Genomic DNA, 71,094 nt, shown 5'->3' on the forward strand with positions numbered 1-71,094 from the left:
GCATTATGGGAATCATTCCCATAATATTATGGGAATAGTTCCCATACTATAATAGGAACCATTCCTATAATATTATGGGAATGGTTCCTATAATATTATAGAAAGTATTCCTATAAATTATAGGAACCATTCCCATAAATAATAGGAATGATTCCCATAATATTATAGAAAGTATTCCTATAAATTATAGGAACCATTCCTATAATTATAGGAATCATTTCTATAGTGTTATGGGTATCATTCCCATAATTATAGGAACTATTCCTATAATTATGGGAAACATTCCTATAATTATAGGAACCGCTCCCATAATTTATGGTCGTAATTCCTATGATGGTATAGGAAAAAATTTCACAAAATTATGGGAACCGCTGCCATAATTTTCTTTCCGTGTAGTTAATTAACGGAGCTTTACTGAATCACTGTAAAAATGCGATATATGAAATGACTTGTAGTTGAAACGATATGCAAGTTGTTCAGGCAGAGTGTTTGACCAAATACTTGAAGCAAAAGATATAAAATTTTGTTCAAGATCGAATAATAATTTAAATTGTTTTATGTAGAATTGTAATAGATTTGAAAAAGTATCTTGACATTCTCAGTCATAATATCCTACCATTTTAATTCAAGACAAAAATATCGTAAACAAAAAAAATCCATGACAAATTTTGATGTTTCATCAGGATTTTTTAAAATAATTATCAACAACAATTTGTTACGCGCAGCCTATATACATTAAACGCTATGGGAGAACAATTATTATTTTTAATTTCACTATACATCTCAGTAAGTAATTAAAATAGACGAAAAGTGATTTAAACATTAATTACGTATTTTGCTACGAGCTATTCGATTTTACAAATACTTTAGTGCTAACCATAATAGTTTTGCTGTAAATTAAGTTTAAACAATTACATTATTCATCAAATCACTATTTGGCAATGAATAGTCACTTATTGCCAGTCAAAAGTGTACCACTATTTGAATCAGTGATATACTTTTCACTATTTCAAATTTCAGAAAGTGGACCATCGTAAGACTGTATAAATATCTAAATCAGATTCCTCGCATCAAATTACGTAGGAAAATTTCACCGACTTTACTTTGCATACAGCCATATCTATGGTGCCGAAAGAACTAAATCGAATAATATCAAAATAAATGAATACCTTAAGAACTAACGAATATATAATGAGAAAATTCACGGATAATTCGAAAGTTTACGAGTTACTTGAAAACTATTACTAATGATTCGAAAATTAACTAATACTTAAAGCTGATAAATAATTCAGAACCGTGAATAAAATCGTACTTCTTAAAGACTTTTACTTACAGGTTTTGTTGTTCAGGTGCTGACTCTGGTGTATATATAAAAATTGTATTTAAGGCTTATAATATAGAGGACATTTATTTACTTGAAAAAACATATATTTACAACGATATCTAAAAAATAATTATATATAATTACTAGTCGGTTGCATTTACCTACATATACGTTCAAACAAAGTATTATTATGTATACGAAATAATAATAATGTTTGTTGAAAACTTTTCGTTTACTTGTGATAAAAAATATCACTAACACATCTTAAAATTTTTTTCTGACTGTGGAACGAATAATATAATTGATAATTATATCTGATACTCTTACTTGATGAGTATTAAATAAAAAAAAAAAAATAACGAAATTATATATTTTGTTTTTTCTCCCAAAGATGAATTTAAGAAATATTTAATTCAATAATTTATAAATTAATGAATATAAAAATTTATTTAAAATCGTTTGTACAAACCCTGATTAAGAAATCTAATTTAAAATTATTTAAAAAATTTAAATTATTTCATATTGTATCATATCTAGGGGTGTGCGAATCTTATTCGAATCGAATCGAGTCGAATAGTTAGATTCGATTCGATATTCGAGTCGAATATCGAATAGTTCGAAATATTCGAATAGTTCGAAAGATTTGAATAGTTTCGAAACTTTACCGAATCTTCGGTAAATAGGGAAGCCTGGGGCACGAATGCCTCCCTCATGCGGAGTAAACGGGACCACTCGAAAAAAATTTTTTTTTCGTTTTCCGTCAAGTTAATTGTTTTTTTAGTGGTTCATTTTACCCCCAATATCACATATTGGCCTAAAATATGATAAAAACATTATAGAGGTCATAACTTGACGGAAAATAAAAGAAAATTTTTTACCTAATTTTTGAGGGGGGCATTCGAGTCCCAGGCTCCCTATTTACCGAAGATTCGGTAAAGTTTCGAAACTATTCAAATCTTTCGAACTATTCGAATATTTCGAACTATTTGAACCTCTCGAACTATTCGAACCTTTCGAACTATTCGAACATTTCGAATCTTCGAGGCGAATCTCGAATCGAATTGTTCGATTTGATCCATACTTTCTTCGGAAAGTATGGATTTATATAAGAAACCAAGGGAATTTGAATTCCCATATGGAAAATACACATAGGAAATTGTGGGCACCCGGATTCCCATACAGGAACTTTATATGAATTTCTTTGTGGGACTTACAAGGGAACCCATTATACTTGAAAACACCCGATATCCAAACAATAAACTACTGACCTAATGCATTGAATTGCTCGAATTATATTTTTCGATAAGGTCTATACTTTGTAATAAAAAATTATCGAACATTTTGTCCGAGTTTTTGTAACACGAATAATATTTTTTATGTTTATGTTGAATAATAAATATTATTTCAAAGAAAAATAAAAAAATAAGCAGTATTTAATGCTACTAAAGACCGGACCGAAAACAATATAAAATGTATAATATAAATAAATGAATTACAGATATTTATGATGGGAATTATTTTTATTCAGATAATAATGATCATTACAGTATTAATAATTGTTACTATTATATCTGAAATAAAAAAATTAAAATGTGGACTCAGCCATAGACGTCACCACCTTACTTATAAGAGTTATAAGTAACTAGTTTATATACATATCCGGGGTTACGCCGCATGTTAAATGATTAAATAGTATATTGTACAACTAGTGCGGTAAGTTGTCGATTGCCCACGAGAGCGAAGTTGAGCGCACGAACGAAGTGAGTGCGCTCATTCGCTCGAGTGGGTAATCGACAACACCGCACGAATTGAACACAGTTTTTTTTATCATTAATGCAATATAAGTACTATCTTAGTGCTCGCTGTTTTATTCTCCAAGTAGCTTTTTGCTGATTCAACTGTTGCCGCGACATTTTTGTGGGTTAAACGATAATCTGCATGCGACAAGAAGTAAATTTGAGTGCGACAAGTTTACTTGTCGCACTCAAATTTACTTGTCGCACGCAGATAATCGTTTAACGCACACAAATGTCGCGGAAACAGTTGAATGGGCAAACAGCTATTTGGCGAACAAAAGAGCGTGCGCCAAGATAGCACTTATATTGCATTAATGATAAAAATCATTTTTTCTACATCCATAGGGAGAGCAACATTTTTCACCACCCATAGTACACTGGAATTACAATCATACATTAAAAATATTTGTTTTTGTATTTCAATTTATTGAATTATTGGCTAAGTTTATTTATATTTACGTCATTTCCATGTTGTACGCAAGCAAAAGAGCCAATCGCCAACAGTGTGACCAAAAATACAACAATAGTTAACTTGGACATGGTTATGGAATTCATTTTTTAAATAATAAGTTGGTCTGTGAAAAAAAATAAATTTATTCGATTACTCTGGTAGATCCAAATCACCGCAAAAAATATTGTCATATATCAATTAAAATTAAATCCTCATTACTTAAGGAATAGTTCAAAGGTTTCGCTATTAATTTAAAATAATTATAATCATAAGTTAAATAAAAACTTTAATCGAACTGAATATTATAATTCCAATCGAACAATACCGATATTAACGAATACCTTGAAAACTAACGAATATATAATGAGAAAATTTACGAATCGAAAGTTTTCGATTTACTTGAAAACTTAAAAATAATTTGAAAATGAACTAATATTTTAAAAACTGATGAATAATTTAAATATTTTAATAAAAAAATATTAAATCCTACTTTTTATGGATTTTTACTTACAGATTTTGTGGAGTTCAGAAACTGCCTTTGGTGAAGATATTAAAATTATATTCCGAGGCTTACAATGTATAGGTCATTTATATACTTAAAAACACATGACTAGTAGGGATATCTAAACAATTATATATGAGTTATAGTCGAACGCAATTGATTTATTGAGGGAAAATTATCTGAAATAATAATAACGTTTTTCGATAGTGCTTCGCTTACTTGCGATAAAAAATATTGCAAACAAATATGAATTGTATAAAAATATATGTTACTTATATGAAATATATATTTCGACATATTATTTTTTTGCGCCAAAATATATTTAAGCTATATACAAAAATATATATATTTTGATGTAATATGATTTATTGGTCACAGAGATTAACTAAAGTCAGTTCATTAAATAACAATAAATTCTTAAAATGAACTAACAAGTGTTCCTCATAATAGGGGAGACCGGGGCAAGACGGCCCACCTGGGGCAAGAAGGCCCACCTCAAAAATTAACCAAAAATTTTTTTTTCTTGTTTTCTTTTGATTATCACAAATTTAGATTATTTACTCATTTTTAGCCCGATAAGTGAAACTTAGGGCAAAATGAACCACTCAAAAATTCTAAAAGAAAATGTATTTCATAGTATTATAACCTAGTCATGATTAATTTAATAGAAATATCATTTTTTGGTTTATTATATGGATTTGGATCAAAATAGAGCATTTGAAAAAGTTAAAAAAACCAATAATCAATTTTTTATTCAATAGAAAAATAATTATTAATCAATTGTTATTTTTTATTAAATAACTTTTAATTTGTTCATATAATTGGTTATAGAACCCAACAAAACAATTATAATAGCATTATGAATAATATATTTATAGAATTAACAACATTAACTATTAAAATGTAACAATAATACTTTTTGAGGTATTAAATTTAATTTAAGTGTATTATAGATTAATCCTCACGATATTCACAAATGTACATATCGGAAAAATATTCGTCAACTCCTGCACAGGAATCATGAGCCACAGTTGTTAAAGAGAAAAATATAAACATTTGTTACGCGGGAAATTCTTTTACAATTAAAAAAAAAAAATTTTTTTTTTCATTTTTTTTCGGAGGGGGCTGTCTTGCCCCAAAAAAAAAAATTTATTTTCAGGAGCTTCACCAAAATTTTGGTGAATTGAGTTCAAGTTGGACAAGAGTAAATCGACTTGATAGTTAAAAGCCACAAATAATAATAACCGGCTTAGGTGGGCCGTCTTACCCCGGTCTCCCCTACCGAATCTTCGTTACCGAACGAAATTAGCAGTATGAACCATATTTTGAAATTTTATTTTTCCGATTGTACGGAGCAATGGAGTTAAAGATTCTCGGAATTTTTGATGTCTTGTCAACCGAATTTGAAACAAGAAATTGAGTTGACAAAAATATGATCATGCAGTACTGTAATTTTTATTGCAATTATTGGGTTTATGGAATTTTTCTAGGTTTCGAGGCTGCTGTTGAGGATCCTACTCAATTTGATTCCCGACATATTTTTTTTACCAAGTAATTAAGAAAAAGTTTAAAATTCGACTTAAGGACCTTTTTTGTAGAGAATTGAATTTCTTAAAAAATTATCATTTACATTTTTTTTGTAGGTTTTGTTATTGAGAGAAAAAACGAGAATCCTATGAAAAAATTCAGTTTAGCGGTCCGTACTACCCCACCTGTATGAGTTACGACTTCGCGACCCTGGGCGCTTTTGTAGAGCACCTAATTCTGAGAAAATTGCAACTTTGAGCGAAATGATATCATAAAATTCCGCGGAGTTATAGAAGTTTAAAAAAATAAAAACCCAAGTTTACGTGTATTTTAAATGGGAAATCTTCACACGCTGTGGTCGAGTACTTAGTATTAATATTAAGGGCTCAAACTCTCAGGGAATTTTTTTGGGGGTATTTCCAACAAAATTTCGGGATGGGAGCGAAAAAAAAAGCACCCTCATGCGCATGTTCTTAAACTCATTTTTCTTAATTATTTAAACAATTTTCATCATCATCTCAAGTACATTAAGTAGATTTATTCTCTTATGAATGGATTACTGGGATTGGTAAGAAAGGAAAAAAAATGCGAACAAGCTTCTTGGACAAGGGACAAGGTTTTATTTATTACTTGGGCAGATTTCCTCATTCAATTTTTTTATAAATCTCAGGTGTGATTTTTATTTACTTCATAATTCCAACTCCTCCTCGATTTACCGCAACCGCTGTCGTTTTGATAAAAATTCAGGAATCGTTTTAAAAAACTACCTCGAAATAATTGCAAAGGAATTTATAAATATTGTTATTATTATCATTATTTTTTAAGGAGTCATTTTCAAAGTTGCACAATTGAGCATTTTCTTCCAGCATTGTACTGAGTCGGGTGCAGAACAGTAACCAATTGGGTTTCAATCTTTCCGTGTATGCGCTTTCGCGCTTGAGGTGTGTTATATATAATATAAATAAATGAATGACAGATATTTATGATGGAAATTATTTTTATTCAGATAATGATAATGATCATTACAGTATTAATAATTATTATTATTATTTCTGAAATAAAAAAGTAGACTCAGCCACCCTGATTAAAAACTTCGATTGAAAGTCTATCGGATTTCAATCGGAACCAATCGGAATTCAGCGGTTTCAATCGGAGTTTGGAGCTATGACAGACAAGAAAGAGCTTCCATCCATTATACCGGGAAAAGAATCCGCGGTCATGCCGCATGACAAATATTGAAAATTTTTATTTTTTCTGCAAAAATAGGGAGAACAACATTGTTCACCATCCATAGTACACTGCAATTACATGACATTAAATATATTTATAATTGTTAAATTATTGGATAAGTTTATTGTTATATAATTACTTCTTTCCCATGTTCAATGCACGCAAACGAGCCAATCGCCAACAATGTAACCAAAAATACAACAACAGTTAACTTGGACATAGTTATAGAATTCATTTTTTTAACAATAAGTTGGTCTGTAAAAAAGAATATATTACATATACCATTTCGCGTGCCAAATGCCAAAAGGGCGTATTACAGCTGTTAGATATTATATAACTTTTATAGGGGAGGGTGGGGCAGAGCGGCCCCCCTAAGCCAATTATTATTTTTTGTGGCTTTCAACCATAAGATCACTTTGCTTTTGTCCTATTTCGAACAAATTTATGGACATTTTGCCAAAATTCTGAAAAAAAAAATTTTTTTTTTGTGGGGCAGAGCGGCCCCCCTCCAAAAAGTGATAAAAAAATTTTTTTTTTCGTTTTTTTTTTTTTTAATTGTTTTCATCATTAAGAATGTATTTCTTTCTCTTGACAACTATTTTTGGTTTTATATTACTCGAAAAAAATTTTTTAAAGTGTAATAAATCGTTCACTCTCGATTACCTTAATTACTAATTGTTATTTAATAAAAAAAAAAATTAATTCTATAGTTTTACTTTATTTCAAAAATTTATCAACTAAAAAAAAAATTTAATTTTTATAAATTTTTAGCGACCAAATTTGCCTCTTACATAGAGAAACGGCCAAAAAATATGAAAAAATAATTTTTTCGGAATTTTCGGCTGGTCCATTTTGCCCCAGGTGTTATGCGTAGGGCTAGAAATGTGGAATTATAATAATATTTTTTTAATTTGACGATAAAAATATGAAAAAATCACTTTTTCAAAATTTTGGGCTTGTCCATTTGGCCCCAAATGTCATGCGTAGGGGTAAAAATGCGCAAACATATCGGATTTATAGTAATTAGTCGAAAAAAAAAAATTTTTTTTTTTGATCAAAATTTCAGGGGGGCCACTCTGCCCCACCCTCCCCTACGTCCTTTTGGCATTTGGCACGCGAAATACCTTAAAAACTAACGAATAAATAAAACATTTAGGAATAATTCGAAAATAACTAATATTTTTAAAACTGATGAATAATTTAAATATTTTATTTAAAAAATATTAAACTCTACTTCTTATGGATTTTTACTTACATGTTTTGTTGAGTTCAGAAGTTGCCTTCGGTCAAAATATTAAAGTTATATTCCAAGGCTTAAAATACAGTGTATTTATTTACTTAAAAACTTATATTTACAAGTGGTATCTAAAAAGCAATTATAGATAATTACTAGGCGATAGCATTTAATTACATTGTAAAAAATGACCGGGGTAAGTCCAAGCGGTGTAGGTCTTAAAATTTGCGGTGTTAAATTTCAACACCGAAAGCGGTGTGAAAATGACGCCACCGCCGGTGTAAATATTCTTTACCGGTGTTAAATAAAATTCTCCGGTGTTAAAATATTTTACTTTGGGAATCTTTTTACTCACTCGATCACTATATACAGTTACACAGTGTGCGCACGTGTCTATGTGCGCATGTATGTGAATACGCGTGAGTGTCGCTGGTATTTTTAAGTGTGTGTGCGCTCGTGAGCTTGAGTGTGTGCGTGTGTGTGTGTGTGTGAAGACATTCTTTGCATTTCATAAGCTTTTCAAAGTTAATACTTTGAGCGAACGCTCAGTTTAACACCGCGGAATTACGCCTCCTACACCGGAGTAATTTAATTTTAACACCACGCAGAGTTAAAATTTGTCCATAATTTAAATACCGCTCTTTTTATAGTGTACATATTTAAAAAAAACGTTATTGTTATCTAAAATTACATTTTTCGATAACGTTTTGTTGTGATAAAAAATTATTTATCATTTTGTCCCAGTGTTTGTAAAAAAAAAAAATATACTTCTTAAAATAACTTATGTGCATTAGTTGAAATAAACATTTACTCGTAAGTGCAAAATATTTTTACTTCCGTTACTTTCAGCTAAAAAATTAAAAAATATCTATTTAGTTTCCAAAATTTAATAATTTAAAAATCCGCGAATTTTCTACTGAGCCCGCGAAAATTCAAAATTAATTTTCTTTATTAAATAAAATAAAAATTCAAATTTAAAAAAACCCGCGAATTTCTGACTTAAACCACAAAATTTAAAAATCGAATCAATTAATTTTTTGTATTAAATAAAAAATTATAAATTCAAATTTTAAAAAAATTCGCAAATTTTCGGTTTATTAAATCCGCCGACAAATGGCCGCCGGCGCTAGTGTTTTAAAAAAAAAATTGACTCGACGTCTGAATTATTTTTCAATAATTAATAAAAAATAAAGTTATTAATAAGTAAATAAATAAATAATTTAAATAATTAATCGTTAAATTAAAAATGTGAAGAATAAAAACGTAATAATATTAATAAAATATAAACAAATATAAAATTAATATAATCTGACATAAAAAATAGCTGATCGATTTGACAGAAATAAAATAATGATGGTTGCGCTCTTATCAAGGTGATTTATGAGTAAGTATTGATAATATAAACAATAAATAGTGATAAATAGTAATAATAATAATTATTATTACTGTATTTAACATCGGTAATAATGAAAATGTACTTAGACTTCATCATGCTGGATTTATGTTATCTCCAGGCTCAGTTATGGAGGATAGCTTGAGCGTTAAGTCACTGGAATCGGTAGCAACGAGCGACGAGTACGAATTTGTTAATGAAAAAGATTCTAAATCATCATCTAGTCCCATTGTCGAGCCTCCGATGCTCAAGATTCCAAATAATGGAAATTTAGAAGATCTACAGAACAATTTGCGTGAGGTAATTTCACTATTTTTTTAAATTTTACCTTTAAAATTTCATTTTCTGCATCACAACTGCGATTATTTCTGCTAAAATTTACTACAATTATAATAAAACCTAGAGTTTGAGAGGAAAATCATTAAGTCCAGGTCTAAATTGTCAGATTTTAAATTTTTAAATCTGGAAAATCACTTGGACTGTCAGTTGAGACCTTGAATTCTTGATAAATTCCAATCTTGAACCTTTGAAATCTTGTCTGTGATGATTAATGACCTGGACTAGGTCCAGATTGTTAGATTTTTTACTTTAAAATCCGAAAAATCACTTGGACCATCAGCTAAATCATATAAATCCTGATAACTTCTGGTTTAATGATGATAAATTCTATATTTCTGGGTTCAAATGACCTGGACCAGGTGATATTGATGATATTTAGACATCGGAAGCTAGAAAATCACTTGGACTATCAACTTATCCAATAAATTTTATATGAAATCCTCAAATCATCAAAAGTAAGCTGGTCCAGGTGATGAAAATTAATTTCCAATGACAGTTACCACCTGGATCATCAACTAATCCATCAAATTTCTGTTAAAAATCAGGAATCATCAAGAATAAGCTGGTCCAGTAAACGTACTGATGATATTTAAACTTCCAGGTGCTGACAGAAGAAAAAATGGAGAGTCCAGAATCTCAATTGATAACGACCCAGGTGACAAAAGTAGGGCAGAGTAAATTTTACGATGCGCTGCCTGAAAAAACAGACGAAATGAAACCAGAGGACTACGAGGAGTCGATAGATGAGAGGAATGAAGACTGTACGGTCTTCAGCGGCGTTACCTATCTCGGTGCCGCAGCAATAAACGCTCCCAAGTCAGAGGCCGAGATCCAGCGCAACATGGCAATTTTATCAGCAGAACTGACCCAGAGTCTAGAGATAAAAGTTTCAGTTTCAATCCCCAGCAGCTCGTCCGGCTCCGTGGTGCTGCGGGATGCAACAACTCATCAGTCGATGGCCTCCTACGAGGTCCAGCGAATTCTATTCTACGTCCGCGGTGACTGCACTGGACCCTGCGCCGCCTGCTTCGCCTTCACTTGGTCCCACGGGGACACTCTGGAGTCCGCGATATTCCAGTGCCACGTGTTCCGGTGCGACATTCCTGAGGCCGTTGGCCAGGTGTCCTCTTGCTTCGCAAAAGCTTTTCAACGGATCCCCAAGTCTCTGACGAGTTCATTGACACCCAGCGACTTCACAGGACTGGGGAGCGAGAAAACAAACTCCCGGGTCTTCATCTTCGAGGTGACCATGGAGCTGAAGGAAGAGGACGGCCGGGGCTACCACACGGTCCCCAAAGACCGGAGCTGCTTCAAGCTCCGCAGCAACGTCTTCAAGCAGGTTTGCTTGAGTATCCAGCAGGTGGCCAGCAAAGAGGGCGGGGTAATTCTCGAAGTCGAGCGTTGCTTCGGTGTCCTGGTGAGTCCAGGTCGTAATGTCCGTCACAGTGACATGCGACTGCTGGAGATGCAGAGCAACACTCAGTCACTTGGTGACCGCCAGTGCTACAACATCTCCGGGCGATGGGACCCAGTTGACCCTGCACTGGCTGCCCTCAACACGGAGACCCGGGAGGGAAAAATAAACATGACCGTCGCCGTGGATCTGGTGATCAGAAGGATCCGGGAGCCAGTTCGATTCGTTATCGAGACAGCTGTCAAAGTTTATCCCCAGAACGAGAGGTTCTGGTACCTGAGTCGCAAGAACCTGGTGCAGCAGTTCCAGCTCACGTCGAGGGAAGTACCCGGTGACCTGGAGATGCACTACGAGGTGCTGAGTATTGAAACCTCCGGGGAATTGGACCGGAATCGGCTGAACCTGGCACTGAATCTCGCCTCGCTGATCAGGTCATCCTCGCTGACGAGCATCGACACCCTGACCCCTAAAGAGGACGCGGACTCTGATGGAGACGAGCCGATGCTCAGTGGAACTGGTGAAGTATCAAAGGACTGCTCGGCAGATGAGCTGGCGAGCTGGAGCGAGGTCCTGGACTCCTGGCAGGGAAAGCATCGGCCGAAGCTTCTGGTAAAGTTGACCCGGGCGGGAATCCCCGAGGCACTGAGAGGAGAAGTCTGGCAGAGACTCAGCTGCTGCGATAATTCCCAGGAGATGATGGACAAGTACCGAGTCCTGATCACCAAAGAGAGCGCTTGCGAGAGTGTGATACTAAGAGACATAAATCGGACCTTCCCAGCTCATGATTTTTTTAAAGAGACCGGGGGACTGGGTCAGGACTCGCTCTACAGGATCAGCAAAGCCTACGCGGTCTTTGATGAGGAGGTCGGATACTGTCAGGGTCTGAGCTTCCTGGTGGCGAGTCTGTTGCTTCATATGCCCGAGGAGCAGGCGTTCTGTGTCCTGGTGAAGCTGATGTACGACTACGGACTGAGAGATTTGTACAAAGATCGGTTCGACAATCTCCACATGAGATTCTATCAACTGAACCGGCTGATGGAGGACCAGTTGCCGGAGCTCTACAAGCATTTTTGCGATAGGGGAGTTGAGACCCACATGTTCGCGGCCCAGTGGTTCCTGACACTTTTCACCGCGAGATTTCCGCTTTATTTGGTTTTTCATATTCTTGATGTCTTCTTGCTACAAGGACTGGATACACTTTTTCAAGTCGCCCTTGCTTTACTTATGGTATTTTTTTATTTTTTTACATTCGATATATCGAAGTTTAAGTCGATATATCAGAATAAAAAATCGATTTATCAAATTTTTCAATGTAATTGTAGAATTTTTGATATATAGATCGATATATCGAACTTTAATTTCGATATATCGAACTTTGAATTAGAGATATCGAACTTGGGATTCGATGTATCGAGTCTGACATTCAGTACATTGATTTGTAAATCAATATATTAAAATTTTTAGAAATTCATTTTAATATAAAAATTTATTTATCGAGTTTTTTTATCGATATCGACTTTTACATTCGATATATCGGAGTTTAAGTCGATATATCAAAATAAAAAATCGATTTATCGAATTTTTCAATATAATTTTAGAATTTTTGATATAGAGATCGATATATCGAACCTTGATTTCAATATATCGGACATTGAATTTGAGATATCGAACTTGGGATTCGATGTATCGAGTCTGACAGTTGATATATTGAATTGTGAATCAAAATATTAAAATTTTTAGAAATTAATTTTGATATAAAAAATCAAGTTATCGATTTTTTTTATCGATATCGACTTTTACATTTGATATATCGAAACTTTAAATCGATATATCAAAGTTCGAATGTATATATCGAATTAAAAAATTAATTGATTGAATTTATTACTCTTTTTAAAATTTATTTATCTATCGATCGATATATCGAATATTAAGTTCGAGACATCGAACTCGGGATTTGCGATATCGAATGTAAACTTTGACATATTCCCATTTTTAGAATACAATTTTAACATAAAAATTTATGTATCGAGTTTTTTTGACGATATCGACATTTCTATTCCATATATCGATAGTGTAATCGATATATCGACATTGTAACCGATATATCGATCAAAATGCAATTATAGGAGTTTGATGAGAGTAAATTTTGATTAAAAAATTGAAACGTTAAATTTTAAATCGAAATATCGATATTAGAATCGATATATCAAAACTTGGAATCGATATATCGAAATTTAAAAGTCGATATATCGAAGTTCGTATCATCAAATGTTATTTTTATGTAATAAAATCTATTTTTAATCGATATTTTGAAACCTATCGATATATCGAACTCGCAACTTCGATATATCGAAATTTAAAAAAATTAAAAAACGATTCCTAATCGATATATTTGTTTTTAGATGAGTAAAAAAGAACTTCTTCAACTCGATTTTGAAAGCATATTAAAATACTTCAGAGTTCATTTACCAAAACGCTGCCGAAATGAAGAAGTATCGCGATATGTTATGAAGTTGGCTTGCTCAGTAACGCTAAAAAAATTAAATAAATATGAAGCTGAGTTCATGACACTTAAAGGTAATTATATTTTCTACGTATAAATAAATATATATATTATTTATAATTGTAATTGTTGTTAATTATGTGTCCGTCCGGTGCATGATTGTGATCATTTTTGCCATTTTGTCTAGTCTAATTATTTTTGGTTTTTTTTTTTTTGTACTTGTAGTTGCACTATGCTTTTTTTTTATTAATTTATGTATATTTATATTTATGTTGTATTAATAAAGTAGTTAATTATTTATTTATTGCACTGTAATTGTTTAATTGTTTTTTTTTTATCCTTGCTTGGTGTATGTTGGGAACGCTGAATTTTTGAGGTTCACTTTAAAAATTCATAACTTTCAAACTAATCAATATTAAGGGACGCTCTTGGGCTCAAATTAAAGCTTAGGCCTTCCGCTATAACTTTCGTTTTTATTTGATCCACTTCCGGTCATTAGGTTTCGAGATATCGAATTTTTAACCGGGTATAAAAAATTTAGAAGTCTAATTTTGGGAAAAATTCACTTAATTGGAATTTAAAAATTCATAACTCTGAAACTAATTAATATTAAGAGACGTTATTGGGCTCAGCTTGAAGCTTAGATCATCTGCTACAACTTTCGTTTTTATTTGATCCACTTCCGGTCCATAGTTTTCGAGATATCGAATTTTTAATCCAGTATCAACAATTTAGGAGTCTAATTTTGGCAAAAATTTCTTCAATTGGAATTTAAAAATTAATAACTTTCAAACTAATCAATATTAAGAGACGTTCTTGGGCTCAAATCAAAGTTTAGATTATCCGCTACAACTTTCGTTTTTATTTGATCCACTTCCGGTTATTAGGTTTCGAGATATCGACCTAAATAAATAAAAAGACATTCTCGGAAAATTAAAATTTTATTTCAGATTAAACTTCAAAAATTCATCACTTTCGAACTAATCGAGATTCAAGGACGTACTTGGGCTCAAATGAAAGCTTAGACCTCCCGCTACAACTTTCGTTTTTGTTTGATCCACTTCCGGTCAATAGTTCCTAAGATATCGCTCTTTAAAATTTATAAACTCAAAAATTATAAAACTAAAAATTCAGAAACTGAAGTTTCAAAAATTAATTTCTCAAAAATTAAAAAAAATTTCGCATCGTAATTAGTCTCATAAAAAAGCTCAGATCTTTGGCTACAATTTACTTTTTTTAAACGTCAAATTTCTCCCACCCATTAGCGGGTAACGCGAGTCTAAGTGACTGAGCGTTAAAGATAAAAAAAACACGTGGCTCATTATCTCCATATGTGAGCTCCCGCTCGCGCCTCTTTTTCCCCTCACCACAACTCCCTCTTAGTAAACATTCCTGACGTGCCTACGACTCAGTCAGTGGTTTTAAAATGAGCCAAAGACTGTGGCGTAATCGCAGCCGCGTATCAAAAGTCTGTCACTTGATCCTTGGAAATAAAAAAATATGAACGCGTTATACTCAAGTGCTAATTTATTATTATTATTATTATTAATTATTTATCTATTAAAGAGGGTAAATATTTATAATAAATAATTATTTTTTGTGCAGAGGCTCAAGAAAACGCGGACGAGTACAGTAATGAGGTGGAGCAATTGCGCGGCGCCGTTGCGAGAACCGAAGAAGAAAAACAGCGGCTGGAAATTGAGTTGATTCAAATAAAAGAGATGCTGCAGCGCGAAGTTTCACGAGCTGACGCCGAAAGTCGGAGAAATGTTATTATTATTAATGAATATAAACAAGTAAGTCATAGAATCGTTTTTTATTTTTTTAGTTTTTTCGATGCAACTTTTGTAGAAATCGAGATTTAGAGACGGGATTGGACTCAAATTAAAGTTTAGACCTTCCGCTACAATTTTTGTTTTTGTTTGATCCACTTCCGGTCAATAGTTTTCGAGATATCGAATTTTGAAAACGGTCACAAATTTTGGGAAATGAAAATTGGGGAACAATTTTTTTTTCAAACTTTAAAAATTAATTACTTGGAAACTAATTAAGATTTAAGGTCGTAGTTGGGCTCAAATTAAAGTTTAGACTTCAGGGAACAAATTTCGTTTTTGGTTGATTTACTTCCGGTCAATAGTTTTCGAGATATCGAATTTTGAAGACGGTCACAAATTTTGGGGAATGAAAATTGGGAAACAATTTTTTATAATAACTTTAAAAATTAATTTCTTGGAAACTAATTAAGATTTAAGGTCGTTCTTGGGCTCAAATTAAAGCTTAGTCTTTAGGGAACAAATTTTGTTTTCGGTTAGTTCACTTCCGGTCAATAGTTTTCGAGATACGGAATTTTGAAGACGGTCTCAATTTTAGGGAATGAAAATTTGGGAAAGATTTTTTTCAAAAACTTCAAAAATTAATTACTCGGAAACTAATCAAGATTTAAGGTCGCTCTTGGGCTCAGATTAAAGCTTAGACTTTAGGGAACAAATTTCGTTTTTGGTTGATTCACTTTCGGTCAATAGTTTTCGAGATATCGAATTTTGAAGACGGTCACAAGTTTTGGGAAACGAAAATTGGGAAACAATTTTTTATGATAACTTTAAAAATTAATTACTTGAAAACTAATTAAGATTTAAGGTCGTACATGGGCTCAAATTAAAGCTTAGACTTTAGGGAACAAATTTCGTTTTTGGTTGATTCACTTCCGGTCAATAGTTTTCGAGATATCGAATTTTGAAGACGGTCTCAATTTTAGGGAATGAAAATTGGGGAATAATTTTTTTTCAAAAACTTTAAAAATTAATTACTTGGAAACTAATTATGATTTAAGGTCGTACATGGGCTCAAATTAAAGCTTAGACTTTAGGGAACAAATTTCGTTTTTGGTTGATTCACTTCCGGTCAATAGTTTTCGAGATATCGAATTTTGAAGACGGTCACAAATTTTGGGAAGTAAAAATTTGGGAAAGATTTTTTTCAAAAACTTTAAAAATTAATTACTTGGAAACTAATTAAGATTTCAGGTCGTTCTTGGGCTCAAATTAAAGTTTAGACTTGAGAGAATAAATTTTGTTTTTGATTGGTTCACTTCCGGTCAATAGTTTTCGAGATATCGATTTATATAGATAGAAAGAAATTTTGTGAAATTTAAAATTTTATTTCCGATGAAACTTTAAAAATTTATAACTTTTAGAAAAATTGAAATTGAGGCTCGTGATTGGGCTCAAATTAAAGCTTAGGCTTCTAGCAACAATTTTTATTAATGTATGATAAGGTTCCGATTGATAGGTTTCGAGTTATCGATAATTAACTTGTGCCACAAAAATAAAATTTTGAAAAATTTCTTTTTTAATTAATTAATTAATTTTTTTTATAGATATGTCAGCGTTTGGAAGACGATTATAATGCCGCCAAGACTGCATTAAGTGACTTGAGGGTGTGTACTAAAGTTAAAAAAAAAAAATTTCATTTTTTTCAAACGTTTACAAAAAAAAATATTTTTTAGAATAAAATATCAAGTTGCCCGAATTGTCGGACGACAGTAATGGAGTCATCGCACGTGTTTGCTGATATATCGCATCCACTAGAAAATCGTCCAGATCCGATGCTGCATCGCACGCAGGAACGAGTCCGGGAATTGGAATTAGAATTAGCTCAGACAAAATTAGCACATGTTGAGGCTGAATGTCGGAATCAGGTACTAAATTCCTACATAATATTAATTATCTTCCTTTTGATAAAAAATTTATTTATAAAAACTTTGAATAAAAATAGAAAATTTATAGAAATTGAAACTTTCTCAAATATCTCGAGATCCGCGAGTCGTAGGAGAAAATTTTACAAGTAAAAACTTGTAGAGAATTAAATTTCCTTTAAGATGAGTACCAACAACATTTACTTATTTACATTCATTACTATACTCATTACAGTAATTACATTTATTGTTGTTATTATTATTATTACGTAAACTATCAGTTGTAGGATAAAATTTTATAAGATAAAAACTGTAGGAAATCGAATTTCCTCTGGAAAGAGTACCCACAAGCCCTACTTAATTTCAAAATTAAAAATAATAATTATAATAATTACATTTTGTAATACCCAGTATATTTATCTTGTAAACTATTGGTCTGAGGAGGAAAAGTAATAAGTTGAAAATTGTAGGAAATCGAATTTCTTCTGGAAAGAGTACCCACAAGACCTATTTATTCCAAATTTTTATCATAGCAGTTATAATGATAAAGTTTATTAGTACCCATAATATTTATCTTGCAAACTATTGACTTTAGGATAAAATTCAATCAGTTGAAAATTGTAGGGAATCGAATTTCCTCTGGAAAGAACACCCACAAGACCTATTTACTCCAAATATTTACTAAAGGAGCCATAATGATAACAATTACTAGAACCCATTATATGTATCTAGTAAACTATTGGTCTGAGGAGAAAAAGTAAAGAGTCAAAAATTGTAGGAAATTAAATTTCCTCTGGAAAGAGTACCCACAAGCCCTATTTATTCTGAATTTTTACCATAGAAGTAATAACAATAATAATTACTAGAACCCATTATATTTATCTAGTAAACTATTGGTCTGAGGAGAAAAAGTAAAGAGTCAAAAATTGTAGGAAATTAAATATCCTCTGGAAAGAGTACCGACAAACCCTATTTATTCTGAAAATTTACAAAAATAATAATAATAATTACATTTTTTAATACTCAGTATATTTATCTCGTAAACTATTGATTTGAGGAGAAAAAGTAAAGAGTCAAAAATTGTAGGAAATTGAATTTTCTCTGGAAAGAGTACCCACAAGCCCTATTTATTATTATTATTAAAAATAAAAAAATAAAATTTGTTACAGGATTTAACGCATCAATTACACGCAGCATCTTCAGAGCTTCAAGCGGCTAGAAATTCATGGCCATGGCTCAGTAAAACTCTGTCAACAATAAAAGAAGCTGCAAATAAACGGGACACAATAAATTCAACTATTTCGCGACGCGATTCGGCGCCCGGTGGAGAAATGCGTCACGTTATTCACTCTCAGTCACGCGACAGCATCAAAGAGGCTGTTTAATTTCGTAAAATATATATCTATATATATAAGATGATTATTATTATTTTTCTTAAATTTTTTTAAAATTGGCTGTGCGTTGAAAAATTTTTTTCGTACTCTTTATTATTTTTTTTTACTTGAGATTTTTAATTAAACGTAATTATTATTAACTAATTATTTAAGTTGCCATAAAAAAACGACGTAATTAATTTTTTTTATTGCCATGGCGGAAAATTTTTTTTTTTTTAAAAAAGAAAACATTCCAGCGATAGATTTTTTTAAAAATAAAAAATGGCGGAATATTTACATGATAATTAAAATTAACAATAATAATAATAATGAACAAGTCCATTAGCATTGAGAATAAATTAGTCGATAATTGTTATTATTAATAATTACAATACTTAGTGTCTATTTGACAATGTAAAATAATTATAATAAATTGAATAAAAAATAATTTAACAGATTTATTGTAACGGCTAGAGTTTTATAGATTAAGAATCGTGATTAAGTTCAGACGATAGGAAATTAAATTTCCTCTGGAACGAGTACCCACAACCTTTACTTATTTTTAATATTTTCGAAAATGATAATTATAATATTTTTTAATGCCCAGTACATTTATCTTGTAAACTATCAATCTGAGGGAAAAATGTAAAGAGTCAAAAATTGTTGGGAATTAAATTTCCTCTGGAAAGAGTACCCACAAGCTCCATTTATTCTAAATTTTTACCAGAGAAGTCGTAATAGTAATAATTATCACTACTGATTATATTTATCTCGTAAACTATCACTCTGTGAAAAAAATGTTAAGAGTAAAAAAATGTCTAGAATTGAATTTCCTCTGGAACGAATACCCACAAGCCCTAATGATTCTCAAACTTTACAAAAATAATGATAGTAATACCATTAAATAACACCCGTCGTATTTACTTCGTAAACTATCACTCTGAGGGAAAAATGTAAAGAGTCAAAAATTGTTGGAAATTAAATTTCCTCTGAAAAGAGTACCCACAAGCTCCATTTATTCTGAATTTTTACCAGAGAAGTCGTAATAGTAATAATTATCACTACTGATTATATTGATCTCGTAAACTATCACTCTGTGAAAAAAATGTTAAGAGTAAAAAAATGTCTAGAATTGAATTTCCTCTGGAACGAATACCCACAAGCCCTAATGATTCTCAAACTTTACAAAAATAATGAAAGTAATACCATTAAATAACACCCGTCGTATTTATCTCGTAAACTATCACTCTGAGAGAAAAATGTAAAGAGTCAAAAATTGTTGGAAATTAAATTTCCTCTGGAAAGAGTACCCGCAAGCCCCATTTATTCTGAATTTTTACCAGAGAAATCGTAATAGTAATAATTATCACTACTGATTATATTGATCTCGTAAACTATCACTCTGTGAAAAAAATGTTAAGAGTAAAAAAATGTCTAGAATTGAATTTCCTCTGGAACGAATACCCACAAGCCCTAATGATTCTCAAACTTTACAAAAATAATGAAAGTAATACCATTAAATAACACCCGTCGTATTTATCTCGTAAACTATCACTCTGAGAGAAAAATGTAAAGAGTCAAAAATTGTTGGAAATTAAATTTCCTCTGGAAAGAGTACCCGCAAGCCCCATTTATTCTGAATTTTTACCAGAGAAATCGTAATAGTAATAATTATCACTACTGATTATATTTATCTCGTAAACTATCACTCGGAGAAAAAAATGTTAAGAGTCAAAAATTGTAGGAAATTAAATTTCCTTTGGAAAGAGTACCCACAAGCCCCATTTATTCCCAAATTTTCCTATAGGAATCATAATTACAATAATTGTTAGTGCTCATTACATTTATCTGGTAAACTATCACTCTGTGAAAAAAATGTAAAGAGTAAAAAAATGTCTAGAATTGAATTTCCTCTGGAACGAATACCCACAAGCCCTAATGATTCTCAAACTTTACAAAAATAATGAAAGTAATACCATTAAATAACACCCGTCGTATTTATCTCGTAAACTATCACTCTGAGGGAAAAATGTAAAGAGTCAAAAATTGTAGGAAATTAAATTTTCTCTGGAAAGAGTACCCACAAGCCTTAAGTATTCCATTTTTATCCCTACTTTTAATTCTGGAAAATCATTTCTTATTTTTTTATCTACAATAAATTACGACCGTTATTATTATTCATTTATTCGTCTAATTAAATAATAATAGATACAAGGATATGTTATTCAGTCTTGATAATAAACTTAATAACTAATACTGTTATTACCTTAAGATATTTTGATTTATCAACAGTTTTCACAAAAAACAATCACTATTTTTGAGGATTCTCTTATTTGATTTAAATAACTTGATCTTTGAAAATTAATCACTTTCTAACTAATGACAGTTAAGACTTCTAATTGGTCTCATTAGAAAGCCCAGATCTTTGGCTACAATTTAACCTCCCTAGTGATAAAAATTCCTCCACAAATTGCTGATAGAATCCTCAAAAACGATTAAGTAAAAAAAAATAAATTAATTAATAAATATCATTTTCATTTTCAATATCACGGTCACGTTCTCTGATGATGATATCTTCTCTCACTGCAACATTGTTCCCTTCTCTATCACGATTATTATTAGCCAGGTCTCCATTCTCCACCTGGACCTGGACCTGGGCCTGGGCCTGGGCCTGGAACTGAGCCTGGAAACCAGGAACTCTGGGGATTTGTTCCACTGGCTGGTCATCAAGATCTTCGTCGATGCTGGGCAAGTCACTTTCAGGAGTATCGGGTACGGAAGACGTGTTTGGATATCCAGAGTCGACAATTTCAGGTGTCCAGCTGCTGGAGGGAGTCTCGAAGTCAAGATTAAGTTTGTGATCTTGATCTTTTTGCGGTGTGCTGGCACGAATTGGTGACTTGGACACCTGGTCTATGGACTCTTGGATCGAACTGTCAAACTGGAACTCTGGATTACTGATATCTGGACACGTGAGCGTGTTTTCTGGTGTTGGCGCTTCGTAGAACATGCTACAGATACTGGAGTCCTGAGATTGGGGTTTGGAAACTGGTACTGGACCTGGAATCGGTTGCCAATCACATCTAGGACCTGGTCCAGGCTTCCAATCACCAGTTCCAGTTGTTCCATGTGCTAAATCATCAGCAAATCCAATCTCAGCACCCAGTTCAGTTCTCCAATCGTTTTTATAGTTGGGTCCAAGTCTCCAGTCATCAGCAAACCCTTTCTTTAGACCTGGGCCACCTTCCCAATTACTTTTACCAGCTGGTCCAGGTGCTGAATCATCAGTTACTCGTGTCTTTGAACCTGGACCATCTTTCCAAGTGCTTTTATGATCTAGTCCGAATCTCCAATCATCAGCAAATCGTTGTCCAGGTGGTAAATCACCAGTTAATCCATTCCTAGAACCTGGACTTGATTCCAAACCATCAGAATCATCAGTTAAATCACTCCTGACACCAGTGCCATGTTCCTCGGCATCATCGCCTTCGATGTCCATGTCCCAGTCAAGATTCTCATCAGCATCGTACTCAGAAACCAGACTCAGAGGTCTGCAGATGACGTACCAGCTTCCAAGGTCACGTTGGACCACTTCCCAGCCTGCCGTCTCCAGCGCATCCTTCAGAGTCTCGACTTTTGTCTCCATGATGCTGGCGAGCCTCTCCAGAGGCATTTCCTCCTCGTCGTTGTTGAGATGGAAGCTTCTGATGTAGTAGGCAGCCTCGTCCAGGATTTTGTCTTCGTCCGAACGATTGTCGACGTGCATTGGATAGATTTCTTGTGCCACCAGCTGATAAGTGTCTTCTAGATCCTGACTCTGGTCCTGAGGAAGGTCTCCAGTGGACTTGCGATGAAAAATCGCCATCTGGGAGCAGCAGCCGAGATTTTCAGATCCTTTAGGACCATCGCCGACTCCTTGGTAGGTCACCAGGTAGTCGGGATATTTCTGAATTATTTGGGAACACCAGGACTGGAACTGGGACCTGGTCCACTCGAATTTGTGGTCCGGGTGCCGGGAACCGCTGAAGTTGGGGAAGAGAACATTGAAATCCGCGTTGGGGGTCGTCAGGACGGCGATCTGGGGCCTGATGAATCCGAAGATGACCTCGGGGACCTGGGAAAGAGTCTCGGGGTAGAGATGCTCGATCAGTTCGATGGCGACCACCGCGTCCACGTGCTCCAGCCGGCGGTCTTTGGAGCTCACGCTCCCCTCGTAGACGAAGACCTTCAGGGGACGGTCTCTCAGGTGCAGGAAGTCGGCGCTCAGGGCCTCGATCTTACGCTTGTTCTGTTCCAAGAGCGCCCGGTCGATGTCCACGAAGAGGAGTTCCTCCAGGTGAGGAGTATTCTTCAGGTAGAGGAAGAAACTCAGCTCGGAACATCCGAATTCTACGACCTGAAATTAAGTTGAGCTTTAAAACGTCATAACTTTTGAACTTATTAAGATTAAGGCTCGTTTTTGGTCTCGTTTTGAAGCTTTAACCTTCCGCTATAGTTTTTGTTTGCGTTTGATTGAGTTTCGATCAATAGTTTCCGAGATATCGATCTACATAGACAGCGATAGATTTTTAGGAAATTTGAATTTTTGAATCTGGAGGCGGGAACTTTAAAAATTCATAACTTCTAGGAAAATTGAGATTAAGAGTCGGGATTGGGCTCAAATTGAAACTAAGACTTCGATATACAATTTTCATTTATGTTATATTGAGTTTCGATCAATAGCTTTCGAGATATCGATCTATATAGACAGCGATAGATTTTTAGGAAATTTGAATTTTTGAATGTGGAGGCGGGAACTTTGAAAATTCATAACTTATAGGAAATTTGAGATTAAGAGTCGGGATTGGGCTCAAATTAAAGCTTAGACTTCGATATACAATTTTCACTTATGTTGTATTGAGTTTTGATCAATAGCTTCCGAGAAATCGATCTATTTAGATAGCGATAGATTTTTAGGAAATTTGAATTTTTGAATCTGGAGGCGGGAACTTTAAAAATTCATAACTTCTAAGAAAATTGAGATTAAGAGTCGGGATCGGGCTCAAATCAAAGCTTGGACTTCGATATACAATTTTCATTGGTATTATGTTAAGTTTCGATCAATAGCTTTCGAGATATCGATCTATATAGACAGCGATAGATTTTTAGGAAATTTGAATTTTTGAATCTGGAGGCGGGAACTTTGAAAATTCATAACTTATAGGAAATTCGAGATTAAGAGTCAGGATTGGGCTCAAATCGAAGCTTGGACTTCGATAAACAATTTTCATTTAAGTTATATTAAGTTTCGATCAATAGCTTTCGAGATATCGATCTATATAGACAGCGATAGATTTTTAGGAAATTTCAGTTTTTGAATTTGAAGGCGGGAACTTTGAAAATTTATAACTTCTAGGAAATTTGAGATTAAGAGTCGGGATTGGGCTCAAATTGAAGCTTGGTCTTCAATAAACAATTTTCGTTTATGTTATGTTAAGTTTCGATCAATAGCTTTCGAGATATCGATCTATATAGACAGCGATAGATTTTTAGGAAATTTGAATTTTTGAATCTGGAGGCGGGAACTTTGAAAATTCATAACTTATAGGAAATTCGAGATTAAGAGTCAGGATTGGGCTCAAATCGAAGCTTGGACTTCGATAAACAATTTTCATTTAAGTTATATTAAGTTTCGATCAATAGCTTTCGAGATATCGATCTATATAGACAGCGATAGATTTTTAGGAAATTTCAGTTTTTGAATTTGAAGGCGGGAACTTTGAAAATTTATAACTTCTAGGAAATTTGAGATTAAGAGTCGGGATTGGGCTCAAATTGAAGCTTGGTCTTCAATAAACAATTTTCGTTTATGTTATATTAAGTTTCGATCAATAGCTTTCGAGATATCGATCTATATAGACAGCGATAGATTTTTAGGAAATTTGAATTTTTGAATCTGGAGGCGGGAACTTTGAAAATTCATAACTTGTAGGAAATTCGAGATTAAGAGTCGATCTTGGGCTCAAATTGAAGCTTAGACCTTCCGCTACAATTTTCTTTTTTGTTCGACTCACTTCCGATCAATAACTTATAGGTAGATTTCAAAATCTACAATTTCGCCCACAATTTAAGTTTCAAAAATTAATTACGCCCAAAATAATTAAAATAAAAGGCCGTCAGTGGTCTTGTTTTGGAGCTCGGAGTCTAAGCTTTAATTCGAGCCCTTAATCAATTGAATTGTTGAAAAAAAAACAGTTTTTATAATAAATCGGCAAAAAAATCGTTACCTTGCGTAATTTTCCTTTTAAATTATCGTCGCTCAAAATTTTCTGTACTGCGGAATATCTCTGTATATAAAGCGGTGGATTAAATCGAATTTGATAATTATTGTCACCGTAAAAAGAATTTTCTATATCAAATTCTGTCTTTATTTCATTTTGTTCCTCTCGATTTTCTTGGATGCTGGTGCTGACCAATAATTTATCACAATTAACGCTCATTTTCTTTTTCCTTTCACTTCTCTTTAGCAAGTAAGAATTTAAAACAAAAAGCACATGGAAAAATATTATTATCATATTTATATATTATTTGTTTAGGTTTTTTATTTTTAAGGTTAGGTCACAATTATTTATTATTATTATTGAGGCCGGGGATTTCCGCAATTTGCTAACTTACCTTTATTTGGATAGAGAACAAGTTTCGTCTTAAATAAACAGATGGAGCTAAGGGTATTTTAAAAATTCCAGCAAGTGTTTTCAAATACTACTGTTATTATTTCGTTAACTATCGATTCTATGAAAAAATTTAATCAGTCAAAAATTGTAGAAAATCGAATTTCTTCTGGAAAGAGTACCCACAAGCCCTATTTATTCCAAATTTTTATCATAGCAGTCATAATCATAAAGTTTATTAGTACCCATCTTATTTATCTTGTAAACTATTGACTTTAGGATAAAATTTAATCAGTTGAAAATTGTCGGGAATCGAATTTCCTCTGGAAAGAACACCCACAAGACCTATTTACTCCAAATATTTACTAAAGGAGCCATAATGATAACAATTACTAGAACCCATTATATTTATCTTGTAAACTATTGGTCTGAGGCGAAAAAGTAAAGAGTCAAAAATTGTAGGAAATTAAATTTCCTCTGGAAAGAGTACCCACAAGCCCTATTTATTCCAAATTTTTATCATAGGAGTCATAATGATAAAGTTTATTAGTACCCATAATATTTATCTTGTAAACTATTGACTTTAGGATAAAATTCAATCAGTTGAAAATTGTAGGGAATCGAATTTCTTCTGGAAAGAGTACCTACAAGACCTATTTATTCCAAATTTTTATCATAGGAGTCATAATGATAAAGTTTATTAGTACCCAGTATATTTATCCTGTAAACTATTGACTTTAGAATAAAATTCAATGAGTTGAAAATTGTAGGGAATCGAATTTCCTCTGGAAAGAACACCCACAAGACATATTTACTCCAAATATTTACTAAAGGAGCCATAATGATAACAATTACTAGAACCCATTATATTTACCTAGTAAACTATTGGTCTGAGGAGAAAAAGTAAAGAGTCAAAAATTGTAGGAAATTAAATTTCCTCTGGAAAGAGTACCCACAAGCCCTATTTACTCTGAATTTTTACCATAGAAGTAATAACAATAATAATTACTAGAACCCATTATATTTATCTAGTAAACTATTGGTCTGAGGAGAAAAAGTAAAGAGTCAAAAATAGTAGGAAATTAAATTTCCTCTGGAAAGAGTACCCACAAGACCTATTTATTCCATATTTTTACCATAGAACTCAAAATGGTAATAATTGCTAGAACCCATTATATTTATTTTGTAAGTTATTGATCTGTGGAAAAAAGTATAAAAGTGAATAATAATAAGAAATTGAATTTCCTCTGGAAAGAGTATCTACAAGATATAATCCAGTTTTATGAAATAATACATAATAATTTTAATCATAAAATTATTCAAGTTGTAAGAAAAATAAAATAAAATAATAAATAATTTTTATTGGATATTTAATTTACTGATTTACTCATTGTCACTCAGTTTTATCTAAGAAACAACATCATAAGACCTTGCAAAGAATTTAAACAAGACTGGGATTCCCGCGACGCGACCTCGCGGTTTTTTACGATCGTTAAACTTTATGATAATAAATTTCTTTAGATTATTTCTGCCAGGGGATTCCAGTATATATTCAACAAAAACATATAAATACTCTGGTTACGATATAAATTTAGTTATAAGTAATTCAAAGAGCATCAGAGTTGCAATAAATTACTTGGTAAGTACTTGGCATCTACTTAATTATCTTTGATATCAATTTATGTCTTAACCATTCAAGTTATCAAAAAAATGGTCATATACATTTTTATAGGAAATTTAATTTTCTACAAAATTATCTCAGTACATTTCTGTCGTATCTCTAATAGTTTAGTCAGAATAATTATTTTAATTGTCTCGGGTCAAAATTTCGTTGAATGTTGCCAAGTAAAAAATTTATAAATCTTTAAATTTAAATTGCGGCTTTTATTTCAGAGATACGATAAAAATGATAGGGTATAATTTTGTAGAGTATTGAATTCTCTACAAAAAAGATTTCTTTGACTTTTCACATAAAGTCGTTAGTTTAGCAAAAATAATTATTTTCTTAATAATTTTTTTTTTCTAGCTCAAGATTTTTAAAAATCATCAGAAAAAATGTTGAGAATATTTTTTGTTTTTCTTGTAATTATGATAATAAATATACTCGCTGCAGAAGGATGTGGGCAGTTTGGAGAAGCAGTAAGTGAATAGTATAGTAAATTAAATATATGATAATAAATATTTATTATTGCTATATTTTTATCTTATTTTTTTAGTGCAGTGCGAATCGACGTTGCTGTAATTATCTTCACTGTGACGCAGATCCTGGTACATGCATTGGAAATATTTAATCTAAGCGGCCATAAATTTTCTATTTATTAAAGTATTTATTGTTGAAATTATTTGAAAATTGTATTTAGTAAACGAGAAAATTAAGAATAAAAATAAAAGTAATTTAATGACTTTCGGTTTTTAAAAAATTTATAAATAACTTGAGCTTGTTGGTACTCTTGGTAAAGGAAATTTAATTTCCCCTAATTTTTGACTCTTATGATTTTTTACTCAGATCAATAGTTTACGAGATAAATATCATGCGTCCTAGTAATTATTATTATTATTGTGACTTCTATGGTAAAAATTAGGAATAAATGGGGGTTGTTGGTACTCTTTCCAGAGGGAATTTAATTTCCTACACCTTTTGACTCTTAACATTTTTTCTTCAGATCAATAGTTTGCGAGATAAATATAATGGGTTCTAGTAATTATTATTGTTATTACTTCTATGGTAAAAATTCAGAGTAAATAGGGCTTGTGGGTACTCTTTCCAGAGGAAATTTAATTTCCTACAATTTTTGACTCTTATGATTTTTTACTCAGATCAATAGTTTGCGAGATAAATATCATGTGTCCTAGTAATTATTATTATTATTGTGACTTCTATGGTAATAATTTGGAATAAATGGGGGTTGTTGGTACTCTTTCCAGAGGAAATTTAATTTCCTACAATTTTTGACTCATAACATTTTTTCCTCAGACCAATAGTTTACGAGATAAATATAATGGGTTCTAGTAATTGTTATCATTATGACACCTTTGGTAAATATTTAGAATATATAGGTCTTGAGGGTACTCTTTCCAGAGGAAATTTAATTGCCTATAAAATAATTCCTGCAAATTTTTGTTATATCCTTGACAAATTATTCAAAATTTAACTAGTGTGGAATACATACTTTTAAAGAAACACTATCATATTCATTTTTTTTTTGCAATTACATTTATCTATTATTCAAACTACTGAGTAACGACTTTGAATAATTACGATGATTAAATGTAATTTTATTTTGCGATAACTAGACATAAAACAGTACTGGATGGAAATTTTTTATCAGTATCGATGATAATATTATTTCAAACAAATATTTAAAATATCTAAGGCAAGATGTTGAATTTTCTAAAAATTATTTTAGCGATTTGCTTACTCGTGAGAAAAATCAATGGAATTGACGTTCATTTAGCTGATGATATTGATAAAATAACAGATTTCGTTGTGGAAACCCTTAATATTAATGACGATGACAAATTGAAAGATAAGGCGAAAAATTTCGGCGACCTGGATATCGATGGAGAAAAAAATTATCAAGAGATTGTTGATAAATATTTCGTAAAACTGCCTAAAAAAGATGTCAATAGAGATGAAATTATCAAACTGAAGGGATTGATAAAAAAAGTAGACGATGTTTGGGGAAAATATGGAACTGCGGAATTGAATGATGATGACAAAGCCGAGTTGGCTGATTTGCCTGGAACGTTGAGTGAACTTTTTAAACTTTATACGGGCAATGGAAAAGGCGACTTACCTTCTAGAATTTCTAAGGTAATTTTAATAAAAATTTTATTATTTCATTCTACGGAGAACAAATTACGGTAAAAATTACAATTTTTTAAGGGAATGTCAATAGTTACCATATTCTACGGTAATGATTACCATACATTATGGAAATTATTACCGTAACAGTGTGGTAATTATTACAGCAATACTGTGGTAATTATTACCATTAGTGTGGTAATAATTACTATTACAGCATGATAATTATTACTATGGACTACGAGAATTATTACCGTAACAGTGTGGTAATTATTGCAGCAATACTATGTTAATTATTACCATTACAGTGTGGTAATAATTACTATTACAGCATGATAATTATTGCTATGGACTACGAGAATTATTACCGTAACAGTGTGGTAATTATTGCAGCAATACTATGGTAATTATTACCATTCGTGTGGTAATAATTACTATTACAGCATGATAATAATTACTATGGACTACGAGAATTATTACCGTAACAGTGTGGTAATTATTGCAGCAATACTATGGTAATTATTACCATTCGTGTGGTAATAATTACTATTACAGCATGATAATAATTACTATGGACTACGAGAATTATTACCGTAACAGCGTGGTAATTATTACAGAAATACTATGGTAATTATTACCATTCGTGTGGTAATAATTACTATTACAGCATGATAATAATTACTATGGACTACGAGAATTATTACCGTAACAGCGTGGTAATTATTACAGAAATACTATGGTAATTATTACCATTAGTGTGGTAGTAATTACTATTACAGCATGATAATAATTACTATGGACTACGAGAATTATTACCGTAACAGTGTGGTAATTATTACAGAAATACTATGGTAATTATTACCATTCGTGTGGTAATAATTACTATTACAGCATGATAATAATTACTATGGACTACGAGAATTATTACCGTAACAGCGTGGTAATTATTACAGAAATACTATGGTAATTATTACCATTAGTGTGGTAGTAATTACTATTACAGCATGATAATAATTACTATGGACTACGAGAATTATTACCGTAACAGTGTGGTAATTATTACAGAAATACTATGGTAATTATTACCATTCGTGTGGTAATAATTACTATTACAGCATGATAATAATTACTATGGACTACGAGAATTATTACCGTAACAGCGTGGTAATTATTACAGAAATACTATGGTAATTATTACCATTAGTGTGGTAGTAATTACTATTACAGCATGATAATAATTACTATGGACTACGAGAATTATTACCGTAACAGCGTGGTAATTATTACAGAAATACTATGGTAATTATTACCATTAGTGTGGTAGTAATTACTATTACAGCATGATAATAATTACTATGGACTACGAGAATTATTACCGTAACAGTGTGGTAATTATTACAGAAATACTATGGTAATTATTACCATTAATGTGGTAGTAATTACTATTACAGCATGATAATAATTACTATGCGCTATAAGAATTATTACCGTAACATGGTGGTAATTATTACCATTGAAATATAACAGTAATTCTTATAACAGTACAGTAATAATTTCCGCAATAGTATGGTACTGATTACTAATATTATTGTGCGGTGATAATGACTATAAAGCATGATAATAATTTTAATAATGTACGGTAATAATTACTATAACAGTATGGTAATTATTACTATTAAATAATGGTAATCATTTCAATAATAGTACGGCAATGAATATTATTGCGGTATAGTAATAATTACTATTTTAGTATAGTAATAATTCTCGTAATGTATAATAATCATTAACATGATAGAAAGATAATGATAAATATTACATTACGGTAAAAGTCCCATTACAGTACGGTTATTGTTACCGCAATATTACGGTAATAATTATTTTTGGAATATAATAATATTTACAATTACAGTATGGTAATCATTCCCATAATGTATGGTTATGATTACTATACATATCATGAGAATCACTACCGCAAGATCGTGGTAATTATTACAGCAATACTATGGTAATTATTACTATTACAGTGTGTTAATAATTACTATTACAGCATGATAATAATTATTATGCGCTATGAGAATTATTACCGTAACAGTGTGGTAATTATTACAGCAATACTACAGTAATTATTACCATTACAGTGTGGTAATAATTACTATTAGGGCATGATAATAATTACTATGCGCTATGAGAATTATTACCGTAACATAGTGGTAATTATTACCATTGAAATATAGCAATAATTCCTATAACAGTACAGTAATAATTTCCACAATAGTATGGTACTGATGACTATTATTATGCGGTAATAATGACCATAAAGCATGATAATAATTTCAATAATCTATGATAATAGTTACTATCACAGTATGATAATAATTGCCAAAAATTACCACACAAGTATGATTGTAATTACCATTAAATAATGGTAATAATTTCAATAATAGTACGACAATTAATATTATTTCGGTATGGTAATAATTACTATTATAGTATGGTAATAATCACTATTTTAGTATGGTAATAATTACTATTTTAGTATAGTAATAATTCTCGTAATGTATAATAACCATTACCATGATAGAAAGGTAATGATAAATATTACATTACGGTAAAATTCCCATTATAGTACGGTTATTATTACTATGATATTACTATGCACGGTAAGAATTATCTTTGTAATATTGTAATATGTACAATTGCAGTATGTTAATAATGTATAGTTATGATTACTATAATAGTACGGTTATGATTACCAAAATAATGTGGTAATGATTACTATAAAAGAATAGCAACATTTTTTGCAATGTATGGTAACGATTACCATAATAATGCAGTAATAATTACCATTACAGGATAGTAATAATTACCATGACAGTATGGTAATTATTAGCAGTAATATTAAAGAGTATTATATTTGGTTATGGTATTAATTAGGATGAACGACCGAGTATTTGTCAGACCGTGATGAATGATCAGGTCCGACTGTGGAAATTGCATCAGGCCGTGGTTTTGTCTGAGCTCAGGGGACTTTTTTTGAACCTCAAAGCAGGTAATGATCGTGACACGGCAGCTGCCCAGGCTATACTGCATTCAGAAGAGTATATTTTAGCGACGGTAAATGGTTTTATTGCTGCCAAGCCAAGTCATTGTCGCTGTGACCCAGAAGAACATGACCGAGGTATTTGTTTCAAATTTGAAAATTTATTGCTGGCAAACTAGTACAGATAGGGAAATGGGTTTTTTTTCATTTGAAAGCTAAGACTTTTGGCTACAATTTTCATTTTTGTTTAATGGGTCCAAGATCAGTAGTTTAGGAAATATTTATCCTTGAGGGTGACATTTAAAATTTGGGAATTTAAATTTTTATTTTTAATGAACTTTCAAAATTAATTACTTGGAAGGTAATCAAGATTGAGGTTCGAGATTAGAGTCAAATTGAAGCTTAGACTGTAAGGAACAAATTTCGTTAATGGTTAATCGGGTTACGATCAATAGTTTTCGAGATATCGATTTATATAAATAGGTCCGGGGATGATTTAATTTTAATGGGAAAATTTTGACTTTTAAACTTTAAAAATTCATAACTTTCAAACTAATCGAGATTAAGGATCGAGGTTGGGCTCAAATTGAAGCTTAGACTTTAAGGAACAAATTTGATTAATGGTTAATGGGGTTCCGATCAATAGTTTTTGAGATATCGATCTATATAGATAGATCCGGGGATGATTTAATTCTAATGGGAAAATTTTGACTTTTAAACTTTTAAAATTCATAACTTTCAAACAAATCGAGATTAAGGATCGAGGTTGGGCTCAAACTGAAGCTTAGACTTTAAGGATCAAATTTCATTTATGATTAATCGGGTTCCGATCAATAGTTTTTGAGATATCGAATTTTAAAGTAAAATTTTAGCGACCGAATTTGAAATTTTTCTTATATAATTTTATGTTCTAGGAAAAACATTCACGGAATTTCTGGGACTTTTCCAAGGAATAATGGTTAATGAAGTACAGTCAAGTAATAGACAAGGAGATACTTGCACCAACAGTTGTGGTACTCTAGAAAATTCTCGAATTGAAAAATGTTACATGCAAACAATAAAAAATCGCACAGAAGTTTATTGTCAAGAAAAAGAATGTCAAGGAAAACTATTTAATTGTAATAAAGGCGGTGATACTACAGCATGTGAACTGGTGATTGATAATGAAGTTCAATAAATACGAAAAGAAAAAAATAATAATCAACAGGAATATATTTGTTGAAAAATTGCAGGGCAAGTCATCGGACAGACGAATTCAGTGGGCGGATACCACAGAAGCCGGTGTTTTGGGTGTGAAAGGCGATGATTGTGATGGTGAAGAAAAGCTTCTGAAAGATTATGATAAGGGTGAAACAACTTGCCCAGTATGTTATTGTACTTGTGCTGAGGAAGACGGCAAGTCAGAGGTACTCAGAGCTATTAGTTTGATACCACAATTTTCCGACATTAAAAAAAATAAGTAAGCGCTCGTTTATATTTTAGATTTTTTTTACTTTTTAATAGAATTTGTACTTGGATGATTTTATTTTTTATTAGAATTACGATTATTTACAAATAAAATAACATTTTCATGATTATTCCCCATTTTTACTGATATTTTGTTCAGCAGATCCAAATTACGTTAAATTACCATAACTTACTGCAAAATACGGTAATTTGACGTAAAATTCGCGGCAATCATGTGGAAATTAACCGTAAAATAGGTAATTTATCGTAAAAATAGGCAAAGTTATCGTGAAATTGCGGCAATACTGCGGTATTTTACCGTAAAATGCGGCAATTTGCCGTAGAATAGGCAGAGTACGGCGATTTACGGTAAAATATCGCAGTTTGCGGCAAAATTACCGTGAAGATACGGCAATTCAACGTAAATTTTGTAGCAATACTGCGGTATTTTACCGTAAAATGCGGCAATTTACCACAGAATAGGCCAATTACGGTGATTTACGGCAAAATATCGCAGTTTGCGGCAAATTAACCATAAAATTGCAGCAATTCAACGTAAATTTTGCATCAATACTGCGGTATTTTACCGTAAAATGCGGCAATTTACCGTAGAATAGGCCAATTACGGTGATTTACGGTAAAATATCGCAGTTTGCGGCAAATTAACCATAAAATTGCAGCAACCCTAGCGGATCCGAATTACGGTAAATACAGTGATTTCCCGTAATTTACCGTAATTTACGGTGCCTAGCAGAATCACCGCAAATTACGGCAATTTACCGTAATTTGCCGTAGATTACCGTAATTTACGGTAATTCTGCTAGGCACCGTAAATTACGGTAAATCACTGTATTAACCGTAATTCAGATCCGCTAGGGAATTCAACGTAAATTTTGCATCAATACTGCGGTATTTTACCGTAAAATACGAAAATTTACCGTAGATTAAGCAGAGTACGGCGATTTACGGTAAAATATCGCAGTTTGCGGCAAAATTACCGTGAAGATACGGCAATTCAACGTAAATTTTGCAGCAATACTGCGGTATTTTACCGTAAAATGCGGCAATTTACCGCAGAATAGGCTAATTACGGTGATTTACGGTAAAATATCGCAGTTTGCGGCAAATTAACCATAAAATTGCAGCAATTCAACGTAAATTTTGCATCAATACTGCGGTAGTTTACGGTAAAAGTTCGGTATTTCACCTTAAAGTAGGCATTTTACGACAAAGTTACAGTAATTTACCGTAACTCTGATCCGCTGGGGTTTGATTTTTTTAGGTCTTAGAATTTTGATGACTTTTTTATACTTTTTCACTGGTAGATTTATAAGATTTTAAAATTTTGATGATTATTTTTTTTTTCAAGGATAATTTTATTAGATCCTCGATTTAAATGATTTTCTTGCATTTTTGCACTTTAATGAGTTTTAAAGACATTAAAGTTTTGATAATTTTCTAACACTTCCGAATCTTAATGATTTTCTCATAATTTTACATTTCAACGATTCTTATATATTATAATGATATATAAAAATATTAATATCTTTCCTAAAGACCTAATCATTTAATAATTTAATTAGAATAGTCACTGGCGTGCAATTTGTTGAGCAAGACCAGCTAATTCACATCCAAATCGAGCAATCCAGCCTAGTAGAATTTGGCGAAATCGATCCAGGATCAGAAGGACTCGTCGACTTAAAAAGTTTCACATACAGAGATTCCGACCCAGGGTATTTTGAAATGAGGGCCGATCGCAAAGATAAAAAATTGGCCGATGGTGTTGGGTTCAAATTTATCACCTCCGAGGACCGGAAGATCAGTCTCGATCAAGTGGTGGCTCCGGAAGGTGAAGTTATCGTCGGAGTTACTTTTGCTTGGAATGAGAATACTAGAGCTATTGAACTACGAATCTTATCATGGCCGTTTAATTTCGTTTCCGGTAGACTCACTGATCCAGTAGATTTGTCTCCCGACGATAATTTGGAGTGGATCAGTTGGGAAAATTCAGCAACACGCTCGAAATATTACAATACAGAGAGGTATCAAATTTGTTTATAAAATAACGCCCTAATTATTGAATCTACGGAAAATTTCATTGATACCTTTTTTGTAGAAAATTAAATTCTCTACAAAATTGCTCCCATGAGTTTTTACCGTATCTTTGATAGTTTAGTCACAATATCAATAAATGATTTTGGTGATTTTGGTTTTTAGGAGCCAAGTAGATTTAGATGATTTGGACGATCCAATAAAAGCAATGACTCCAAACAAGCCGTATTCGAAACCAAATCAAGAGCTAGAAATTGGAGCCACTGGCTACAAAGTCGATATGGCGCAACACACTATCCCCTATTTGGACCTTCTACCAGTAACTTATTCCGAGGTCAAGAGCCCGCTTCGGGGATTAGAAATAATTTACAAAAGATCTGAAGGCTACGGAGGTTTTCTGGCCTTCAAAATTCACACCTATGATTTTACAGATAAATTTGTCCGTCAGATGTCGCAGATGGATCTCGATAAATATCAAGCTAACTTTGACGATTCTCTTGTTCTTGATGTACCAGTTAAATAAATTTATATTTCTTTTTATTGTAAATGTTACAGAAATAAAAATATATACTTATTGGAAAATATAACTGCGTATTATTTTTTCGGGCCAAAATAAATTTATAAGAATTTACTATAAAAAATGAAAAAAATAATTTGATGATTTGCTTCTCTGGGGTTTTTCTTGAATTTCTGACTAAACTATTGGAGGTACGAGAAAAATGATTAAATATATTTTGTAGGAAATGAAATTTCCTACAAAATTATTTCAGTACGTTTTTGCCGTATCTTTGATAGTTAACTCAGAAATTTAATTCTAGTCTTATTTATTATTTTTCGAAACAAAACAAATTTACTTCGGAGTCAAAAAAATATTTTATATAAATTTTGAGTTTGATATTCTGGTAGAGCGGTGAATTTCCGTTAGTTTGACTACCAACAAGCCGTACTTATCCTAACTTTTTTTTTAAGTCGTACGTAGACATGAAATTATTTTTCCTAATGGAGTGAACGGTGCGATTATTTAACGCGTCAGCAAAAAAATGCTAGCGGCCAATCTACGTAATTACGATAGCAGTCAAGCTCGTGCTGATAAACAGCGCGAATTACTGCCCAAGTAAATATTTAAAATAAAAATTACAACGAAACTTTTAAAACATGAATTTTTTAAACGGAATTAAAAATATTCGGGTGAATTTTTTTTTTTTAATTTGCGCAATAAATTTGACAAAGTCATTGGATTTACATTCGCTGGAATCAATTGACGAAATAATAAATTTTGTTACGGAAACCAGTGAATATTTAGATTTTTATTTCATTGATACCGCCGCCGAAGAATTGGATGATTTAGAAATAGACGGGACTAAATATTACAGTGAAATTATTGAAAAATATTTTTTATCGGTACCTCATGAAAAAGTTACTGACAAAGAAATAAATGATCTTAACAATCTGATTAGTATTGTTGACGGATTGTGGGAACAATTTGGACGCGAAGATTTGGAAGGCTATAAAAAAAATAACTTTAGAAGTATTTCATTGAATTCTCTACAACGCATACTAAACAATCTTTATTTAGATTACGTGGGAAATACTAAATTTAGTGAATTGCCTCGGCGCATTGGAAAGGTAAAATTATAAACTTTTAAGTACATGTCATTATTATAAATTAAATTTCCGTTAATTTGAATACCCACAAGCCATATTAATTTTTAAAAAATTTTAAAATCGTATTAAATGGACACTTTTAGATAAAATGGATAAAAATCAAAATTATCATATTTTTTCTTTTGTTATCGAGTAGAGTAGTCAATTTCCGGTGAAATGAGTACCCACAAGCCATATTTATTTTTAAAAAAATCTTTTAGTTGCATAAATGGACACTTGGTTAAAATGGATAAAAATTAAAATTTGCATATTATTTCATTTATTATCGGGTAGAGTAGTCAATTTCCGGTGGAATGAGTACCCACAATCCATATTTATTTTTAAAAAATTTTAAAATCGTATAAAATGGACACTTTTGGTTAAAATGGATAAAAATCCAAATTTTCGTATTTTTTCATTTGTTTTCGAGTAGAGTAGTCAATTTCCGGTGAAATGAGTACCCACAAGCCATATTTATTTTTAAAAAAATCTTTTAGTTGCATAAAATGGACACTTGGTTAAAATGGATAAAAATTAAAATTTGCATATTATTTCATTTATTATCGGGTAGAGTAGTCAATTTCCGGTGGAATGAGTACCCACAATCCATATTTATTTTTAAAAAATTTTAAAATCGTATAAAATGGACACTTTTAGTTAAAATGGATAAAAATCCAAATTTTCGTATTTTTTCATTTGTTTTCGAGTAGAGTAGTCAATTTCCGGTGAAATGAATACCCACAAGCCATATTTATTTTTAAAAAAATCTTTTAGTTGCATAAAATGGACACTTGGTTAAAATGGATAAAAATTAAAATTTGCATATTATTTCATTTATTATCGGGTAGAGTAGTCAATTTCCGGTGGAATGAGTACCCACAATCCATATTTATTTTTAAAAAATTTTAAAATCGTATAAAATGGACACTTTTGGATAAAATGGATAAAAATCCAAATTTTCGTATTTTTTCATTTGTTTTCGAGTAGAGTAGTCAATTCCCGGTGAAATGAGTACCCACAAGCCATATTTAATATCATCAATAAAATATGTAGTGGACATAATTATTTATATTAAATTTTAATTTTTTAAGGATGAACGTCCTTCAATGTGCGAAATAACGATGAATGATCAGGTACGGCTTCGTAAATTACATCAAGTCGTTATTTTAACAGAACTCCGGGGGTTTATTTTGACGTTAAAAGGATTAAACGAAGGAGAATCTCCTGAAAAAGCAGTAGCTCGAGCAATTATACATTCAGATCAATATTTACTGGCATCGCGATCTGGTTACGTTTCCACAGCAGATGTATTTCGTCGCTGCGATCCACAAAAACATATTCGCGGTAAGCAATAAGTCATAAAAATGTAATTTTTTAAATAGCTGACGTCAACTATTTATACTTTAGGTGAAACATTCACCGAATTTCTGGGACTATTTCAAGGGATAATTGCTAATCAGAAGCAAATAAACTCTGGCAGTGAATGCTCCCAAGCATGCAGTGTTCCGGAAAATTCAAGAATCGACAGATGCTACGAAATGTTTTGGATCCATAACACATATTGTAATTTGAAGGAATGCCGAGGTCGAGTTATCGATTGTCAACCTATGGGCGGAAACGTCACAGCCTGCGAACTGGTAATTTTTTTGAATTGATAAATAATTTGTGGGCAATAAAAATTTTTGTCTTTAGGACGAAACGTCAGATCGACGCATAGAGTGGGCGGTCGTACACGAAAGAATAGAGAAGCCGACATATGAAGATCACATGATGTTTATCAGAAGTATTAGAGTTAAAAGAAGAAAACAAAAGAAAAAGTTGTTGCCGGATACTTGTAACGGAAAAGTAACGACTTTTGATGATAATGATGCTGAATTGACGTATTGTCATAATTGTAGATGCGTTTGCGTTGAAGAAGACGGAAAATCCTCGGCTTTGAGAACAATTAGTTTGAGGCCACAATTGGCGGATATTAAAAATAATATGCAAGTATTTTTATTATAATTTTGTATTTGACCCGAAAATCACTCATTAGTGGTTTGAAAATTCCCAACATCAACTTCAGAGTCAAATTTGAATGAGACCCAACTTGATTTCCGCGGAAAAGACAAAGCTGCCACATTTTCTTGGCAAATCTCTTCAAGATGTCGCATTTTCAAAATTTTTTAGGGAGATCCGTTATGCCCCAGATTTCTTTCGTCGCTCTAGAGTCTGCTAAATCTATGAAACTTATGAAAACATGACGATGACAAAAATTTTTGATCGGTTCCGTTAAGTCACGGTCTCCCCTAATCCCAAGTAGGGAACGTGCGACATTTCAAGGGTATGAGTGATTAGGATTAATAAATATATTCATTGTCATATATTTATATCGATTAGGGTAATTACCGGAGTAAAGTTTGTGGAAAAAGATCGACTTATTCATATCCAAATCGAACAAGCTAAATTGGACAGGTCTGGTGATATTGAACTTGGAACTGAACAATGGAAAGAACTTGAGGATTTCGAGTACAGTGACGCCTTTGAGGGAAGTTTTAAACTAAAAAACGGCGGGAATCAATCGTTGGTAGAGAAAGAAGATTATATATTTATAACTGTTGATTATAGAACGATAAATATCGATTCGCTGCGTACTCCAGATGGTCAAGTTCTTGTTGGAGTACGTTTAGCTTTTAACCCAGAAACTGAAGCTATAGAATTGGAAATTTTGGGAGCGCCATTTGATTATGAGACGGGCAAGTTGGAGGAGCCAGTTAATTTTAATGGACAAGGTCCTTTGAATTGGATCACGTGGGAAAATAATCCGTATCCTTCTGGAGACTACAAGGGGGGTTACAGGTAAACTTATTTTAGCAATTACTCATTTTAAATTTATAATTTTTATGAGTTTACTATTTTAGACGAGAAGTAAAGTTGGATAACTCGGATGAACCTTTGAAAGGACCAGATAAAAACATGCCCTCTCCTTATTTCAATCAAAAACTGAAGATAAGAGCAACAAGTTACGAATTGGATTTGGCGCAACACACTATTCCTTATTTAGATATTCAACCAGTTATTTATCCCGGTATAAAAGTCCCCCTTCGTGGACTGGATATAGTACACAGGGCACAAAAAGGCTACGGAGGGTTCCTTGCTTTAAGACTATGCGCTTACGATTTTACTGGTCACGTTAAATATGAAATGACCCAAAGTGATTATGATAAATTTAAAGCTGATTTTGATGACGATATTTTTGTAAAAATAAGAATTAAATCTGAGTAAACTTTCATTAATAAGAAATTGAATAAATAAATTTATAACAAACAATAGTCATGTACTTTTAATTTTCATAACAAAAATATGTCTATCTTATAGAACTGTGTAATACTTATAAAGAAGCTCCCCTAGTGAAAATTTTTCGGACTTCTGTCTGAAAAACTCAGTTCTAGAGTTCTAAAGACTTTTTCAGAGTTCGAAAGACTTTTTCGGACAAAAGTCCGAAAAATTTTCACCAGGGTCGGCTTGTGGATATTCGTTTTAAAGAAAATTTAATTCTTTACACGACAATGCCCTATCGAAAGTGAAAACCTGTTTACTGACAGTAAATCAACGGCTGATAAAGAGCTCTAGTGTGCACTTTTAAAACTGTCATATAACGATTTTAGAGATAACTAAGAATCAACTGTTAAGCAACTAGATAAAAACTGTAAATTAAATTGTATAAAATAGAGTTAATAAACAGTCAATACCAAATCTTTACTTGATGGTGTAATTCACATGTGCAAACAGTTTTTTAACGCATGGAAAACCGTTTATAAACTATTATTTAACTGTAAAAAGATTATGCAAAAGCTATCTATAAACGATTGTAAAACAATTTAATAACAATATAAAGTTTGTTTTAAAACGGCCGAATATTACCAAACTATAAAGAAAAATGTGTGTTATAGCTTACTACCCTGAATGTGTAAATATTCACGAATCAAAAGAGACCTGATCGTTCAAGAATACTTTGTAAACTTTGATAATTATTACAAGTTTTCTTTCTTCCAATCCCAAAGTGTTATCTTTTTCTTTAGAGAAGGAAATCCAGATAATCAATTCATTTCTATTCTATATTATAAAGCGCCTATTTTACTTATAGAGAATACTTAGTTTAAATCATTACTCTTACTATTTGTGAGAAATTTGGAAAGTATCTAAATAATAAGACAGAAATTTTGATAATAGTTCTACCATATTTTCACCATTCTGTATTCTGCATATTTTCACCATTTACGACATTTTTTATCTTCACTAGGGTAAAAAATTTCTGATTATTGTAATATAGAAAAAAATCTAATATATTAAATCGGAAAACAATCGACCTTCTATTTATCTCAACTATTTTTTAACTGCTAATTTACCGTAAGGTACTACTTATACTCTAGTTATTAACAGAAATTTTTCAGTTGAGTAATTACTTATTAACTGTTTCTTCACTGGTTTTTTACCGGGTCCATTCTGAAAACACTTTGATCTATTCTGGATGAATTCTGAAACCACTTTGGTTTCACTCTGGAAAAAGGGCACAAAACCACTCTGGAAACATACTGGATTTAAAATGGTTACATTCTGACTATGATTCCAGAGTGTTTCCAGAGTGGGTTGACGGTCGCAAGGGGTTTAAGAATGGTTTGGATGAAGTATTATAATTGTTTAATAACGATTTTAAAACAGTTTCATAAAAGTTCAATTTCAAGGGAATAATCATTATAAAATCGTTCGATTTCGTTTCTGCTTTGATCCGAAAACCGTTTATTTTTCGCACATTACTACCGTGAATAAACCGCTTGTTCACGGTTAAAAAACTGTTGGTAAATAGTGAGAGTATTTAAACCGTTAAAAAACCGTTTTTTAATTCTATGAGGGCGACCTCGAAAATATCGAAAAATTATTCATAACTTATATGTACGTGGTATAACGTGAGTTATTGCGACAATATGAAAAACATATCTAACTGATAAGTGTTATTTAAAAAATAATTACTTGATAAGCTGTAGAAACTTAAATTTTCTTTTACATTAACATGACTTTTAATCACTAACAAACATGTAAAGTATACGTCATATGTAGGGAGAAGATAATATAGAAAATGTCGAATATATTTTGTATGATTTTCATGATTTTTGTAACAACCGAATTGAGTGAGTCATTCAACGTTCACTTAACGTGTGATATCGACGAAATCGTTAAATTTGTTTCGAAAGTTGGGGTTTCTCATGATAACGATAAAATAAAAGAGGCCGCGGAGGAATTGGATAAATTAGAAATTGATGGGAATAAAAATTATGAGAAGATTATCGATAAATATTTTGTGGAAATGCCGAAGAAAAATATCAAAGATAAGGATATCAATAAATTGAAGGGTTTGATAAAGAAAATCGACGAGGCTTGGTCACAATATGGAACCAAGGAGTTGGGTAACGATGACAAAGTTGAGCTGGCTGATTTGCCTGGGACCCTAAGCGAACTCTATAAATTTTATATAGGAAATTATGAGAAAGACTTTCCGTCCCGAGTTGCACAGGTAAATTTTATAAAATATTTATTATTTTTTCTAGTTAATGAACAAAATTTTATTAGGCGATTTTCTTAATTAGGATAAACGGCCGAGTGTTTGTGAAGCTGAGGTGAATAATCAGATCCGTCTGGAAAAATTACATCAAGCTGTCGTATTGTCAGAGCTTAGGGCTTTTATTTTGAATCTCAAGGGAGCCGAAAATAGTCTAAGCACAGCTTCCAATGCTGTCATACATTCAGAGCAATATATTTTAGCAACGCGTAATGGTTTCAAAGCAGTTGAGAATTTTTATTATCGCTGCGATCCAGAAGAACACATCCGCGGTAATGAATAAGCAAATCACCAAAAGATCGTTTAGCAATTAAGAATAATTTCAATAACAAAAATGACTTTTGTTTAAGGTGAAACATTTTCGGAATTCCTGGGACTTTTTCAAGGAGTTATTGTAAATACTGAGGAAACTGATTATGGCTGTTCAAGTGATTGTGAAGATATAATAAATAAACGGTATAAAAATGATGGGTGTGATCAGTCAGAGGATGGCGGAAAAGGATACGACCATTGCCCCGCAAAACCGTGTAAAGGTCAACTAGTTAGATGTTTTTATGTTGGCGACGCTGAAGCCTGCGAATTGGTAATTCGATGATAATAAACTATTGTGAGCTGAAAGTTAAGATAAATTGTAATTACAGGACGAATCGTCAGATAGACGTTTCCAGTGGGTCAAAATAGAAAACAAACGCAATGATTCTTATGGAAACTCAACAAACGAATGCGATGGAACAATAGTCAATTTACGTGACGCAAAAAAAAAGTATAGTGATTGTAGCACTTGTGGATGTGTTTGTGCTGAAGAAGACGGAAATTCGACTGCAATAAGAGCAATAAGTTCGATACCACAATTTGCAGACATTGAAAAAAATATGTAAGCATTTCTATTGGCTTAGCCTAGTAGCATTGTCTTCAGCAAGTTTCTTTACGAATGTCCTAGAATTTTACTCAAGGTATCTTACGGAAGTACCTTGACCCAGTCGTGTCCAAGACTGATGACGCAGACTTGCTGGGGACTGTAGATATAGATCTACCTAAGACTTTCTTAGGAATGCTACTAGGGTAGAATTTCCCGACCTGGACATTAAATTAAAATGATTTTCCCATTGAACTAGGGTAATTACGGGAGTAAGATTCGTTGAAAAAGATGGACTATTTCATATCCAAATCGAGCAATCTGAATTAGGAGCTTACGGTGAAATTATAGAGGGAACGGAAGAATGGAAGGAACTTGATGACTTTGAATATGTCACAGCTCGTTTAGGAGGATTCAAAATAAAAACTGATGAAGGGGAACGTCAGTTAGTTGAAGAAGATGATTTCGCATTTATTACTGATAACAACAGAGGTTTTCATCTCGATGAATTAACTGCTCCAGACGGTCATGTTATTGTAGGAGCTCGTATTGGTTTTGATTGGATAGAGGATGCCGTCGAATTAACTGTTTTGTCGTGGCCTTTTGATTACCTGACAGGTAAATTAGAAAACCCAGTAAAATTGTCTCAGGCAAGCAATTTAGAATGGATTAATTGGAAAAATTCACAAAAACGTGTTCCAGTAAATATGCAACGGTAAATAATAACTTTTGGTCCAATGATTTTTTCATAGTATTTTTATCTTTAATGTTTTTGTTATGATTAGGAACGATTGGCTTTTAATATTTTTCGATGAACCCATAAAAAGTCCTAAAGAAAATAGCCACTTCCCACCACCTCACACCATGATAGATGTACAAGCTACAGGTTTTCGAGAAGATATGGCTCAACATACAATCCCTTACATAGACCTTCAACCAGTAACTTATCCATCAGTAAAAATACCTCTACGTGGACTAGAAATAATTCACCGTAGTTATGGAAACTATGGAGGGTTTCTGTCACTGAAATTACACACTTATAATTTCACGAGCCACTTTGGATATGAAATGACAGCAGATGATTTAAAAAAATATAAGCGTTATTTTAATGATGATCTTAAGTATGAAATACCACGAAAAATATAATATTAATTCAATAAATATAAACCTATCAACCTATTGTATATTGTTATTTTCTTTACATTCGAAAAATATCAACTTGTTTTTTTCGTTTTTTGCGTGAGCGTAACATTTAAGAATGTTTTTGTAACGTAAGATTTACTTGAGATAACGCAATAAGTTAGCTAAATAATTCGTAAGTCATTATTTTTCGTATTTTATGCATTTTGCACGCCTCATAAGCGAAGCGTTGAGGTAGTGCTCAACTCTCAACATCTCAAGGTCAAGCAATTTTCTGGCCTTAAGATGACTCTATTGCGTTGATATTTCATCGATAGGATAATATGAGCACACGTATATCAAGAAAAGACTTGAGAAAACTTATTATGTTTTTTAAATAACATTGGTTCTGCTACTTTAAAGAAAAAAACGAGTTTGAAAAATATTTCACTTGGACGTCCGGATGTCTGTATGTATCCACTCTTTTGGGATGTAGTCAGCATAACTGCCGAAAAAATTATCGTATCGAGAGCGGTTTTTTTTCATTTTGTTCAGAATTTCCTCAAGATGAACCCTTTCGACATTTACTATCGTCGGTTCAGTCGTTTTTTAAATATTAAATTAAAAGTGATGTTTGATAGCATATTTTTTTTTGTATATATACTCAATCCCGTATATATATTTTTTTTTACCGGTGCTACCTCTGACGGATACTTTTGGAAACCTCATTTTTTACCCTCCTCAAGTTGCATGCCTTAAACGCAATGCGGGGAGATTTTAAACTCTATGTTTTTATATATATATATATATATATATATATATATATATATATGTATGTATATATACGGGATTTTTACCGGTGCTGCACTCAGACGGCTTTTTTGCACATCCCCCCCTTTTTTTTTTTTACTCTGTAATTGAGGGATACAAGTTATTTTGACTTCAAAATTAAATAAGCGTTATGAGGCGTGCACTTTTGGATTTTCCAAACTTTTTAAGACAATAGTGGGATAAAACAAGGAAATTATTCTCGTGGGTGATCTTCCCTAGTAAGCATTGGAAGTCTTACGTAAATCTCCCTGATAGCCAGAGTTTCTAATCAGAAAGTTGGTGTACATGAGTTGCGACCAACTTGACGACAACTTTCAGCTTGTGTAACTGTTGACTACAAGTTGGCTACAAATTGCTCAAAAACTTGGCGACAATCTACTGCCGCAACCTGTCGACAATTTTCTGAGCAATTTATAGGCAACAGTTACACGAGCTGAAAGTTGTCGACACGTTTCTCGGAAAGTTGCCGTCAACTTATGGAAATGCCAACTTTTGCGGCCAACTTGACTATCAGGGCTGTATCTTCAATCTTGAGCAAGTCTGCATCATCAGTCTTAAACGAACCTGAGACGACACTTCTGTATATCTTAAAGAAGTCTGTAGCAGTATTTGCTCAAAATGCATTAGCACAGACTTGCTGCAGAATTGCTGAAGACACTAACACATGGTCGCCCTCTTCGTGACTTCGCGAGTTGTCTATTCAGCATTAGTATAATAAATTCAGTGGCGCTCATTTGATGTTTGATATAATTTTATCAAGTGATAATGTTATTAATTTCTAGCACTTTGAATTTAAATTATGGCTACACGGAAAAAAATTTTCTTTGAAAATTACCGTTAAATTTAATGTAATTAAATTGCGAAAATTATTTGAGGTAATTATATATAAATTTTTTTTTATTATTTATTGGATGGAATCTTTCAATAATAAACGAGCTTAGAGGCTTCTATTTATATGCGTCACAACAGATTAAAATTATATTGACTGGAAATATTATTAAAGTAGTAAAATTTATTTAATAATTTGATTTTCAAAAATATCGTCGTTAGATGATTTTGACGAATATATCTTACAAACTTTTAGAAATAGGGCAATTTCTATAAGGGCCAAAATTGTAGAGCAGAAAATATCTGATAAAATGAGTACCATTAAGCAGAACTTATTATTAAGGGGGTATTCTGGTTTAGAAATTCGAAAAAATCGATTTTTTTTTGCATATTTCCAGAGTATAACCCTTCAAGAAAATGTCCCTAAAAGGATTTTTCGAAATTCGAATTATTTTCGGAGTTACAGCTCATTTTGTGACGTGCCGACAAAACCGTTTCGCAGCCGGGTCGCGTGAGCGAACAATAGACGATCGGCTAACTCTGGCGCTCTGGCCGCCAAGGTCTTTTGTACTCGATGTATTTTCTTCACTCGATGTATATTTCTCAGAATTCACTACTCGGGAACTGGGTGATCGTTTTAACCAATTTAGTTCAAATATATTTATACTAAGTGCTCAGTTAAGTTCAGTTTTGTTTCGACTATCTCGCTGTACAAACGTAAGTATTCTGAAATCAGTGACGTGAAAAACTATGTTTTTAGTGTAAAATTTAATTAATTAGTGCGAAATGGACATAAAATATAGTCGAGGTACGAGTCTTCGTGCATGTAGAACGAGGAAACGTAAACCTCCATGTAATCTGGGTCGTAGGAAATCGGATACTAGCTTTGCAAGTGCCTCTGCAGCTAAGCTACACAAGTCAACGACAGAAGATGTTATACTTGAAAATACATACGGGTATTGTATCTTGGAATTTTTTTCAGTGTTTACGGCTTTATCTTCAGTGATTGTGTGTAGTACATGCAAGAAAAGTAGAAATTTTTCGCGAACTGCAGCACGTGGATTGGGATTCCAGATCACATTGAAGTGTAGTTGTCCAAATGAACATTATATCAATTCATCACCATTTATCAATAAAGCTTTTGAAATTAATTGTAGAATTGTTGCTGTAATGAGACTTTTAGGGGTAGGGAGAGAAGGTATAAATATCTTTTGTAGCATGATGGATATTTGCCACGGGGTATCAATAAGTATGTATTACCTTTGTATGGACCAACTGTATAAGGCAGCATATTCAGTATACGAATCTGTCATTCCCAAAGCTGTTGAGGAAGAAAAAGAATTGATGCAAAAGCATGAACCTGATACTGACTCCACGCATCTTACTGTGTCAGGTGACGGGACGTGGAAGAAGCGCGGTTTCAACTCACTGTTTGGAGTTACTACTCTAGTGGGAAAATACAGTAAAAAGGTTATTGATACTGTAGTAAAATCAAGCTTCTGCCAAGGATGTAATTTATGGAAAGGTAAAAAAAATTCAGACATTGAAGCTTATAATGATTGGTACGAAGAGCATCAAGATACGTGTACTATCAATCATGAAGGAAGTTACGGTAAAATGGAGGTGGATTCGGTCGTTGAAATGTTTAGTCGTTCGGAGGAAAAACATGGGGTAGAGCTTGTCAAATACATCGGTGACGGTGACTCTAAAACTTTTAAAGGGATTCTTGATATAAACCCATACGATGGTGATCCTGTAGTCATGAAAAAAGTGTGTAGGTCATGCCCCGAAGAGGATGGGGTCCCGTTTGCGGAAAGCAAAAAAAATAATACTGGTATTGGTGGTAAAGGTCTTGGAAAGCTAACTGATAAAGTTATAAATGAGCTAAGTCTCTATTATGGTTTAGCCATTCGAAGAAATCCAGAGTCCGTAGAAAATATGAAAAATGAGGTATGGGCTACTTATTTTCATAAAATTTCTACGGACTCTAATCTATAACATCACTTTTGTCCGCAGGGTTCATCGAGTTGGTGTAAGTGGCAGGTCGCTGAAGCTGAAGAAACTCTGGATGAATTTCAGCATAATAATCCTCCTTTAACTGAAGCAGTTCAGAAAGTTATTAAGCCAATATACGAAGATTTGTCTTCAGAAAGCTTGCTGGAAAGATGCTTGGGCTCAGAAACTCAGAATAATAACGAGTCTTTAAATTCGCTCATCTGGACTTTCGCACCCAAACATATTCATGCTGGTACCCATACAATTGAAATTGCTAATTTCATTGCGGTATGTATATTTAATGAAGGATTTTTACCAGTTTTAAAGATTTTATCATCAATGGGAATAACAATTGGGCCAGAATCTCACGCATTCGTGAACAAACGTGATCAAGTTCGAATTAATAGGTCCGAGGTACGAGCTACTGAGGCTTCCAAGGAAGCTAGAACTGCTAAATCATCTGAAAGTGCTTCACTAAACACGACATTTGAAGTCGAAGAAGGTACTTTGTACGGAGCAGGGATAGCTGATTAATAACAAGTGAGTATAAAACGTCAGTAAACGACTCCGACTGCGCGCGATTAGTCCTCAAACTTTAAACTCCTTTTTCTCGTAACTACTTTTCTAGAAACGGTGTGCATGATATCTTTAATTCTACTCAACCGATTTACTTGAAATTTTACACAGAGCTTCTTTATACATTATAGTATCGCACTACGAAGAGGTTTTAAAAAAAATTTTTTTTTTTTGTATTTTTAAAAAATTCCGAACGACAAAAAAACAGGGAAAATATGAAACTTTTTTTTCAAACCACCGCCATATTGTGAAAAAAATTTTCTTTTTCAAAAACGTTTCGTTGTGCGATAACTACACCCTTCCTCATTACGAATTATTCATGGATTCCCATTTCAGGTCATGGGAAGGATTTATATCCTGCACACCAGGACAAGCCATTTTTCCATCATCATTTTTCCATGCAGTCTTGCAGTTTTTTGAAATTTAATTTTTTTTCTTATATTATTAATGTTTTGTATTCTTAAAATATCAATAAAAAGGTTATGAAAAAATGGATGGTAAAAATAATTTTTGTTTTTTTTTATCGCGTCCGAAAAAATACCTAAAATTCGGGCTTCTAAACCAGAATACTCCTTTAATATTTACCAAGTTAGGTATAATGGGCTATTTTTTAAAAATGTCATAATGAATGTTTTGTATAATTTTAAATTCATAGGAGTGTCGAGCAGAAAATTTCCTGTGGAATGAGTACCCAGAAGCTCTAGTTATTATCCATTTTTTTTAAAGGTCATATAAGATAGTCATATCTATGTTAATTCTAATTTTTATCGTTTAGTATAAAGTTATCACATTATCATTTTTTAATTTCAATAATATATTGTCAATTATAACAGAAGATTTATAATAAAAACATTCTACAGTATATTTTTATAAAATTTAAATAAATACAAAGTATGTTTAAGAAGTATTTTCAATTTTTTTAAACTCTACTACCACTAATAATTATATAGATAAAAAATTGTCTCACTCAGCAAGGTTTGGACTTGAAGACATCGATAAGGCATACGGTAATAAATATTCGGCTTCGGAAAATGATAAAATAAATTGGTCAAATATTATCGCCCGATAAACAAACTTTTAAAACGAAGGTGATATTCATAAAATCGGCCAGTTTACATTGAAAATTTTCTTTATTTTGCAACAAAAATGTACTATAAAGACGAAATGTATTTATTTAGTATTTTGGTAATTTGCTCATCAATTTCAATGCCAGAGGCGTTTGACTTGCATTCATTAGACTATATCGATGAAATAATATCATTTGTTACTGAGAGTTCTTCGGATGAAACTGCCGGCCAACAATTGGATCAATTGAAAATTGATAATGAGAAAAATTACGCCAAGATAATTAATGAATATTTTACGGAAGTTCCACATTTGAATGTAACGGATGAAGAGTATGAGGAACTAGAAGGACTGATTGGAAAAATTGATAGAGCTTGGGAACAATTTGGGACCAAAGACTTAACGGATGATGACAAGAATAAACTGAGTGATTTGCCTGAGACTCTTAGCCAGCTGTATAAAATTTATGTAGGCGATGGTGCTGACAATAATTTGCCCACTCGCATTGCCGATGTATTTTTTAACAAATAGTCATTTTGAAAATTTAATATATATTTTTTTTTTAATTAATGAATTGTTCACAGGATAAACGTCCAAATATATGTGAAATAAAAAGTAATGAACAATTACGACTGCGTAAATTACATCAATCTGTAATTTTATCTGAGCTTAGAGGATATATTTTGAATCTCAAGTCATCGGATGACGTTGAAAAAACTACAGCACGCGCTATTTTACATTCAGAAGAGTATATTTTAGCAACAAAAAATGCGTTTAAAGTAACTACAGATTTCTTCCGTCGCTGTGATCCACCAGAACATATTCGTGGTAAGCAAATGATGAAAAAAAAGTTCATTCATGATCCTGGCGGGTCGGAACTACGGTTAATCACTGAAAAATTTACGGGAAATTATTGAAATTTATCGTAAATGGCAGTAAGTACCTTAACCCTTTCCCGGTTGACCTTGAATCCCTACTCTTAATTTGGATCGTACGCCTTCGTTTTTAAGTGAGAGAACGCTAGCCTATTTAGTAGAGAAAGGGTAGAAAAAATAGTAGAAGGGGGCGCATGCATGCACTAATACGATCTGACCGATACTCAACAGCCTTGCTAACAACTGTGATTGGTTTTAACCCCACACAGCTCACACCGACATTCTTCGAGACTCCAAACCGGGAAAGGGTTAACTTGCGATACATACCGTAAAAAAAAAATTACGGTACTGTTACATCATTACAACATTACCAAAAGTTTCTGGCTTTTTGTAAGTATTTTTAAATAAATATAATTAAGATGCTGTATAAATTTTAACTTGAATGAAACACTTCATTTTCATTATAAAAAAATACAACTTTAGGGTAGTTTGCTTCTATATTAACATTTCCAAAAGTATCTGGCTTTTTCATTTTTTTCTTAAAAATTTAGCTAAATTTTATCTAATTTTATGCTGATCGTGACTCAAACAGTTTTTCTGGCATATCTTTTTTCGCGAATTCGCACTTTGCGCAGTACTTCCTGTACAAAAAAAAATCAGCCAAACATACGATTCATTATTTATCTATCCTAAAAGTATTACCGTGCAAAATTTCTAAGTGAATCAAACACTTGATCAAAATGGATCACCGGCTCTCCGACTATTAAGGTAAAAATGCCGTAAAATGACGTATATTACCGTACATTACGGCAAAATGCGGTAAATTAGTTTAATTCGGATCCCCCAGGGATATTGTTATAGAAAATAGCAGACTTTATTACATTGTACCGTCAAATACCAGACTTTACGTCATATTGTTCTGTAAAATACCGTATTTTGCGGTAATGTTCCGTTACTTTGCGGCAAAATACGGAATTATGCGGCACTGCAATGTATAATGTTCTCACGGTAAAAGTTGAGCCTTTAGCGAGATTACGAAACCGTGTCTTTTACATGCGATATTGTGCCATTCTGGAAAATTCTGGTTTCAATCGGAAAAAAGGCATTACACCTTTCAAGTAGAAAGGTTGAAATGCGGTAGTTGAGGTAAAATGTCGTATTCTACAGTTAACAATATTAAATTTCGGATTTCATAATTCGATTACTTCAGGGTTACTAATGTCGTTCATAAATGGTAATCACCCGATGAAAAAAGATTTTATACAATTGTATAGAATTATATATCAATTATATATGGACTATATATAATTATATATAGACTATATATAATTGGATAGAAAAAATGGCCCGATCCAATTGTATACAATTTGGATAGAAATTGTATACAATTCTATACAAATTGTATACAATTCTACATATTGCAATTATATAGAATTGTATATAATTATATAGAATTGTATATAATTTGTATAAAATTGTATATAATTATATAGATTTGTATACAATTTGTATAGAATTGTATACAATTTCTATATAGTTGTATACAATTGGATCGGGCCGTTTTTTGTATATAATTTTATACAATTGTATAAAATCTTTTTTCATCGGGAATTATTTTAGGAAGAACATTTTCGGAATTTTTGGGTCTTTTTCAAGGAGTTATTCTCAATAATGCACAGACAAATAGTAAACGATGCTCAAGATCATGCAGTGGTGTCAATTACTCCCGTATCAACAGGTGTTACAAAATACCTGACAACGATGATGGTTACATAACTAATTGTCATGCAAAGAGTTGCAATGGAATACTTTATGATTGTGTCGGCACTGGGGATGCATATGCTTGTGAACTGGTAATTAAAATTTTTCATTTCCATTAACGAGGTTCCGATAATCAGATAAATGAATTTACAGGATGAAAATTCTATTAGACGGTATCAGTGGGCCGTGCGAAAAGACAATAGACGAATACTCGGCCCATCGGCGGATTCTTGCGAGGGAAAGAGAGTTTTCATGAAAGAGCGTCAAACTCTGTTTGATTATTGTCCAACTTGTATGTGTACTTGCGCTGAGCAAGACGGCAAGTCTACTGCTATTAGGACAATTAGTTTGATACCACAATATGCAGACATTAAAAATAATATGTAAATATTTCCATAATGTCCTATATAATAATCTTACAGCAATTTTGCCCAAGCCTGGTCACGAGCACTCTAGTTGTCCACGTCTTTATAACAATGGATATTGTTGCAGACCACACGTCTCACTTTTGTCTCTGCCACTTTACCCCCTCCATTGGCATACTGTACAAGGTATTGGGGTAAAATGACAGAGATAGAAGTGAGATATATAGAGAATGTAATATATGACTTCTTGCGCGAATCTGCCGCAAGACATTCGCTAGTTTCTGCAAGTAATTTTTGTTGCAAGACTCGCTCAAGATACGCGTAAGTAATTTTACTACCAGAACTTGAGCAAGACATATTTAATGTTCTATTGTGCAGTATCACATGCGATTCCTACAACAATCTTGTCTTAGAATCTTGCGTTAATATCTTGTGACAGATTGATAGGTATAGAAAGACGTAGGCTTCAAGGTCTTTCGGAAGATACTTTCATGAAAATAGTACCAGACTACTACAAGATTGTCTTATGCACATCTTGGGCAAGTCCATGTCATATCTATCGAAAGAATCTTGTGATCACACGGAAAAAAGAGCAGTTGAAAAATTAAAGTTTCTACAGTAAAAAAGGCTTTCAGGGCCAAAATCTTTAAACATTAAAGCTTAAACTGTAATTTTATAAATATGTTATAGTAATAAAATTAATACAATTTTAAGCAGCAAATTTTACAGTTTAAATCGACAATATCGAGTTTGAAACTGTAATATTGTTATTTCTGTAAAATTTACTGATTAAAAATGTAATTTTCACAGTTTTAGACTCGGAGCGCTTTACTACTATACGAAACTGTAATTTTTCAACTGCTCTTTTTTCCGTGCAGTACCTTGACCAGCAACTTGTCATAGAAACTTCTGTTACATAGGTTTTGGATTTATCGTAGAATTTAATTTTAAAATCTTTAAATTTTAATATTGCACACTAGGATAATTACTGGAGTACGTTTTGTCAACAAATATCAATTATTCCATGTTCAAATTGAGCAAAGTAAATTAGGACCTTATGGTGAAATAGTACCAGGGACATCAAAGTGGAAAAAATTGTCCCGATTTTCTTATGAAAAAAAAGACGATGGCGGTTTTATGATAAGTAATAAAAAAGGTCAACGAAAATTATTTAATAATATAGATTTTAAATTTATTACCCATGATAGCAGAACAATAAATATCGATCAATTAAAAACACCAAAGGGTGAAATTATTGTTGGAGTAACTTTTGTTTATAACAAAGAAACAAAAACTGTTGAATTACAAATTCTTTCATGGCCGTTTGATTACAAAACTGGTAAACTAGAAGATCCCGTTGATTTGGAGGACGAGGATGCTGATTTTGAAAATGATTGGATAAATTGGGAAAATACACCAAGACGTTCGAGTGAATACGATAGAAAGAGGTAATATCAGATAATAAAATAGCTATTTATGAAATAAAATAGCAAATGACAAATTATGGTACGGGTTAGTTCCAAAATTAGCTGACTGGTTGCACTGTGTTACAAAAAAACGAATGAGGATCTTGGGGCCCGAGAGCAGCGAGTTCTCTTTTGTGACACAATGCAACCAAAGACGAATTCCGCAAAACTATGCTGGATTTTTATAGACAATCATATGAGGTTCCATTTAAAAACGGCATGTGGGAATCTATATGCTGGATTCCCATATAGATTTGGTATGATGTAGGTTTTCATTGGAAAGCACCAGAGAATCTATGCTGGATTTTTATAGGATATTATATGGGATCCACCCGAAAATGACATGTGGGAATCTAAGCTGGATTTAATAGATTTTTTAATAGGAGATTTTATTATAGCCTTCTTTGAAATAGTGAATGGTATAGTGCAGGCATAGAAAATCGGTCGTTTCTCTACCGATATCCTACACTGATAGAAAAACTATCTTGATTCAAGAAAAATTTTTTCTTCAAAATGTGGTTCTTGTTTCAAAATTTTTAATTGTTTTAATTCAAGAAATAAGTCCTTGAACCAAAAAATTGAAATTCTCGGATAGAGAAAAAAAATTCTTTGTTTGAGAATTTGATTTTTCGATGAAGCCTTTTTTGTTTTGAAACAAAATTCTGACATATTTCGTTCAAGAATTTCTTGCTCTTGGATTAAGATAGGTTTAAGACATTACCGACTCGTTTCGAGAATGGCGCGGTTTTTAAATCAAGACATCAATTTACTCAGCTTGAAAAAAAACTTTTTTTTTTTATTTTAAAAATAAAAAGTTTTAAAGTGATTTTTTAGGACTACATTCATTTATTTCAGATATGTTAAAGTAGAAATTTATTTTTAAAAAAATTTTTTTTTTCATTACTTTAAAAACATCTTCTATCAAGGAATTATAACTTGAACCAAAAATTTAAAGTTCTTAAAATAATAATACGACATTTTTAGTTGAAGACAAGTGGTCTTGCTTGAAGAATTCGATAGTATCGATTGAAGATAATATAGTTTCGGATCAAGACACGAGAGTCATCCATCGAAGATTCAAAATCTATAGAGCCAAGAAAATCTAAATCAAGACAAGAATTTCTTGAAGCAAGACAATTGGTTTTCTTCAGAAATAAATTCTTGGCTCAAGAAAATATTTCTTGAGTCAATATAAATTTTCTATCAGTGTACGCTCCTAAATTGAACTTTCGAAGCAGGGGTTGTATACTAACTGCTTTTGTAAGAAACTATAGTTTTTTTTTGTTAATTACAGGCGTTATCTGAATTTGTTCGAATTGGATGATCCCATAAAATCACCTAAAAATCCACCATATTCAGATCCCAATGAAGCACTCAAAATACGAGCTACTGGTTATGGACTAGACATGGCCCAACACACTATTCCTTATATTGATTTACAGCCGGTAGCATTACCAGATCTAAAAGCTCCGCTTAGTGGATTGGAATTAATTTACCGAAGACAAAAAGGTTATGGAGGTTTTTTGGGTTTTAAAATACGCGGATACGATTTTACTGAATTTTTCGGTAGTGAAATGCCACAAGATGACTTGGATAAATACAAAAATGATTTTGATGAAGATATTGTCTTTGATATACCAACTAAATCCAATTAATTATATTTTTCTCTATAATTTTATAATCATCTTGACTTTGTTAATTATTATTATAATTAATTTAAATCAATTCATAAACAAAATTCTGTAATGATTTTTGGTTGAGTAAATGATCAATTATTTCGAAAAAATAAGAAATTTATTTAAATGAATTTTCTGCTGAATTTAAAAATGCTATGAATAAATATGGGTTGTGGGTATTCATTCCAGAAGAAATATCATTTTCAACCCGCCTATAAGTTCAAAACAACAACAAAAAATCTTGGCAAGGCGGGGGAGCTCCTCGAGCTCGAAAACAGTAGTGTGAGTACGTTTTCAAGCTCTTTAAGCTCGAAAATACTCCTTTGTATGATTATTTTTTTATGAAGTTCCTGCTAGAAATTCGATTTTCGAAAATCGCACCGAAACCAATAATTTCTCGAATTTTTGAAAATTTCCAATTTCCTCAGCGGGAAGTTAAAAATTTTTTCGAAGCGACAATGTTTATTCACATGTGTGGCTGACTGTATGAAATAATGTGTCTCTGAATGTATGGGATAATGAGTGGGATTATGTGTGCGTCATTGTGCGGCAAGATGTGTTGGTCATTGGTCAGATAATATTTGTAAGATATTTCTCTGCGGGAGGAAATATTTGTCTTTTAAGAAGAGCTTCAAGCATCAAAGAGTCAGTGTTCGAACGTCTTGTGAAACTTTAACTTTTATGTGTTTTTTTTTATGTTTTATGCGCTTAAATTATGATTCAACTGACAGTTATTTTTTTACATTGAATATATTTAAATTTGTGTATTTTACTTTTCTATTAATTTTTTTTTTCAGATTTAAATGTACTGTTTAAACGTTTGATCATAATTTTTCCGATTAACATATTTTCCTTTGGTGGATCTATTTGTTTTATCTAAAGATATGTACATCTTTGTTTTACAATGCAGAACTCTGAATAAAAATTGTCAATCATGAAATTAGCTACTTCGTTATTTGAATTCACGGCTTTCGAATTTTTTAAGTTTTCAACTCCCATTTTTTTCCCTAGTTATTTTTAGACGGGCAAAAGTTTCGGCATTAATGATAAGTAAAATTGTTTAACGATTATTATTATAATTGCTGCACTATCAGTTTTGCAAGGTTGCTCATAACGTCATAACATGTATCTAAATTACCAAAATAATAACCCGGGAAAAAATGTTTTTATAAAATTTTATAAAATAATATAAAATTTTATACAATTTTATAAAATTTTGTAAGATTTTATAAGATTTTACAGCAAAATTTTATAAAAATTCATACAATTTTATAAAATAAGATCTGAGTAAGGAACGTAATAAATAAATGTTATTTTATAAAATTGTATGACATTTTATAAAATTTTATAAAGTTTTACACAATTGTATAAAATTATATAAAATCTTATACAATTTTATAAAGTAAGATCTTAGTGAGGGAAGTAATAATTAAATGAAATTTGATATAATTGTATAAAATTTTATACGATTTCATAAAATTATATAAAATGTTATAAAATCTTATACAAATTTATACAATTTTATAAAGTAAGATCTCAAAAGGGGAGTAATAATTAGATAAAATTTTACATAATTGTATGAAATTTTATAAAATTATATAAAATTTTATAATACTTCATAAAACTTTAAAGAATTCGATGTCACTATTGCATCTAGTGTGGGGTAGCATTTTGTAAAATTTGATAAAATTTCACACAATTTTATAAATTTTATTACAAATTATTATAAAAATTGTTAGAAATTCAAAGTAAATAGACAAACTTTTCAATGGCCATAAGAAAAAAAATTCATTCTTCTAGGCAAAATATGGTGATAAACAAATATGAAAATCATATTATAAAAAATATAATTGATTACCTAAATATATACAGGGTACCCCCAGAAAAATGTAAAAAAAAAAACTTCTGAATATTGAATAAGTTTGATTTTATTAAAATTTTTTGCAAGTTATTTACATTAAGAAAAATTATATTTTACACAATTATTGGATGCAAAGGAAGATAAAAAAGTTTTTATCATAATACAAAAGTCTTTAACATTTTTCGACCGGTACTCGATTCTTGAAAAAGTTTAACGAAAAAAATTAAAAATAATGCTCAATTATATTTACAAAAGTAATTTTGGGATGGTTATAATAGATTTGAAAAAAAAAAATTTTTTTACAAAATTTTAGAAGTACCTCGTTTTGCCTACCCCCGTCACCCCTTTCTCTTACATATTTATATATATATTTTACATAATGTGATAATTTTGAATTTAATGTTTTTAAACTTTTATTTTGTCAACTAGCAATTCAAATTAAATCGTCTTTACTCAAGGAAAATTTCAAAGGTTTTACCATTAATTCAAAAATATAAATCATTATAAATCAATAAATTTTATTAGTTTTAAAATTTTATGTCCATTAAACAATCGATAGTTGAATTATTCAAATCTTTTTTTCAATTATAATTATAAAATACTATGAAATATGACTGATAAGAATTCACGAGTAATAAATCATAAATACAGCCACGAATTTTTCTAAGCTACAAGTGACCAATAGACGAGCGGAGCAGACTACAATTCTTCAATAACAAAAGTTAAGCAGCATCGAGTGTGGACAATTAATTGGATGGGTGACCCATCTCGGAAAAAAAGTCATTTTACAAAACTTTATAAAATTATATAAAATTTTACAAAATTTTATAAAACTTTATACTGAAAATGGCCTGGTAAAATTTTATGAACTTTAACAAAATTTTATAAATTTTCATAAAACTTTATAAAAATTGATAAAATTTTACCAGGCCATTTTCAGTATATATATATATATCACGCAGATTAAATTACATGAAAATCTTCGTCAATCTGGGTCCATAAAATTTTTTGTACTAAGATAATCCCAATTTTTAGGGATTTTTTACAATTTTTTTAGAATTAAAAAAGTTGATTTAAGTACGATCGAAATTAGTATTCAACCCTTTAGAGTCAGAGGAGAGTAGTAGTGTGCCTGTGAGTACCCTTCCACTCGTTTGAATCTCGCGCTGCGTTCATCGACAGTGCCGTAGTTAGTATTGTTGACGTAAGGAAATAGTCTCCGAAAGTAAGTTTAGAAAAATTAAAAAAATTTTATACATTGCTATGTAATTGCAATATTACTTAACTATATTTATAATCAAACCAAATGTTGTTCTTACTTTGAATTCAAGTCCTTTGATATTTATTATTTAATAAATTAAAAATAAAAAATAAAATGATTTTTAATTCCCGCGTAGGTGAAATTTTTTCTCTTATAATACGGCCCTGTCACATTTGCTTCACGCTCTTTCTAATTCTATCGGGTTCCGCCAGACCGAAGAGTGGGGTTTCAAGGTCAGACTCTAAAGGGTTGACAGATTAAAATACATGAAAATTATGCTTGCCTTAGATCTCAAAATTTTTTTTCTTGCCAAAACATCGAATTTTCGCTATTTTTGGGGTTTTTTGCAATTTACTCGAAATTGAAGGCTGGACGGCCTAAACAGACTTGAAATTCGTATTCAGCGGGTCAAAAAACATGCCCGTATATAGGTGGCGCCCAGTGAACAGACAATTTTTTTTTTGTGTGCCAGTGTTATTAGTTATTTTAAAGACAGCGCAAGTAAACTAGTTTTTGACTTAGAATATATACGGTCATGGATAGACGGCATCGAAAAATGATAAAGTAAATTGGTCAAGTATTATTCCCCGATAAACAAACTTTTAAAACCATGGTGATATTCATTTAAGCGGCCAGTTTACGTTGAAAATTTTCTTCAGTTTGCAACAAAAATATATTATAAAGACGAGATGTATTTATTTAGTATTTTGGTAATTTGTTCATCAATTTTAATGCTAGAAGCGTTTGACTTGCATTCATTAGACTATATCGATGAAATAATATCATTCGTTACCGAGAGTTCTTCGGATGAAACTGCCGGCCAACAATTGGATCAATTGAAAATTGATAATGAGAAAAATTATGCCAAGATAATTAATAAATATTTTACGAAAGCTCCACATTTAGAAGTAACGGATGAAGAGTATGAGGAACTAGAAGGACTGATTGGGAAAATTGATAAAGCTTGGGAACAATTTGGAACCAAAGATCTAACGGATGATGACAAGAATGAGCTGGGTGATTTGCCTGAGACTCTTAGCCAGCTGTACAAAATTTATGTAGGCGATAGTGCTGACAAGAATTTACCCTCTCGCATTGCCGATGTATGTTTTAAAAAATACTCAGTTTGAAAATTTAATATTTATTTTTTTTTAATTAATGAATTGTTCACAGGATGAACGTCCAAATGTTTGTGAAATAAAAAGTAGTGAACAATTACGACTGCGTAAATTACATCAATCTGTTATTTTATCTGAGCTTAGAGGATATATTTTGAGTCTCAAGTCATCGGAGGACGTTGAAAAAACCACAGCACGCGCTATTTTACATTCGGAAGAATATATTTTAGCAACCAAAAATGGGTTTACAAAAACTGTAAATGTGTTCCGTCGCTGTGATCCACCTGAACATATTCGTGGTAAGAAAAAAAATTCGTTTATGATCTTAATGGATCAAAGTTATGGAAAATTACCAAAATCTATGGGAAATTATTGAAATTTACTGTAAACTGCCGTAAGTATTTTAACTTATGGCTGAGCGTACATTACGGTAACTTACGGTATTCAGGTAAATTCCGGTGCCGCTCTATAAAGTATCACAGAATACTTTACAGATTACGGCCTAGTGCCGTAAAAAACTGTATTTTACAAAACTATAGTAAAAAAAGGCCATTCGGCAGCCGAAATGGAAGGTAGATTTTCCAATTAATCTATATAAAAAGTTACATACATACCTATCTTGTGATACATGGTAGTGTATAATCGTGATATGAAATTCGGCTCGTTTTCTTGGAGTGAGGGTAAAAAAAGACAACGACTATTTTCGATAGAGAACTTCAGATAGTTGATTTAACAAAACATTATATAGGTTATGTATTAAACTAACCTTCACGTATACAAAGTATAGAAAATTTAATTAGTATGAGATCATAATTGTAATCGCTATTACGATGGCAAGCCAGTGATAATCATAGGGATTAGAGGTACATTTGATACATCATAAATAATAAAAGAAATACTTTTAAAATACAAAATAGCAGTAAAATTAACAGGTTATTTTGTGCAAAATAAAATACAGCTGACGAAACTGAAATATAATGGGACAAGCATAACTTATGTGGAATGAAAACCATATTTTCAACATTTTTTGATTCCATTAAAATTTTCAAGGCTATCAAATTATTGGAAGAAATGGTCAAAATGTAAAGTTTAAGGTCATAAATTAAAGCTTATTAGTCAAGCTTTAAAATACTTTCTACAGAAATTCTCTATGAATTTTAGTTTTAAAGTTATGTGGACTTTAAAAGTGATGAAAAACTGATTTTTTTGAAAAATCGTTAAAATTTCAAACAGCCATAACTTCTAAACTAATCGACCGATTCAGCCCATCTTCGAACTTAACCGTGGTAATTACACATAAAGTAAGTGTAGAAAATTTCATTAAGATCGGATAAGAATTGTAGACACAATCGTGTCCTCAAAAGTCCGTTATATTACATAAATATATATATAGGGGAAGGGAGGGCAAAACGGGATACTTAACGAAAAATTTAGTTTTTAGGGACATAAATATCGTAAATTGGCTTCATTTTGATTCTATTTGAAATAAATATAACGAATTTTAGACTGCCATGAGAAAAAAAATTATTTCCTGCGGGCAAAATGGGATGCCTCAAAAAAAAGTAAATTTTTTTTTTTTTTTTTTTCAAGTGAATAAAATTGATGTAATAATGTCTTTCTAAATTGATGTAAGTAATAAAATTTACTCTCAACATATTTTTAAAGAATGTGCTCAACTGGTAGAGCACTCGGCGCGATACCGAATTGGTCTGGGTTCGATTCCCAGTTCGGGCTATCTATATTTTTCTCAATTTATCTATAAATTGTCTTATTGAGAAGGTTATTTGCATGTTTGCATGTTTCGATTTCCACTATATTTAAATGGTGGACACAAAAATGAATATTAGAAAATTAACATAACTGTTAATAATGTGATATTATAGCACTAAAGTTATAAAATATTACAAAATTATGAAAGTTACAATGTAACAGTTAAAATTATGATGATTACCAATGTTACAGTTTTAGAGTTTTTATTAGTATTATTGTTGTTATTGTTCTTGAGTTAATTAAAGAAATAAATTTCTTAATTTGTGATACTCCATGAAAATAAATTTGTAGTACGATAAAATTTGTACATTTTTTTCATTTATACTTTTCGCAAAAAATATAAAAATGTTTTTTTTTAGCTTTTAATAGTGTAAAATGATACTAGATGTCACTTTTGACCATTTTCGAAAGTTTTTCGAGAAAAAAAAATTTTGACGAAATTTTGAGGGTATCCCATTTTGCCGGCCTATCCCGTTTTGCCCCCCCCTACCCCTATATATACACACATACATATATAAAATTTTTAACGGATATTCTAGATTTTACAGCATTGTTCCTTAAAATACCGTGTACTCTACAGTATTGTCCGTACATTATCGGACTTTACGATATTGTTCCGTAAAATACGGTGTATTCTATGATATTGTTCCGTATATACAATAAAATACTAGACTTCAGGATAATGTTTTGTAAAATACAGTATTTTACGGTATTGTTCAATGAAATACCGTACTCTACATTATTATTCCATCAATTAAAGGATTAATTATTTGGTGTACTATTTACAATAATTTTTTTAGGAAAAACATTTTCGGAATTTTTGGGCCTATTTCAAGGAGTTATTGTCAATAATCAACAGACAAGTGCATTTGATAATAAGTGTTCAAACTCCTGCGATGGTCTCGATTTTTCCCGTATCGACAGATGTTATACAGGGCGAGATTGGTTTGATTTTCCCGTAAGAATTTGTCATGCAAAGCCTTGCAATGGGATACTTTATGATTGTGTCAACAGCGGGAAAACAGAAGCCTGTGAACTGGTAATTTAAATTTTTAATTTGAATCAACATTGGATCCAATAATCAGATATATTAATTCACAGGGTGAAAATTCTGATAGACGGTTTCAATGGGCCAAACGAGGAGATGATAAAATTCTAGGCGGATCTGCGGATTCTTGTGAGGGAAAGACATATCTTTTAAGCGAAGGTTACACAGCGTATAAATATTGTCGTACTTGTATGTGTACTTGCGCTGAACAAGATGGTATTTCTACTGCAATTAGGACAATTAGTTTGATACCACAATTCGCAGACATTGAAAATAATATGTAAATATTTCCATAAAGTCCTATATATTAATCTTATTGCAATCTTACTCAAGCCTGGTCAGGGTCACTCTAGTTGTCCACGTCTTTATAAAAATGGATATTGTTTCAGACAATATGTCTCACTTTTATCTCTGCCACTTTACCCCCTCCATTGGCATACGGACAGGGTCTTCAGGTAAAGTGACAGAGATAAAAGTTAGATATATAGAGAATGTAATATATGACTTCTTGCGCGAATCTGCCGCAAGACATTCGCTAGTTTCTGCAAGTAATTTTTGTTGCAAGACTCGCTCAAGACACGCGTAAGTAACTTTACTACCAGATCTTGAGCAAGACATTTTGAATGTTCTTCTGTAGAATATCATGCGCAAGTCCAACAACAATCTTACTTTAGAATCTGCTATTAACCCTTTCCCGGTTGACCTTCCCTACTTTTAATTTGAATCGTACGTCCTCGTCTTTAAGTGAGAGAGTGCTAGCCTATTTAGTAAAGAAGGGGCAGAAAAAAGGGCGCATGCATGCACTATTACGGTTGAACCGTAATTCACACAGCCTTACTGAGAACTGCGATTGGTTTTATCCCCAAACAACTCACATCGAGACTACTCGAAACTCCCAATCGAGAAATGCTTAATATCCAGTGACATTTTGATAGATATATAAAGAAGTGGATAACTAGGGATCTTTCGCAAGATATTTTCATAAAAATAGTACAAGACTATCTTGTGTCTTGGGTGAATCCATATTATATCTATCGAAATTTTATTGTGATCAGTGCCTTGACCAGCAACATGTCATAGAAATAACTGTTACATGGGTTTCGAATTTATCATAGAATTCAATTTTTTAATTTTTTAATATTGCACACTAGGGTAGTTACTGGAGTACGTTTTGTCAAGAAATATCGCTTATTTCATGTTCAAATTGAGCAAAGTAAATTAGGACCTTATGGTGAAATAGTACCAGGGACATCAAAGTGGAAAAGAATTTCCCGATTTTCTTATGACGATAAAGACGATGGTGGTTTTCTGATGGATACTAAAAGAGGTCAACGAAAATTATTCAATAATGAAGGTTTTAAATTTATTACCCATGATAGCAGAACAATAAATATCGATCAATTAGAAACACCAAAAGGTGAAATAATTGTTGGAGTTACTTTTGTTTATAACAAAGAAACAAAAGCTGTTGAATTACAAATTCTATCATGGCCGTTTGATTACAAAACTGGTAAACTAGAAGATCCCGTTGATTTGGAGGAAGAGGAAGCTGATTTTGAAAGTGATTGGATAAATTGGAAAACTACACCAGGACGTTCGAGGGAATACGATAGAAAGAGGTAATATCGGATAATAAAATAGCTATTTACGATATAAGATGGTAAACAACAAATTATGGTACGGGTTAGTTCCAAAATTAGCTGACTGGTTGCGCTATCCCGGGAAAAAAAATCGGTCTATCGGTTAACCCTACGGGCTAGCCCCAAAACTTCCCGCTGTTTTCGAGCTCGTTGAGCTCAAAAACATTATTGTGAGTAAATTTTCGAGCTCGATAATACTTTTGTATGCCATTGTTTTAAAAAAAAAACATTTTTCAGCATTTCTTTCTCCCACGATATCTCGCGAACGAATTAACCGATTTTGATGGTTGAGGCGGCAGTAGACGCGTTTTATTAAGTTCTAGAGCTGATTAGATTTTGAAATCGAATGATTCAATTTTTTTGTAGATTTCTTTCTCCCACGATATCTCGCGAACGATTTGACCGATTAAGACAGTTGAGGCGGCAATCGACGTGTTTTATCAAGTTCTAAAGCTGATCAAATTTTGAAATTGATTTATCGAGTCGTTTTTGAGAAATTTCAAAAAAAATAAATTTTTTTTAATTCTTTCGACAACGGTTTCTCTTGAACGAATGAACTGATTTTGATGGTTGAGTTGGCATTCGACGCGACTTATAAAGCTCTAGAGCCCAGTCCTTTTTGGAATCAATCAATCGAGCACATTAAAAGTTATCCAAAAAAAACATTTTTGAAAAAAATTTTTTTTTTGAATATCTCTGAACGAGCCCTACCGATCAAGCTCAATTTTCGTACAGCTTCAAGATATTGACAAGCTGCGTCGAATGACACCTTAAAGTTCAAAATCGGTTCACCCGTTCAAAAGATACAGGTATTTACATACGTACGTACGTGCGTACGTACATACATGCACTCGAACATCATCTTGAAAATAGTCAGAATAGCTTCCTAGGACCTAAAAACGTCGACATCTGATGAAAATTCGATTTTCGTAAATCGGAATGAAACCAATAACTTCCCGAATTTTTGAAAATTTACAATTTTCTTAGCGGGAAGTTTAAAACCCATTTATTAATTTCCCCCAAACTCGGTTAAGAGTAAATTAAGTGGGCAACGATATCTTACGCTCCTAAATTGAACTTTCGAAGCAGGGATTGTATACTAACTGCTTTTGTAAAAAATTATATTTTTTTTTTGTTAATTACAGGCGTTATCTAGATTTGTTCCTATTGGATGATCCCATAAAAGCACCTAAAAACCCACCATATTCAGATCCCAATGAAGCACTCAAAATACGAGCTACTGGTTTTGGACCAGACATGGCCCAACACACTATTCCTTATATTGATTTACAGCCGGTAGCATTATCAGATCTAAAAGCTCCGCTTAGTGGATTGGAATTAATTTACCGAAGACAAAAAGGTTATGGAGGTTTTTTGGGTTTTAAAATACGCGGATACGATTTTACTGACTTTTTCGGTAGTGAAATGTCACAAGATGACTTAGATAAATACAAAAATGATTTTGATGAAGATATTGTTATTGATGTACCAACTAAATCTGATTAATTATATAATTATTATATTTTTCTCGATAATTTTAAATTCGCTTCGACTTTGTTAATTATTATTGTAATTAACTTAAATCAATTCATAAACAAAATTCTGTAATGATTTTTGGCTGAATAAAGGATCAATTGTTTCGCAAAAATAACAAATTTATTTCAATGAATTTCCTGCTGAGTTTAAAAATTATAAAAATTAATGTGGGTTGTGAGTATTCATTCCAGAGGAAATATCATTCCCAACCCGCCTAGAATAAGTAAGAGACTTATTTCAGAAGTGTTATATTCCAGTGCTGGAATCAATTTTGGCACGAGTACTCCTCTGTCATCCCGCATGAAAAAACTTTATATGTGAAAACATATATGATAGAATATATGAATATTATAATGTGATGTATTGTACAATATCTAAAATAATATTTATATTTTCGCCGTATTAATATATGATAATATATTGAAAAAAAATATATTGCTAGAATATATTATCAATATATTTATCAATATATGACTTTTTATGTATGTTTTACATATATATTTTAATATGTCATTTTTATATTGATATATTATATTGAAAGTAGTATATTAATTAATATATGGTATTTTTTATATTTTTTATATATGTTTTCCAATATATTGCAAAATATATGGTTTCCAATATATTGTAAAATATATGGCACTTTTCTTACTTTTCTTAGGTTATTGCCAGTAAATATAAGGTCAATGAAAAGAAGGAGAAAAAAGAATAAATTTGACTTTTTTTTGTGGAATTGTGTAAAAATTGAAAAAGTATATTAAAAAATAAAATTTTCAATATATTGCGAAAAATATATGTTTTGATATACTGGAAAAATATAATTCCAATATACCGCGAACCATATATTTAATCATATAAATTCTTTCATATATAATCAATTATATAGAGACCATATACCACTAATTATATGAGTCAAAATATATGGATATATATATCAAGTTTATTACATTATACTTATAAATTATATATATACTATCCATATATGATAAGAATATATTGAGCATTATATGAGATAATATATATAGAAAAATACAAAACATTATATACAAGTAAATATATTATGATAAATATATAATCCAATATATGTAAAAAACATATATTTTTCAATATAGATATTTTTGCCGCTATATATTTATCACATATTCACCATATATTTTTTTATATACTTTTAACAATATACAGCTTTTCCATGTGGGATTTGACAGAGTGATGAGTACCTTTTTTGATGGTATTATAGTATATCCTATTTCACATCGTGGCATTAGTATTTATTACCAATGCTTCCATGAATATTAATTCTCAGAAATTAAACTTGGACTTACAAAAACAAATTATTTTTGTAAAAAGTATAGTTTCTACTATGTGAACAAAAATTTACAATTTATTGAATACGTTGTATAGGATGTAATTTAAGCGTAAAATTTAAATTTCCACTGAAACAGTCGTCGTGTAAAGTCAGTGTAGTATTGATGTACTCTTTCTTTCATCAAAGCTCCGGTGGGAATAGCAGGTAAAAATCGTGTAACCCGGAGGAGTACGGTGTGATTTAGGTGTATGTTGTGTGGAATTTTTTCACATTTACACGGTGGGATTTTAGGGGATTCAGTGGAATCGGATCCGCCAGAGTTACGTCAAGAAGTGGGAAATTATGAGTCATATATGACTCACATCTTACACAAATCATGACGTAGCTGACATCATTCTGATGTCAGTTTGACATAATTGTGTTCACTGGGTAAGTAGTTCATTGTTAGTGCAATAAGGGCGTGGAACAAACTTCCAAGTGACTGTACAAATGAATGTATTTTTAAGGAATTTCGGAGGTCGTGCTTTAATTATTATGTCGAATTTAAAAGAATGATTGTTTGATGATAATGATAATATTGTTAAATGAATGATATTGTTTTGATGATGATAGTGAATAATTACTTTGTCTATTTTTATTTTTTATATTTATCTTTATGTAAGATTAAATATTTATGCTATATACTTTTTGTATTGAATAATTGTATCCGTGATGGCCGCTAGAAGCCTAAACTTCATGGCCAAAAAAAAAATAAATAAATTAACAAAATAATAATTAAATAGATAAGAGATGGCCTCACTCAGCAAGTTTAAGACTTAAAGACATCGATAAGGCATACGGTAATAAATATTCGGCTTCGGAAAATGATAAAATAAATTGGTCAAGTATTATCGCCTGATAAAAAAACTTTTAAAACGGAGGTGATATTCATTTAATTGGCCAGTTTACATTGTAAATTTTCTCTAATTTCCAACAAAAATGTATTATAAAGGCGAAATGTATTTATTTAGTATTTTGGTAATTTGCTCATCAATTTCAATGCCAGAGGCGTTTGACTTGCATTCATTAGACTATATCGATGAAATAATATCATTTGTTACTGAGAGTTCTTCGGATGAAACTGCCGGCCAACAATTGGATCAATTAAAAATTGATAATGAGAAAAATTATGCCAAGATAATTAATAAATATTTTACGGAAGCTCCACATTTAGAAGTAACGAATGAAGAGTATGAGAAACTAGAAGGACTGATTGAAAAAATTGATAAAGCTTGGGAACAATTTGGGACCAAAGACTTAACGGATGATGACAAGAATAAACTGAGTGATTTGCCTGAGACTCTTAGCCAGCTGTACAAAATTTACGTAGGCGATGGTGCTGACAAGAATTTGCCCACTCGCATTACAAAAGTATTTTTTTAAAAATAGTCCTTTCAAAGTGAATGGTTCTTTTAAAAATTACGAATATTTTTAGGATGAACGACCAGATTTATGCGAAATAACAAGCAACGATCAATCACGTCTACGTAAATTACATCAAGCTGTCATACTATCTGAACTGAGAGGATTCATTTTAAGTCTCAAGTCATCGGAGGACGATGAAAAAACTACAGCACGAGCTATTTTACACTCTGAAGAATATATTTTAGCAACGCAAAATGGATTCGAAAATACTTTAGATTGGTACCGTCGTTGTGATCCACCAGAACATATTAGAGGTACAAAAATCATTACTCGGCCTATCAAAAAAATCCATATGGGAATCCAGCCTAGATTCCTATGTCGGTTTCCAGATTGCATTTTTTGATGGATTTTTATAGGAATCCAATAAAGATCTCGATATGGAAATCTTTCGTATGAATTAGGAATTAGGAAAATTAACGAAAAGCGTCACGTTTTTTATACAGATCCCATAAAATGCGTATGTGTTTTTAAAAGCTTTTTGGAAGTACAATAATTTTGTTCGATTTTTAATTTAGTCTCTCATTAAAATTATGACAATAAAATATTAATTCGTTCTCTAATTTACATACGTGTACTGATAGACGATAGACATGGAATCTAAATACCTCAGATCCCATAGAAATTCAAGTTTTGATATCAAGTTCCTACATGGGAATCCCGAAACTCAAAATTTCCTATATGGGAGTTCAGATACCAAGTTTCTGATGTCAAGTTCCGATAGCTCAACTGGTAGAGCACTCGGCGCGTTACCGAATTGGTCTGGGTTCGATTCTCAGTTCGGGCTATCTATATTTTTCTCAATTTATCTATAAATTGTCTTATTGAGAGGTTTGCATGTTTAGGTTTCCACTATATAAAATATACAAGAAATCTAAGTACCCATAGTTTGCTATATGTGGATGTCCCATGTAGAAATCTACACAGATCCTACATACATATCTAAATCCATACTTTACGGTATAGATTCCTATGGGTTTCCGTGCAATCTCACATTAATTTTTTTGATAGAGCTGTGGATTCAATTTACAGTAAATTACGGGAATTTATTATAAATTTTACTACACCACTCTAAATTAACATTTCATACCGAAGTACCGTAAATTATGGTAAAAACACATGTACGTTATTAAAATTTTCGTGAATTGCGTCCTTTGGGATTAGAAAAGTCTTATATCCTAGTAGCAACATTGAGCAATATGAGCAATGATTGCGCAAGAATTGTCACAATATTGTCGAAATTATGTGCAATGTGATGTACAATGTGAAATTATGTACAATATGATGTACAATATCGATTAAACTTTTGTACAAGAGACTTGAAACAAATTTTGTGCACAAATTTTGAACAATTTTTGCTCCAGTTTTTTACTCCGATAAACTTGCCCGTATTTGCGAAAACACATAGGCAGTTCATAGTTTTTCTAGCAAAAACGTGACGCTTATAGTTAAATTTCCGAATTCCTTATCCATACTAGATTCCCATATGGATTCGGAATGGTGTGGATCCCCACAGGAACCCATGTAAAAATACATGTCAGGATCTATGCTGGGCTTCTACACGGAAAGAAAATTATAGGAAGTTTTGCTATGCATTATGGGAATGGTTCCCATATATTATGGGAACCATCCCCATAATAGTATGAGAATAGTTCCCATACCATTAT

At 31.9% G+C, this 71,094-nt stretch overlaps 8 protein-coding genes and 3 long non-coding RNA genes across 13 annotated transcripts in view; 8 read left to right on the forward strand and 3 right to left on the reverse strand.

Annotated features, from left to right (window-relative positions):
- Window positions 1-2,831: 2,831 nt before the first annotated feature.
- On the reverse strand, window positions 2,832-4,219 carry LOC130677442 (uncharacterized). The gene is made up of 3 exons (XR_008991601.1): window positions 4,083-4,219; window positions 3,580-3,695; window positions 2,832-3,497 (listed from the first exon to the last, which is right to left on the reverse strand). It is a non-coding gene; the product is annotated as an uncharacterized LOC130677442 (long non-coding RNA).
- Window positions 4,220-6,579: 2,360 nt separating this feature from the next.
- LOC130677945 (uncharacterized) lies at window positions 6,580-8,437 on the reverse strand. 2 transcript variants are annotated; one of them, XR_008991738.1, is made up of 4 exons: window positions 8,420-8,437; window positions 8,086-8,195; window positions 6,970-7,085; window positions 6,580-6,898 (listed from the first exon to the last, which is right to left on the reverse strand). It is a non-coding gene; the product is annotated as an uncharacterized LOC130677945 (long non-coding RNA). The 2 variants fall into 2 exon arrangements; XR_008991737.1 differs by lacking the exon at window positions 8,420-8,437 and having other exon boundaries at window positions 8,086-8,380.
- A 747-nt stretch (window positions 8,438-9,184) lies between these two features.
- On the forward strand, window positions 9,185-19,015 carry LOC130677943 (rab GTPase-activating protein 1-like). 2 transcript variants are annotated; one of them, XM_057484881.1, is made up of 8 exons: window positions 9,185-9,448; window positions 9,547-9,757; window positions 10,398-12,437; window positions 13,613-13,787; window positions 15,319-15,509; window positions 17,090-17,149; window positions 17,219-17,410; window positions 18,577-19,015. In XM_057484881.1, exons 2-8 carry the CDS (start codon window positions 9,566-9,568, stop codon window positions 18,790-18,792), a joined length of 3,066 nt encoding a protein of 1,021 aa, XP_057340864.1. In that variant the 5' UTR covers window positions 9,185-9,448; window positions 9,547-9,565; the 3' UTR covers window positions 18,793-19,015. The 2 variants fall into 2 exon arrangements, with proteins under 2 accessions (XP_057340864.1, XP_057340865.1); XM_057484882.1 differs by having other exon boundaries at window positions 9,579-9,757.
- A 1,933-nt stretch (window positions 19,016-20,948) lies between these two features.
- LOC130677944 (uncharacterized) lies at window positions 20,949-25,396 on the reverse strand. The gene is made up of 2 exons (XM_057484883.1): window positions 25,047-25,396; window positions 20,949-23,176 (listed from the first exon to the last, which is right to left on the reverse strand). Exons 1-2 carry the CDS (start codon window positions 25,332-25,334, stop codon window positions 21,299-21,301), a joined length of 2,166 nt encoding a protein of 721 aa, XP_057340866.1. The 5' UTR covers window positions 25,335-25,396; the 3' UTR covers window positions 20,949-21,298.
- Window positions 25,397-26,951: 1,555 nt separating this feature from the next.
- LOC130677946 (uncharacterized) lies at window positions 26,952-27,829 on the forward strand. The gene is made up of 3 exons (XR_008991739.1): window positions 26,952-27,069; window positions 27,457-27,569; window positions 27,647-27,829. It is a non-coding gene; the product is annotated as an uncharacterized LOC130677946 (long non-coding RNA).
- A 922-nt stretch (window positions 27,830-28,751) lies between these two features.
- On the forward strand, window positions 28,752-36,360 carry LOC130677947 (uncharacterized). The gene is made up of 6 exons (XM_057484885.1): window positions 28,752-29,244; window positions 32,170-32,413; window positions 33,190-33,428; window positions 33,508-33,734; window positions 35,305-35,763; window positions 35,939-36,360. Exons 1-6 carry the CDS (start codon window positions 28,810-28,812, stop codon window positions 36,294-36,296), a joined length of 1,962 nt encoding a protein of 653 aa, XP_057340868.1. The 5' UTR covers window positions 28,752-28,809; the 3' UTR covers window positions 36,297-36,360.
- A 487-nt stretch (window positions 36,361-36,847) lies between these two features.
- LOC130677948 (uncharacterized) lies at window positions 36,848-40,726 on the forward strand. The gene is made up of 6 exons (XM_057484886.1): window positions 36,848-37,399; window positions 38,509-38,761; window positions 38,825-39,054; window positions 39,110-39,402; window positions 39,797-40,255; window positions 40,318-40,726. Exons 1-6 carry the CDS (start codon window positions 36,929-36,931, stop codon window positions 40,679-40,681), a joined length of 2,070 nt encoding a protein of 689 aa, XP_057340869.1. The 5' UTR covers window positions 36,848-36,928; the 3' UTR covers window positions 40,682-40,726.
- A 1,733-nt stretch (window positions 40,727-42,459) lies between these two features.
- On the forward strand, window positions 42,460-45,048 carry LOC130677949 (uncharacterized). Its single transcript, XM_057484887.1, has 6 exons — window positions 42,460-42,968; window positions 43,042-43,285; window positions 43,364-43,596; window positions 43,655-43,887; window positions 44,129-44,584; window positions 44,655-45,048. The coding sequence occupies exons 1-6, from the start codon at window positions 42,534-42,536 to the stop codon at window positions 45,013-45,015; spliced, it is 1,962 nt and encodes a 653-aa protein (XP_057340870.1). The 5' UTR covers window positions 42,460-42,533; the 3' UTR covers window positions 45,016-45,048.
- Window positions 45,049-50,321: 5,273 nt separating this feature from the next.
- On the forward strand, window positions 50,322-56,530 carry LOC130677950 (uncharacterized). Its single transcript, XM_057484888.1, has 6 exons — window positions 50,322-50,796; window positions 50,868-51,111; window positions 52,779-53,011; window positions 53,073-53,302; window positions 54,265-54,732; window positions 56,045-56,530. Exons 1-6 carry the CDS (start codon window positions 50,365-50,367, stop codon window positions 56,403-56,405), a joined length of 1,968 nt encoding a protein of 655 aa, XP_057340871.1. The 5' UTR covers window positions 50,322-50,364; the 3' UTR covers window positions 56,406-56,530.
- Window positions 56,531-60,167: 3,637 nt separating this feature from the next.
- Window positions 60,168-66,776, forward strand: LOC130677162 (uncharacterized). Its single transcript, XM_057483804.1, has 6 exons — window positions 60,168-60,651; window positions 60,722-60,965; window positions 63,237-63,475; window positions 63,538-63,764; window positions 64,636-65,103; window positions 66,270-66,776. Exons 1-6 carry the CDS (start codon window positions 60,238-60,240, stop codon window positions 66,628-66,630), a joined length of 1,953 nt encoding a protein of 650 aa, XP_057339787.1. The 5' UTR covers window positions 60,168-60,237; the 3' UTR covers window positions 66,631-66,776.
- A 2,142-nt stretch (window positions 66,777-68,918) lies between these two features.
- The window catches only part of LOC130677221 (uncharacterized), a 6,510-nt gene continuing 4,334 nt past the window's right edge, over window positions 68,919-71,094 (forward strand). Inside the window, exons 1-2 of the mRNA XM_057483895.1 lie at window positions 68,919-69,376; window positions 69,441-69,684. Coding sequence (XP_057339878.1) covers window positions 68,945-69,376; window positions 69,441-69,684 — 676 coding nt within the window. The 5' untranslated portion in view covers window positions 68,919-68,944. The remainder of the gene's footprint in view (window positions 69,377-69,440; window positions 69,685-71,094) is intronic.

Source organism: Microplitis mediator, chromosome 11 (assembly GCF_029852145.1).
Source record: "Microplitis mediator isolate UGA2020A chromosome 11, iyMicMedi2.1, whole genome shotgun sequence".
Taxonomy (NCBI): domain Eukaryota; kingdom Metazoa; phylum Arthropoda; class Insecta; order Hymenoptera; family Braconidae; genus Microplitis; species Microplitis mediator.

Excerpts from the sequence above, each read along its gene's own strand:
- LOC130677162 (XM_057483804.1), top strand. The coding sequence starts at position 60,238 with ATGTATTTATTTAGTATTTTGGTAATTTGTTCATCAATTTTAATGCTA. Across the intron at positions 63,476-63,537 it reads AAACAGAAGCCTGTGAACTG|GGTGAAAATTCTGATAGACG; the intron begins GTAATTTAAATT and ends ATTAATTCACAG. Across the intron at positions 65,104-66,269 it reads AGGGAATACGATAGAAAGAG|GCGTTATCTAGATTTGTTCC; the intron begins GTAATATCGGAT and ends TGTTAATTACAG.
- LOC130677950 (XM_057484888.1), top strand. The coding sequence starts at position 50,365 with ATGTACTATAAAGACGAAATGTATTTATTTAGTATTTTGGTAATTTGC. Across the intron at positions 51,112-52,778 it reads TCCACCAGAACATATTCGTG|GAAGAACATTTTCGGAATTT; the intron begins GTAAGCAAATGA and ends GAATTATTTTAG. Across the intron at positions 53,012-53,072 it reads ATGCATATGCTTGTGAACTG|GATGAAAATTCTATTAGACG; the intron begins GTAATTAAAATT and ends ATGAATTTACAG.
- LOC130677947 (XM_057484885.1), top strand. The coding sequence starts at position 28,810 with ATGTTGAATTTTCTAAAAATTATTTTAGCGATTTGCTTACTCGTGAGA. Across the intron at positions 32,414-33,189 it reads CCCAGAAGAACATGACCGAG|GAAAAACATTCACGGAATTT; the intron begins GTATTTGTTTCA and ends TTTATGTTCTAG. Across the intron at positions 33,429-33,507 it reads ATACTACAGCATGTGAACTG|GGCAAGTCATCGGACAGACG; the intron begins GTGATTGATAAT and ends GAAAAATTGCAG.
- LOC130677944 (XM_057484883.1), bottom strand. The coding sequence starts at position 25,334 with ATGATAATAATATTTTTCCATGTGCTTTTTGTTTTAAATTCTTACTTG. Across the intron at positions 23,177-25,046 it reads TAAAAGGAAAATTACGCAAG|GTCGTAGAATTCGGATGTTC; the intron begins GTAACGATTTTT and ends ACTTAATTTCAG.
- LOC130677948 (XM_057484886.1), top strand. The coding sequence starts at position 36,929 with ATGAATTTTTTAAACGGAATTAAAAATATTCGGGTGAATTTTTTTTTT. Across the intron at positions 38,762-38,824 it reads TCCACAAAAACATATTCGCG|GTGAAACATTCACCGAATTT; the intron begins GTAAGCAATAAG and ends TTTATACTTTAG. Across the intron at positions 39,055-39,109 it reads ACGTCACAGCCTGCGAACTG|GACGAAACGTCAGATCGACG; the intron begins GTAATTTTTTTG and ends TTTTGTCTTTAG.
- LOC130677949 (XM_057484887.1), top strand. The coding sequence starts at position 42,534 with ATGTCGAATATATTTTGTATGATTTTCATGATTTTTGTAACAACCGAA. Across the intron at positions 42,969-43,041 it reads TTCCGTCCCGAGTTGCACAG|GATAAACGGCCGAGTGTTTG; the intron begins GTAAATTTTATA and ends TTTCTTAATTAG. Across the intron at positions 43,597-43,654 it reads ACGCTGAAGCCTGCGAATTG|GACGAATCGTCAGATAGACG; the intron begins GTAATTCGATGA and ends TTGTAATTACAG.
- LOC130677943 (XM_057484881.1), top strand. The coding sequence starts at position 9,566 with ATGTTATCTCCAGGCTCAGTTATGGAGGATAGCTTGAGCGTTAAGTCA. Across the intron at positions 9,758-10,397 it reads TACAGAACAATTTGCGTGAG|GTGCTGACAGAAGAAAAAAT; the intron begins GTAATTTCACTA and ends TTAAACTTCCAG. Across the intron at positions 12,438-13,612 it reads TCGCCCTTGCTTTACTTATG|ATGAGTAAAAAAGAACTTCT; the intron begins GTATTTTTTTAT and ends ATTTGTTTTTAG.